At 38.5% G+C, this 67422-nt stretch overlaps 1 long non-coding RNA gene across 1 annotated transcript; it reads left to right on the top strand.

Annotated features, from left to right (window-relative positions):
• Positions 1 to 6685: 6685 nt before the first annotated feature.
• LOC308610034 lies at positions 6686 to 42782 on the top strand. Its single transcript, XR_014014392.1, has 4 exons — positions 6686 to 6861; positions 36632 to 36853; positions 38374 to 38462; positions 42275 to 42782. It is a non-coding gene; the product is annotated as an uncharacterized lncRNA (long non-coding RNA).
• Positions 42783 to 67422: the final 24640 nt, after the last annotated feature.

The raw sequence follows: 67422 nt of genomic DNA, 5'->3' as shown, positions 1-67422 counted from the left end.
GGCTCCCCTCAGTCCTGGTGTAAGCAAGGTACAAGCATCAGGGCTGTGCCTTTGTATACATTTCCCTTATTTGGATCTTTCCACAAGGCCTTCCCTAGATGTCAATTTCCTCCTTCCTTTCCATGGATTTCCCTTTGGGTTGTATGAACACGGTTTTTCTTTTTAGTCAATATTAGGATGACTTTTAAAAATTTGCAGCAAAACCCCTAACTCCTCTAAACACACAAACAAACAAGCCAACAGAAAATCAAACCAGCAAACAGACGCATCCTACAAATCCATTAAAAGTGCTTCTTCAACACAGTCTCATCAGCCTCTAGTTAGGGGACGGTGTACTTGTTTCTTACACGGTTTAAGAATTGAGTGCTCGTCTGTTGCCCCACACCTTTAGCTTCTTTGGAACATGAGCTTCTGGAGTTCTGATCTGTCACTTCATTCTTTCTGGCCGCCTCCTTCCTTCTCCTTTACCTGGTTCTGTCCATTCCCTGAGTCTCATGCAATTATACCATCTGGCCGACCTTTTGGTTACTCCAGACCAGCTGTTCTCAACTCTGGCTGCACGTTAGAATCACTTGGGGATTGAATTTGTCTTTGTTGGATTCTAGGTGTGCATATATTTAAACATACCTTAAGTGACCTGTACATAGAGGGGGTAAGAAATGGATAACATCTGTTAAATGGGATCAACTCCTTCCTTTTTCTACCTACCTAATCTAGCTTCTTTCCTCTTTCGGTGGTTCTCAGAGAGAAAATAGGGGGTTCCCTTGGGCGGTTGTTGGCTTTCAAGCCTTTGATCTGACAATGCATTCATAACTCTCTGGGAGTGTGGTACCCACCCTACAGGCTTATAGTCACTCTTAGAGGTCACAGGATGAACACGAGGTACAGCGTGATTTTTCGCTTGCTTTATAATTTTCTCTATATCACTCTTTCATTCATAGTTCAGAAACAGTAGATGAATTATGTAGGCTTTTTAGACTCCTCAATAAAAGGAGAAGGGGAAAGGGAGCTCTAGGTTGAAGAAATTTGCATAGAAAGAAAGTATGCCCCAGTCACTGCGCATTTCAAGATATGTGATATCAGTATTTGAAATGTTTTTGAGTCTGGTTCTTTTTAAAATACTTAGGGGCATCCTGGCTGTAAAGACACAAGGCATTTTGCACAGGTTGTATGTTTAAGCTCATGGGAAGAGAGTCATAAAGCCCATCTTCCATATCCACCTTCTGTTGGGTATTGAGAAAACTCTTTTCTCTTCGTCTAAGCACCTGTGTTGAATTTGGTAGCTGTGGTGTTTGGACTGATTCAGCAGTAATTAATCTCCAGGCTAATTATGAGCTCTGTTGTCATTTTGCTAGATGTAATTAAACTGCGTTGCTGGAGAAAGTTGGGGAACTCTGGTTTCCAAGAAAACTCTTCCCTGTAACTTGGCAAGGAGCTCAAGAGTGTCAACATAATCAGCCAATTAAATATAAGCTGGAAGCCCGATGTCCTTCAGGATGAGTTTCCATGAAGAAGACAAGTGTATGTTCACAAGAGGCACCTGCTGTTTTACTGCTGCCTTTTTGGAAAGAGCTTGGAGTATTCTAGAGGTTTTCTCTCATTAATCCTCTTGATAGCTTTATTAAACAGGAAGCAGAGCAAACATTTTAGTCCCTTTCAAACAGATGAGATGATTAACATCGTGAAGGTCAACTGTCTTGTCAAAGAGCATAGTGACCACGGGTCAGAAGAAATTTCAGTAATGTATTTCCTTTAAAAATGTGATGATTGTCTACATAGATTTCTATAGCAACCATCAAATACATGATTATACTAGCATAAAGATATGAATTGGTGAATAAATTCTTTAAGTCTTTTGGGGCCAAGGTTCTGTTCCATTTTTTAGTCTAGGGTAAGGAGATACCCTAACAAACGTGGGTGTTGCTGAATCACACTGGCCTTGGCCTTGCTCAGAAGGGCCACTTTGAAGAGATGAGGAAGAAGGTGCATCTGGTCCGTCTTTCCATAAAAATCAGCCCTGGTAACCTGTTTGGCAAATAAGTTGCAGGCTTCCAATGCCTGACATAGGTAGAAAGACATATCGTACTTTGTTATTTTAAACAGGTTTTAATGCTTTATCTCTGAGCAGACTCTTTGCCTTGGTGTGCACAGAATATATGGTCAAGGAGAAAGCATTTAAAGCATGGGACAGCTACTCTCGTTGCTGTGTTTCCAAAAGCATGTGTGGGTGTGTACATGGGCTCCACCAGTGATACTCAAGAACTCAGGATGATTGGGGGAGGTACATTGACTCATATAGGTAGAGTTTTATACTGTTGGATATTTTTCGTAGTTTTATTTATGGCAAGGGATTTCCATTTAAAAGAGTAAGGAATAAGAATGTCCTGTTGAAAATAAATTTATCTACGTAAAACTGTGACCCATATAATTGTTAAATAAATAATGATATGGGTAACGTGTGGGTAGAGGCACAATTATGAAGGTGGCACTCGAATGACTAAGGTTTAGGTCACAGGGGCCTCTATCCGTTCTCTCCTACTCCTGGTAAGAGATTTACCTTCTTGATTCCTTTGCCTCTACAGTAATTCCACTTTGTTAAAGGTGGGTCAGATAAGAAAACTAATGTGTTGTACCATTAAGTCACAAATATGTATTCCGTTGCTATTGCAATAATGAAAAGATAAGGAAAACCACACTTAAACTCTGCCTTGAGTCTCCGAATTAATTTTAGTGCCCAGTCATTTGACTAACAAAAGTTTGGGTCTTACAAACATATGACTTAGTGCCTATAATAACCACAGATTATGATTATTCCCTGAGAGTGTTTCTTCTTTCCCTGCTCTGCTGAAAACAAACAGCCATAGTAAAAACTCGGTTTCTTCCTAACCATGGACAAACTAAATGGCAAGAGATCCAGGCTTTGCATATTGACTTTGGCTTTGGAAAAATAAGGGAAACTCTAAAGGACAATATGCCAGTCCACATTTCCTGACACACACAACACGGATAATCTCACTTACCTTGTGCTAAGTGAAAGAAGCCAAACTCAAAATGTTACATACTTGTTGATTACATTTATATGACTTTCTGGACAAAGTCAAACTATGGGGACAGAAAACTTATTAGTGATTGTCAGGGGGCTACAGGTTGACTTCCAAGGGGCAGGGAAAAATTTTCAGGATGCTGGAACTTTTCTCTATCTTCATTATGGTGGAGGTTGTAAGACTATATCCATTTGTCAAAACTCTTAGAACTGTATGCTAGAAAGGGTGAATTTTACTGGCTGTAAATTATACCTCAATAAACCTGACCGAAGAACAAATAAATGTTCTTAGTGTTCCATAAGAAGAATTACAAGTAAAATATGAAATAATAGTCAAACCAAAACGAAAAGCCACAAATACCTGCAAATCATTTCTTGAGGGTGGAGAAAATCAGTCTCAAATTGCAAAGTGATTTACCTTGATAGACAGCCTCTTAATCTGTATGTCTAGAGTGAAAATATCAAGTGTATCCTTTTATACAAATTGTTTCCATTCAATCTTTTTTTTTTTGTTCACGACTAGATTCATTTCAGCCCTACTGCTCCTCATAGTTTGAACAATTTATCATGGCAAAGCGTGCTTTCTCTGGTCGGGTATTATATTAGTACATCGCTGTCAATGATTGCCCTGTAGCAGTTTTTTTCATATAAAACACACTCTACCTTTGGTACAATTAGGGAATGCCTAAGAGTGGAAATGATGGAGAAATTAGGAACATATAAACTTTTGGAGATAACGTACTCCGAATTAGTTCGGAATGGCCAACTTTTAAAATAGTGTGATCAGGTACAGATAAGGTTTGTAGCCCCTCTTACCTTGCATGTCCCCCTGTCCCCATGCTCATGAGATTGTATGGAACATTTTGGCTCCCCTGGGTGTCTTCAGTCTGTGAGTTCCTTAGGAGCAAGAGACATATTCATTTTTGTATCCTATTTCCTAGCACAGTGCTTGTAGGAACTAAAAATTGCTTCTGAATGAATAAGTGAAAACTTATGGCTTTCTAATGATCTTAAATGAATCATTACCATGTAAAAACGGACTTTTGCAAGGAGTTGGGCAAGTGACATGAATTCTGACATGCCAAGATGGACACATGAGGCCATATGTCTGTGATACTGTAGGTGTAGCTTTTCTTGGAGGCATGTGGCTGGACTTGAAGTCTTCTTGAAACTTGTTCTAGTTGCTGGTTGGTTAAAGTAAGAACTACTCAAAGCTTTTAATGCATTCATTAAAATTTGTTTAAAGTAGTCTAATAATGAAAATTAAGTCATTTAGGAAAAAAATGATGCATTTTTAAAGGTTCCTCTGCCTTGCAAATATAATGAATTATCAAAGGTTACACATATTTTATAGACACTGTTTTCTTTCTTTTTCTTTTTTTTTTTTTGCAGTATGCGGGCCTCTCACTGTTGTGGCCTCTCCCGTTGCGGAGCACAGGCTCCGGACGCGCAAGTTCAGCGGCCATGGCTCACGGGCCCAGTCGCTCCGCGGCATGTGGGATCTTCCCGGACCGGGACACGAACCCGTGTCCCCTGCACCGGCAGGCGGACTCCCAACCACTGCGCCACCAGGGAAGCCCTAGACACTGTTTTTATAGGACTAATTGACTTTCTTTTGAAGCACTGGTATATTGTTGCCAATTCAGATCATTCCATAGTTCAAATAAGAGGTCCCTTTTCCTCATGGCTTTTTAGGGAAGTCTTTTAAAGTAATACATGAAAATCTGATTAATATATAGTCTGGTTTTCATAATTGTATCTGTTGTGATTCAAGGACTGATTTAAGATTTCTATTTCATTTTATTTTTCTTGTTTTGTGGCAATCACAGACAGTTAGCCATGTTCACCTTCTGATACCTATGACACAATTTTCATATCACAGAAGGCAGAACTCACCTTACCAAGCCCTCAGGATTGTTTACTGATTATAGACTCAGTTAATTCTTCTCAAACAGTGCAAACAGTCAAGGTCAGCTCCTTTTTGTTGATTTGTTTCCAAGAGGCCTCGTAGGATACTGCCCACCTCTGTAGCTCCATTTCACAATTGATCTTGGCTGTGTTTCCCTTCACACATTGTATTTGTCATCATTTCACTTATCCCAGACTTACTAATCAATACATCAATTAACAAATATTTGCTGAGTTCTTTTTGTGGTGGCACATGATATTTATCTTGCCCAGGAGACATTGCCTTTCCTATGGTAACTACATTTAGGTTTCCCTTTGGGGCGTCTCTCCCTACATCTCTCAGTCATGTGCTTTGGAAGCAGCAGAGCTCCAGCAGTGGGCACATGACTCAGACTGGCCAATCAGTGTAGTCCATTTCTCTGGCCCCAGTGAATTGTGTGGTGATGGGCACACGACATGAAACAGTCCATTAGGAATGAATTCCATGACTTTGGACTAAAACTGTTGGGAAGAGAAGCTGTCTTTCTCCCAGGGTTACTAACCAGGTGCAGTATTTCTGGGGCTATCTTTAATCCCACTATTAGAGGATCTTTGAAGAAGGAAGCCAATATAGAGAAAACCAGACCCAAGGAATGGAGAAAGAAATTCTTATGTCCCTTTAAAAAGCCTGATCCGGGCTTCCCTGGTGGCGCAGTGGTTGAGAGTCTGCCTGCCGATGCAGGGGACATGGGTTCGTGCCCCGGTCTGGGAGGATTCCACATGCCGCGGAGCGGCTGGGCCCGTGAGCCATGGCCGCTGAGCCCGTGCGTCCGGAGCCTGTGCTCCGCAACGGGAGAGGCCACAACAGTGAGAGGCCCGCGTAGCAAAAAAACAAAAAACAAAAAAGCCCGATCCAACTGTGTCTGAAGCTGATATCAGGCTACACGTGTACCTTAGAACATACACAATTTCTGTCCTTCACTAAAAAGGACTACTGATTAAAATACTCACATGTGCAAAGATTCTGAAAAATACAAATTTCTGGTTTCCAAGGGTTTACAATAGATCAGAAAGAATAAAATAGAATCATATCAAGTTCGCATTACTCTTCAAAAGTATGCTATTTTTTCTCTCTATCCCTGAAATTATTCAGGATTGTTTGCATATATTCCTTTCTTCAAAGATAGATTGCAGAGAAGAGAGCCTGGTCTTCTATTCACCTCCTTTTTCTTAATATCTAGCAAAGTGCTTGTACATGGAAAATAGTCGATAAATTTTTATTGAATTTATCTGAAAAGACAACTAATGGTACTCAGGGATTTATGGTAAATGCCAAATGAGTAGTTTAGATCATGACATCCTATTTTATGTTAAATCACATTTTTTGTCCTCTGGGCCAGGTCTTCATTCAGATTGCTACCACTAGATAATCTGTGTTTTGTTTTGCTTTCTTGAGCAAAGCCATGGCTCAATACTAGACAGAGGCAGCTTTGTGGGGATAGAAGAAGGGGAATTGAGAAAGCCTCCAGGGATTTATGTTTTACAAGGAATATGCTCCATTATCAAAATAATGTTAAATTATCTTGTTCACTTAACTTTAAATTGATAAACCATAAAATTTTAATGAGGAAAAGAGAGAGGAAGATTCACTCCCAATAATCAAAAGTATATGCAATAATAACATCTTGATCATAATCATTGTTTTTGACCTTTCCTAGCTCAAATAACTCAGCCACTTTTACATAGTTGCAGTGTAGAACCATTTTGTCACTAGTTAATTAGAACCAAATGCCCTGACAAGGTCTGATTCTTTCTTTATTCTCAGAGCTGTGAATCTTTTTTCTTCCTGGACCAAACTAAAGTGAACTTCGTTCCTGTCTGATATTTATCCAGCTTCAAAAGTGGAAGCACCTGAAGCTACTTTGTTCAAGGTAAGTGAACTAGATATCTGCAGTTAATATTTGTTTCTTTTAAATTTTAATCGATACAGGCATGTGTGGTCTTATATGAGGATGCATATAAAACAATGCTCAAAACAATGCTTTTATTACAGTAGCTAAGATTCACAGAAGGAACTGAAAATGCATGAGTGATATTCAACACCTCTATCTTTTTCTCTTGGGTTATGTCATTCTATAGGATGAAATAATGATGGTTAAAGTTTAATTCGTTTCTATGTTTTTTTTAACAACTTTATTGGAGTATAATTGCTTCACAGTGGTGTGCTAGTTTCTGCTCTATAACAAAGTGAATCAGCTATACGTACACATATATCCCCATATCTCCTCCCTCTTGCGTCTCCCTCCCACCCTCCCTTCCCCACCCCTCTAGGTGGTCACAAAGCACTGAGCTGATCTCCCTGTGCTATGCGGCTGCTTCCCACTAGCTATCTATTTGACATTTGATAGTGTATATATGTCCATGCCACACTCTCACTTCACCCAGCTTACCCTTCTCCCTCCCTGTGTCCTCAAGTCCATTCTCTACGTCTGTGTCTTTATTCCTGTCCTGTTCCTAGGTTCTTCACAACCCTTTTTTTTTTTTTTAGATTCCATATATATGTGTTAGCATATGGTATTTGTTTTTCTCTTTCTGACTTACTTCACTCTGTATGACAGACTCTAGGTCCATCCACCTCACTACAAATAACTCAATTTCGTTTCTTTTTATGGCTGAGTAATATTCCATTGTATATATGTGCCACATCTTCTTTATCCACTCATCTGTCGATGGACACTTAGGTCACTTCCATGTCCTGGCTATTGTAAATAGAGCTGCAATGAACATTGTGGTACATGACTCTTTTTGAATTATGGTTTTCTCAGGGTATATGCCCAGTAGTGGGATTGCTGGGCCATATGGTAGTTCTATTTTTCGTTTTTTAAGGAATCTCCATACTGTTCTCCATAGTGGCTGTATCAATTTACATTCCCACCAACAGTGCAAGAAGATTCCCTTTTCTCCACACCCTCTCCAGCATTTCTTGTTTCTAGATTGTTTGATGATGGCCCCTCTGACTGGTGTGAGGTGATACGTCATTGTAGTTTGGATTTGCATTTCTCTAATGATTAGTGATGTTGAGCATCCTTTCATGTGTTTGTTGGCAATCTGTATATCTTCTTTGGAGAAATGTCTATTTAGGTCTTCTCATTTTTGGATGGGGTTGTTTTTTTGATATTGAGCTGCATGAGCTGCTTGTAAACTTTGGAGATTAATCCTTTGTCAGTTGCTTCAAATATTTGCAAATATTTTCTCCCATTCTGAGGGTTGTCTTTTCATCTTGTTTATGGTTTCCTTTGCTGTGCAAAAGCTTTTAAGTTTCATTAGGTCTCATTTGTTTATTTTAGTTTTTATTTCCATTTGTCTAGGAGGTGGGTCAGAAAGGTTCTTGCTGTGATTTATGTCATAGAGTGTTCTGCCTAGGTTTTCCTCCCTTTCTATGGTTTTATTAGATAACTAACATCATAGGTTTTTCATGAGACGGACCCCTGAAATAAGTTTGAATTTCAGCACCGCCATTTGTCAGAGCTGTTAATTGTAGACAAGTCACTTACCTTTGCCAGCCTGTTTTCTCATCTGTTCCTCATGGAGTTGCTGTGAGGACCAAGTATTCTAATGTATGTGAGGTCAAAGGACAATGGTAGTAGTAGCAAGAGCTACAGATTAGCTGGAGTAGTAATTCTGTACAAGCTTTCCCTATATCCGCCCTAGGAAACTTGATGTAAAAGCAATTCCATTTTTCCCCAATGTTGAATGGGCCATATGGCTGGCTAGGCCCCCTCTTTCTTCACATTCCGCCTGTGTCCCTCAGGGATGTGTATGCGGTTGAACTGGTATCCTTCCAGGATGGAGGGAAACTGTTCTTCAGTTCAGGGTACACCTCTAGGAAACATGAGAATGACAAATAATAAAAAAGAACCAGCCCCAAATGCTGTCAAATTGTGAGTACAAAAGTAATGTTGGTTTTCATGTCGCTGAATTTTTTGTTAAAGGAATTAAATTCTAACAAAACTAGCTTTGGTCAAAGAAGTTGACCCAATTTCATACAAGAAATAAGGATGTTACTGGGAATTGAACAGTTTATTGCTAGAATAATAAAGACGACAAGAGGAAGAATTATGGTCTCTTTTGTTCTCTCTTGAATCCCAGCTAGTAAAGTTGTGCCTGGACTATAAGAGGTGCTCAGTATATAATTATTGAATAAATGAGTGAATGCTGCTAAAAAAAAGTAACAGGTGGACTTGGGCTGATTTTTAAGCATGATAAGTGTGCCATGTAAAATAAACTAGATAGAAGCAACATAGTTAAGCCAGGAAGCTGAAATTCCTCTTCTCTGAAGATCTCTAAGAGCAGGTTCAACTCCCATTTCTCCAAGATCCTGTCAGTTTACCTTTTGAAAAGAGGATAGGCCAGATATATTCTGAGGTTGAAAGGCTCTAGAACTCTCATGGAAAGTTCCATATATGTGTGAAAGGTCTTTCGTCATCTTGGAACTTGGAGAGCTTTGCCAGGCACCACAAATATTTATCCACAGTTAGTCTTTTACCCCCAATCATGCCTTAAGACAGATTTTCCTGCTACAGATCCATTTTGCTTCTGACACTCTTTTGTTGCAAGCCACCAGTTACCTGTGTGTGCAGGTGATAATGACCCCAGTGATATTTATTCATAGTTCACTTTTCCTTCACAGAAAGCAGGAAACAGTTCCTCATTAGTATCTGGGCCATATGTAAATAGCTGAATGACATTGTTGCTTTCTGTCCGCAAAGGAGAGAAATTTTGCTCAGGGTTTCACAGATAATACTGATTTTTTTGTGTCCCAGATCATGTTCAGGATATCATCATACATTGTGGTTCTACTTTCCTTTTGAAAATAATGTAGTAGATCAAAGTACTTATTTCTTTTATGTGAATAATGCCTTATTCATTTAAACTCCTAATATGAAACAAGAATATATATTAAAAGATTTCATGGAAATTTGGGGTAGAAAACAGTGCTCCTTTTATAAGCAATTGGAAATCAAATGGTAATTATTTTGAGAAAGAACTTTCTTATTACCATGGTGGGCTACTGACAATTGTTTAGGATAAGGTAACTAATAATTAAGTGACTATATTTGTTGCCCAAATCTCTGAAAATGGACAGGTTTCATGTTAAATGGTCTAATGTATATGAAGCCAAAGCACAATTTTTGTTGTTTTTCTGGTTTGATTACTTAATAGATACAGTACCAGAAACAAACCACAGCCTAGAAGCCCCCATCATAGCTAGAATACGTCTCAGGAAGACATAATTGGAAGATAAGTTTGAACCAATGAAACCCACAGAGCAGAAAGATACCATTACTGATTTAAAGATCATATATCTTATACACTTTAAGATAAAGTTGATGAATCTGAAGGACCCAGATCAGTAAAACCAATTTAGTCACATTGCATATGTAAAGAAAAGACAATGGGTCTAGTGAAACTAAGATGACTAACATAGCAAAAGACTTCAGTGCTCTCTAGTTTGCTTTGAAGGTATAATTTATGAAGATGCTTTAAGGTCATATGTAATACAAATGACAGTATTTCTAGAGATATATTTGTGCTCTGTAGGATTCATGAGTAATAATGCCTGGAGCACTCCAACAAAGGTAGTTGCATGAATTAATGGAGCAATCTGGGCATCAGTCCAATAAAAATGTTGGCTGAATGCTTCCTTGGGGGGAAAAGATGCTGAGAACAGGAGAGTTATAAGCAATTGATGCTGGTTAAATAGAACATCTTCCTTACTCTTTTCAGCTTGCTTCTGAACTAAGTCAGCTGTGTGTCTTTGAGAGAGGAAGAAGAAGACTTTAAGGGGCAAGTTTATTTTAATGCAAAGAGTCAATTTTCAAGTAACGTACTTCTTCTTGGGTAGACTGACCTGAGTATGAAAACCCAGGCTTACTAGCAAGCCCTTAGTTATAAAGTCTCTGCATTTAATGCTGATATCTCAGATTTATGCTGCACACTTCCTATAAGATCAAAGTACAATATGTAATTCTCAATTTCAATGCAACTACATATTTGAATAAATTTATTTTGTGTTGGGAACAGTGGGAAGAAATGGAGTCAGTTAACCAGGTCTAATAGGAAGAGTTCCCTTCTCTCTTGGCTTGAGGTCTTCCATGGGGACATAAAGAAATAAAAACTCTAGGCTCATAAGAACTTCTGTGTCCCACTTGCCAATCAAAAATAGAAGGCAACTGGTTGTCTTTAAGTGATTGGTAGTGGGCATGGAAGAAAAGAGCATGCTGTGGAATATCTGGGCTGGGTGGAGTGTCACATGCTTTTTAGAATTGGTCTGAAGGTCACTCTCTCCATTTATAGACATGGAATGGATGGAGACCAAATTCAGTGTCAGAATGTTTGAAATCCATCCTTATTCTATAACTTTCTAGCCATGTTACTCAGGGCAGGTGGCTTAACTTCTCTGAGGAGAAGTTTAACTTTTTAAATTTACACAATTGGAACAATAAAACTCTCCTCTGTGTCTTACAATCATTTCCTGAGACGCTATTGAAATAATGTATGCAGATGTGTTTTGCTGGTTGAGGAGAACTATGCCATTGTGAAGTGTGGACATTATTATTCTCTCTAATGGAAAGCTCCCTGAGGGTTTATACCGTTCATAAACCTCTTCCAGCTGCCTACTTTATTTCCCAAACCCTCCTCCTTTGGCTCTTCTTGTTGTTCTAATTACATCCAGGAGGACAACTCCATTAGGAATTAATGAGCTTTAGTACCTTCATTTGCCATCTGCTCCCCTCCCCCTTTTAACAAATGAAGGTGTGTCTCAGCCTCAAGACCTTATGTTGACTGTAGCCAGGCAGATGTAGCCAGCGTGATTCAGATGAGAAAGATTCTTTATTCCATGGTACCAAGGTCACATTTGGATTTGGTGCTGCTTTTGGAAGCCAGATGGCGACTGGAAGGTGAGAAGAGCCTCTGTTTAGAGCCCTGCTATGGAACACACTGGCCCCACTGGCATTCATTTATTCAAGCAGGCATTTATTCATTCAATTAACATTTACTGTGTCTGTTATATGCCAGACACTGTGCTAGATGGCAAGGATATAAAGTTGAATGAGACGGACTCTTTTCCTTGAATTGCTCACAGCCTACTGGAGGAGATAAATACATGTATCCAGGTAACTATAGTGCAATATTTGATGTGCTCTAATAGTCCTATAGCACTGAGTCTAGGTTCAGATATAGGGAAAGTTAGAAGAGCTGAATTGCTCTCACAATTGGGGCTTTTCAGAGAAAGGACTGTCTTCTCAGTTGCCTCCATGTCTATTAGCAAAAGGAACTGGTTTGTGGACCAGTAAGTATCTAGCTGATAACCCCCAATTGCACATCTCTCTTTTCCTTTATTCCTATGTCTGCTGTGTCCAGTTTGGGAATCACCTAGGACATAACTGCAATACTGGAAAGATTTGCAAATGTAGAGAATAATAATCTCCCCATCTCTATTTATAATAACTGTGTACCATCTATTGTTTAATGAAGAGGGTGGTAATTAGGGTCCTAATAGATAACAGATGGCACACAAAACTGTTACAAGGGTGTGAGTACAGCCCCATAGGAGGGATTGTGCAGGAATCTGGGGCTAGGAGCAGCTGAGCTGAGACAATCTCTATGTCCAAAGGGAAGAAGAGAGGGATCAGTTTCAGGACCCCAGCAGAAAAAGGACCCCTGGAGAATTGGTCTTCTTGAGAGGTACAGTAACCTTCAGTAAAAGGTCATAGTTAGCCCACTTGGAGGCTATCTAGCAGGGAGAAAGCCAGGGAAACAAATCCCCTGCCTTCACTTTCCTCCTCCCTCCCTCCCTCACATCTCTCTGATGCTCTCCATGGCCCAGACCCAGCTAGAAGTCTCAGGGGCTGGGATCCTGTCAACCTCACCCTTCCAGTTCACCAGAGAAGGGTGGAGAGGGGACCTGGGAGGGCAAACAGAAGATAACCACCCAGGAGAGATCAGGATCCTCACCTGTAACATGACTGTGTAAGAATGTAGACTTGCCTGCCCCCAAAAGTTATGTTAATTATGTATATATGCATATATATATGTGTGTGTGTGTGTGTGTGTATATATATAACATAACTTTTTATGCACATTTTATTATGCCTATATATACACATATATATGCACATATATACATGTGTGTTTTCTTAAAATAATAGCACACAAGTTCTGTACAGTAAGTCCCCTACATACAGACCTTCAAGTTGTGAACTTTCAAAGATGCAAACATGCATTCGCATGTCCAATCACGTAAGTTCAAGTGTCTGGGGTAAATTGTCACGTGCATGCATCTACGAGTGGTTGAGCTTTTGTGTAGTTTACAGAACTGTATAGAGGACAGTAGTACAGTATCTTTATTTCAAGCCCAGGCTGTCCAGAAGCAAGCGTAAAAGCATAGGTAAAGTAGCTGGTACTACTGTACTTTTCAGAGTACTGTACTGTAAGATTAAAAATGTTTTCTTTATTTTTTCTGTTTGTTTTGTATGTATTATTTGTGTGAAAAGTATTATAAACCTATTTCAGTCCCGTACTATATAGCCGAGTTGTTAGTTGGGTACCTAGGCTAACTTTGTTGGATTTGCAAACAATTTGGACTTAAGGAACGCGTTCTCGGAATGGAACTCATTTGTATGTAGGGGACTTATTGTTTAACTTTCTTACTTGAGATGCTTTACCAAACACTCTTTTTCTTTCCTTTTTTAAAATACTTTCTTAGTTATGGAAAATGTCAAACACACACATACATAATAAATCCCTAGATGCCCATTATTTTGCTTTAGTACTTATCAATTCATGACCAATCTTGTTTCATCATGCTCGCGTCCAATCTTCATAATCCTATGATTTTGAAATACATCCCATGTTTGGCTTTTGTTAGGCCAAAGGCATGTTAAAGCTATTTTTTTAAAATGAATCCCCTTTCTCAATCACAAATTAAGCATATATTTTTAAGAGCTGAATCATAGGCAGTAATTAATATATTTTAAAAGGTCAGTCAGCCTCTCTTAACCCTAGATTGTTTTAAAATGATAAATGATCGCAAAACACAATGAATAACATGATTTATATAACTGTTTACTGTGTTATAGTTTAAAAATACTGGCTTATACCTTTTTTTTACCTCTTTTTCTTTTCATTGTTTGGTAGTTAACTAAATTCCTAAATGACGATTTCTTCCGTTTTATTTATCCCCCACCCCTATATTGGGAACCTATCATGGGGTACCATTCAGTATATAGAACATTGTTCCCCTCTGATTTGTAATGTCCCATCTTCCATATATCAGATTTCAATACATGCATGGGCCTGTGTTGGGCACCTCTTTTTATTCTGTTGGTTTATTATTTTTTAAATCATTGTGCCAACATCATACTTTATAATATACTATAAAGTATCACTTTATAATAATTCTTCATATCTGGCGTTTGGAGTCTTTAGACGTATCCTAGCCTTTCTTGGCCCGCTCTTCCATATAAATAGGTTCAGCTTGTCAAACTCCATGGGGAAAAAATCCTATTGGTATATGGCAGTTGATTTCTAAAATGATCTGAACTACAAAACATATTTGTTGAGAACTTTGAAAGTTTTCTAGAAGTTTATGAACTGAAGGCTTCATGAGGCTTAAGACAAGCAGGAATAAAATATGATTTTCTCTTTGTGCATGTGAAGGCTTGATTAAAAGAAAAAGAATATATTTTTGTAATATTTGTGTGTCAAGCATAGGATCCCTATCTTTTTGTTTAATGTAGTTTTCTACTCACTTTAAGATCTTTCTTTGCAATATGGGCTCTCAGTGACTAAAAAGGCAAGGTTGAGAAGAAATGAGAAATGATTGACAGAAGATCTCAAGAGCTCAATGGTCTCAAAAAATATGCACCATGGACCCAAGGGGCAATGCATAGAAGGAATATATTAATTGGCTGGTGATTTGAAGATATTAATGATGAAGACCATGGCTGCAATACAACTGAGTCACCAGTCATTTAAAAATGTAGGATCTGAATGCTTAGGAATTGTATTAGTTATCTGTTTGCTGAGTAACAAATGAGTGGCTTAAAACAACCCAGGTTTTATGGGTCCGGAGTCCAGGCACTGGGTCCTCTGCTTGGGGTCTCACCAGGCTCTGATAAACGTGTTGGGTGGACCACATTTTCATGTGGACATCAGCCTGGGGGGGAATGCACTTCCATGCTCATTCAGGTCGTTGGCAGAATTCATATCCTGGTTGTTCCAAGACTGGGGTCCCCAGCTTTTTGCTGATTGTCACTGGAGGCCACCCCAGATCCTAGAGGCAATGCAGTTCCTCCCTGTGGGCTGCTTCGGTGTGGCTGCTTGCTTCAGCCAGCAAGGAGGGTCTCTGGCCTGTAGAAGGCCCGGTGCCTCTTTTATGAGCTTTCACCTGATTAAGGCCACACAGGATAATCTCCTTTTTGATTTACCCTTTTGACTTGGGACCTTTATAACATCTGCCAAACCCCTTCACCTTTGCCATACTCAACTGTTTAGAAAAAAGTCACAGGTCCTGTCTATGCTCAGAGGGAGGTGGTGATCATACAAGGTGTCAACACCAGGCGAACAGAGTCATAGGGCCACGCTAGAGGCTCTTTGCATAGGGCTAAAATAAAATGGCAGAAAAATTGTCATCTGTGGTCACAGTTCTGGCCACCTGGTTCTTTGAAAGGAAAGGGCGTTTCTGGGATGAGACCTGCAGAGGCAGAGGTGTTAGGGTGATGTGGGTGCAGCCCGTTTTGCCTTGTGTTTGTGAGAAGCAGAAGGAACACACATTGGCCTCCCCGAGCTTTCAGGGTATCTGTGCTGTAGGGCTTGGGAGCTTGCTGTGGGCTGTCTCCCCTTCAGAGCAGTAGATGTGGGGACGCAGCCACGTGGCTCTGACGGGCAGGCAACACGGATCTCCTTGCAGTCAGCAGCCCAGGAAAGAGTTAAGCCTTGGCTTTTGTACCTGAGCTAGGAGATTTTGATTAGATGCTTAATTGCTATTGGAACCTCGTGTGTAGGGTACACGCTTAGCGACCTGAGACAGTCAGAGACCGAATTTAGTACCTACTCTTAGGCCTGCTCCCAAGGACGAGAAGAAAAGGAGTTGTGAGGTACATTGTTGGCACAAACGCTGGGTGAACAATCACCTTCCTGGCCCAGCAGCAGTTTCCTGGTGCAGGTGATTCTGTGGCATTTGTGCTGTACAGCTCCCTTCACCTTTCTGGCCCCAGCCTGCAAAAAAATTCTGGCACAGCAGGGAATTAGTGCCTAATGGCAAGAGAAAAGGAAATTAGCATTTCCTAACAGCTAACCAAACACAAAAGCATCCCCCAGCCTTGCACGGAACACCTCTGACCATCCATCCCTCTATGGCCAAGCCCTGCACCTTACAATTTGTGCTTAATTATACAGGAAAAGAGAAATCTGTTTCTCTGGGAGAGCCTCTGAGAACCTGTTGGGGAAAGCTTTCAATTTTAATTACAGAAGAAATACTGGCTGAGGCAATGGTGAGAAGGAATTACCTTTCCTTTTCTTCTGATTTTGCAAAACAGCTGGCAGCAGACACTGGCACATAGAAGGTGTGTAGGAAATGTGGGTCCAATAAATGAATAAATATGTGAATGAAAAAACAACTGTGAAACACTTACACAAGAATATTCTTCTTTCAAAAGAATAATGAAAAATAATTTCATTCAATAAGAGTCATTCTTAGTTACTGATACATGACTCAGTAGTTCCCATTCAATTTAAAATGTTCCATTTTTTTCTGATACTTAACAAGTCATTAATTGAATGTTGCTCACTTTTAAGGCCAATCTGTGAGACATTATTTATCCTGTCTACTCTAAAGTTCCAGCATCAACGCAGGCGGGGCTTCACCATGTACTGATCATGGGACCTTGGCCTCTCATTGCCTCAGTTTTCTCATTTGTAACATGGGTATAATAATAGGCTTATTTCATAGGCCTATGAGGAGGAAAACCTCATATATATTTGTGTGTGTCTATATATATGTATTTAAACAGTGTCTTAGAATAGTGTCTGGCACATGATAAGCATTACAGAGTATTGACTGCTGCTCCTAGTACTGTTATTATGAGAACTAGCTGTTGAGAATAATCCTTCATATACTGGTTTATTCCACTCAAGATAAAGGAAACTAATAGAATATTAGAAATCAGATTAAACACAGAAAGCCAGTAAAATATACCAAGACAGAAGATGATGAGAGTGTAAAAGCATAGAAGAAAAAAAAACGGTTTTTGTTTTTGTTTTTCTTTTTTAAAGAAGGAAAAAGCCTAGAAATAGGACAAAAACTATTCGTTGGCTATACTGACATGGAGATCGCTGGTGACCTCCATAAGTAAAATTTCAGGACAGTGGGCAAAGAGATTACGGTGAGAGAAGTCAGATGGATGTAACTTATAGAGTAAATGGGACGTGAGGAAATGGAAACAATATATGAAGATAACAATTTTGAAAAGCTCAGACATGAATTGGCTAAAGAAGATATGCAGGGATTAGGGGAGGAGGGAGGCTTTCATGTTGCACGTATAGTTTTTAACATTTTAAGTTGGAGTTACTAGTCTAGAATGAGGTTGAATTTTGGCAAGAATCATTCATAAGGAGTAGATGGGCTGTAGAAAATGCAGTGCTGTGAAGTACTTGAGAAGATGAGAGGAAATGAAATGCTATCTGTAGTGCACATGGACTTTTAACTTTAACTCCTGTAGTAAAAGGGAATACAAAGATCAATGCAAATGCTAATGGATTAATGGATTTGGCAGTGGACTATTTACTGACTTCTGTGTTCTTAATGAGTTATGAAGCACCTCACCGGCTCAGAATGAAGGAAGTAGAGAGGATGGAGGAACATTTGAGGAGGGTAGGTAAAGCTTCTCAGAAAATAGTCCTTAAGGAGAATTAGAAAGAACGTACTATAAGTCAGAGCACTATTTCCAGTCTTGAAAATCCATTTGAAGCTGGTGATTATTAATTTATTGGAATACCAATTTGCCCTGCCACATGATTTTTCTCCAGCTACCTGGATATAAGTTACACAGAGGCAGAAGAGAGTGAGAGATAACAATCGAGAGAAAATACAATTAGTATTTTTTTTACCTTTTTCTACTTCCCCGCTCCAACTCTGGGGAGCCTTCATGGACATGGCTGCCCTCCCAGCCTCCAGCAGCACTCTGTTATCAAAGAATTCAAAGAAATGGAACATAGGTTTCCAACTTATTAATTTAGCAAAATGAAAAATTTTATATAATGTCTTCTGTTGGCAAAGATGTTTGCAATATAATTTGGTTCCATCTTTTCACAAGTAATTTGGCAATGTCTAGCAAGATAAAAATGTTAATAGCTTTTTACACATTAATTCTAATTCTAGATGCTTATGCCAATAAATACTTTATAATCCAGAAAATTATTATATAAAGATGCTCATTGTCATGTCATTTGCAATAACAAAAAATTAGAAACACCTTTACTTGTTAACAGTAGGAAAACAGTTTAGGAAATTATATCCACTTAGTAGAAAATTACACAGTTACTATAGTATAATTACAAGATGATGGAGCAAAATAGAATAATGCTTAATAAAGAAAGAATGAAGAAAGCTGACCTACAATTGTGTCTTCCTTATGACAGTAATTATGTAAACATATAAATATTTATTAAAACTTAAAACCAAAATAAGGTTTTAAAAGCTCTGTACCAGTAATGGGGATTTTATGTTTCTTTCAAAATATTTTTTAACATAACTCTTATAATTTTGTTTTTTCTACTCCTTTTCTTAAGAATTTCTGATTATTACTTCATTTTTCATTTCATAGTTTCAAATAAAGTCAGCAATTTTATCATCAGAGAAGATTAGACTTATTTGACAGTTCATAATTCCAAGTTATTTGGTTTAAAAAGACCATATACACTTGTAGGTGCTTTCAAAATAAAATTTCGAGAATTTTTTTTTTTTTTTTGCTCTGTCTTTCCTAGTATGGAGATTAAGCAAACTACCTAAAATTGCTAGCCATTCTTTTTTCATTTTTGGCATTTTATTCAGTTATTCACAGAAATGATAACCAATGAGTCTGCAGTTGCCTCTGCCAATTTCTTAAATCCTCTATTATCCACAATATGAAACCATACTAATATGAATGCTTCCAGTATTTTCAGAGCTCTTTAGTTATTATACTTGAGCATTCTGTATGAAGTATCTTATGTAAGTGTAAAATTTAGACTCAACTTCTGGAAGCTTTTCATTTCTTAGTTCAAAAGTGAGAGATGCTTAATCCAGCCATATGATTAACAATTACTTGTATAGTAAGAAGCTCCTAAATTATTGTTTTATGGATACCTGACAGTTTTCTTGCCATTTCTCAGAAGTTCTCTATTAAACACATTCTCTCTCTCTCTCTCTCTCTCTCTCTCTCTCTCTCTCTCACACACACACACACAGTGATTAAAAGCACAGACTTTGGCATTATGAAGTCTAAGGTTCAATTTCCAGTTCTGTAGTTTCTGGGCCACTTCACTTTAGGCAAGTAACCTAATGTCTCTGAACCTTGTTATTTTCATCTGTAAAATGGACATTATAATCATATCAGACAATCCTCAAAACATCCGTAATGATTTTAGAGTTTCAGAGTCAGGTACAAGCAGGCACTCAGTAAATGGCTAGTGCTTTTATCACTTTATTATTATTTAGCTCTTGATTTTCCTTGAGTCTGTGAGTCCCCATAATGAAACCTAATTTCCAGTAGATTAACACCTGTTTTCACCAAAAATTTTCACTGAGTTCATTACTTTCTGTGCAACCCAGATTAGTTTTCTGCCTTTTTTTCTGTGCCGTATGTAGGTGTTCAATAGATTTATTTAATAAATGTATGAATGCATGAATGCATAGATGAATTTTTAAATGCTTCTTTTTGAGAAGGTAGAAGAAATGTGACACAGTAGAACAGATAAGAAAATAGTCCATGGAAAAAATGGCAAAGTCACATATGTGCCCAGGGCCAGCCTAAGAAGAATTGCGTTTTTTTTTTTAAGGGAAAATGTGTTGAATAGCTTATTTTAATTATTTTTAAAAGTTAAGTACAGGGACTTCCCTGGCGGTCCAGTGGTTAAGACTTCGCCTTCCAATGCAGGGGGTGTGTGTTCAATCCCTAGTCGGGGAGCTATGGTCCCACATGCCTCGCAGCCAAAATACCAAAACATAAAACTGAAGGAGTATTGTAACAAATTCAATAAAGACTTTAAAAAGTGGTCCACATCAAAAGAAAAGTTAAGTACAAAAATTTGCTGCTGATTTACATATTTAGCACCAATAAAATAATGTGAGATTAGCTGTACTAAAACAGAAGGTTGAGCTACATTCGCATTAAGTGACATTATATAGTCTAATTTTGTGGAAAACTTCTGAGATGGCTGATAAAAAGTAAGATGGTGAGTGACCTTTGAGCAGAAAAAGACAGAAAGAGAAATGGCCTTTTCTACATTCTATTGTGCCTCTAAGTAAAATGCTTGGTCATCTAGCTACAAAGCTATATGTCATTTGGCTTTAGGCACCTACTGTGATTTACCTTGTGAAGATCAGATTTTGCCATGGAGAGGATTTGTAAAAGTATCACACATTCCAGTACCATTGGCAACCACAGCTACCAAAAACGCTAATTTAACTTGATGAACCTAATGTCAGATGATAGTATCATTTCTTGTGGGTGTTTTCGGAAAAGGTGGGTAGGAAATGTATACAAGTGAATACTTTGTTGACTGAAATAACAATTCATCATTTTGAAAACATTAAATACATTAAAGTTGTTATAGCATCAGGCGTTAATATTTCACTGTACTTTAGACATTGCCTACAATCAACGTTTTCTGCCCTTTGAAACAGAATCATGCTTGTGGTATGCATTAATCCTATAAAAGATTAAACACTGAAAAGAAATTCAGCCTTTAAAGACAATTTGCTTTGATTTATTCAGTGGGTTCTTCCAAAAAGTTAATACCAAGAATTATTGCTTGTTGAATTGGAGTTACAAATTCTTTCAGGGTTACTTAGTATTTTCTTTAATATGAGTATCAAGGAAGGTAAAGCAAATTTACATATTTTTTAGGAAATACAGGCACATACTCATAAAACAAGAAACACGATGTTTTTATAGACTTTATTTTTTAGAAATGTTTTAATTTTACAGAAAAATTGAGAAGATAGTATAAAGTGTTTCCATATACACTATACCCATTTCCCTCTATGATGATCCACTTCTATTAGTATGTTATATTGTTACAATCAATTAACAAATATTGATACATTATCATTTATTATAGCCCATCCATTAGTCCAGTTCCTTAGTTTTTACCTAATGTCCTTTTTCTATTCCAGGATTTCATCCAAAACATCACATTACCTTTAGTTGCCATGTTTCCTTAGGCTCCTCTTGGGTTTGATAGCTTCTCATATTTTCCTTGGATGATCTTGACAATTTTGAGTAGTTAGTTTTTTGTAGGATGCCCACTACTAGAATTTGTTTTATGCATTTTTCATGATAATATTGGGATTATGTGTTTTGGGGAGGAAGACCATAGAGTAGAAGGGTCATTCTGTCAGATCACATCAAGTGTACAAAGTATCAATATGCATTATGAATGCTGAGGTCGACCTTGATCACCAGGCTGTGGTAGTGTTTTTCAGGTTTCTCCATCGTAAGATTACTGTTTTCCCATTTTCATGCTGTACTTTTTGGAAGGAAGTCAATATGCTCAGCCCACAACTAAGGAATAGGGAGTTATGCTTAAGATGGAGTACTACATAAACTATTTGGAATTCTATTGCACTGGAGATTTATCTATTCTCCTGCATTTATTTATGTATCCAATTATTTATTTATATCAGAAGAACTCATGGATTTTTATTTTATACTTTGGGTTATAATCTAATTCTACTTCAGTAGAATTAGTTCCTCAAATTGCTCTAGTCCTGACCCTTGTGAACTCTTTTCAGTTGGCTCTTGTGCCACTCTGAGGTATCCCCATCCTATGTTTTTTTTTGGAACTTTCTGACACTATAAGATGGTCTTGTATATAAATCTTGTATATTTACTGCCCTAGTCCTAGAATCAGCTATTTCTTCAAGGATAACTAGGTCTTTTTAGTGGAGAACGGTATTAGACAGCAGGATCTGGGTGTAGGGTGTGCTAATTGCTGCTCGGATGTCATTGCTTCTAGATCTTGTCAGCTGACAGAGCAAAGAGATAATATGTGTGTACAAGACCCATGTATAGGCACATATCTATAAGTATCTCTCTACATAACCATGTGTATTAAGGTAATATGAAGCAATATTAAGCTAAACATGAACGTATATTGATGTTTCCAACTTTAATCTGTTACCACATAGATCATCTTAGCCTCATCTCTTGCTTATCTTTAAATTTCAACTCCAGCAAAACACTTGGCTTTTAGAAGTATGAAAATCAAATTGTAGCAACTTTGGGAAGCCACATCATCTAGCAGAATAATTCTTAAAGGGCAAGGTGTATATCATCAAATTTTAACTTACAGTCAGCAGTACTTTTTAACATCAGTAGGCCTCCAGACCTCTGCTTCCAAGAAGATGAAGTAGCCCATTTCTCCCAGGTTCTCCCACTTAAAACTAAAACCCTGAACATAACAACAAACAAACATAGGAAGACGCTGAAAGGTGGAAATGAGAAGGCAGACTTAACTAGGGACTTTGGGACTTGAGGAATAACATGGTGATGAGTCCCTTGTGTTTCCTGTTGCTTCCCATACATCCTGGAGAGGGTATTACAGGAACCCCCAATCAATAACCACCAACAGAACAACAGACAAAAAAGCTTCCGAAAAAAACACAAAACCCTGTTCCCCCTAGCCAAAGTATGAGGAAAGGGGTTGCTAAAGACAGAAGACCATTTGGGCAATAATATACACACTACTCGAGCCAAGTGCCAGTGGAATATACACACTACTCGAGCCAAGTGCCAGTGGAATATTGCACCCATCCCCTATGTCCTGTCGTTTCAGTTGGGCCAAGGTAGGATTTGATCTTCCACACCACCCCACTCCTGCCCTCCAGAAGAGCCAGCGCTCTGATTCCCCACCAGGGTTGTTTCAGTGTGGTCCAGTGGTGAGCTGAGCCTCCACCCCTTTCCATTAGCAAACAGACTTTAAAAGGTGGTGCCTGGGCTTCCCTGGTGGCGCAGTGTTTTAGAATCTGCCTGCCAATGCAGAGGACACAGGTTCGAGCCCTGGTCTGGGAAGATCCCACATGCCACGGAGCAGCTGAGCCCATGAGCCACAGCCACTGAGCCTGCGCTCTGCAAGAAGAGAGGCCGAAACAGTGAGAGGCCCGCACACCATGATGAAGAGTGGCACGCGCTCGCCGCAACGAGAGAAAGCCCTTGCACAGAAATGAAGACCCAACACAGCCAAATAAATAAATAAATTTACTTATTAAAAAAAAAAAGGTGGTGCCTGACAGGCTTGTAAACACTGGGCTGCCCTCACACAGTCGTGGGGTCCAATGGTGGGACATAGCGTCCATCTCTCCCTGACATCAATAAGAATAGGATGTTACAGGTTGGAGGGAGTAGGCACCCCACTAACCCCCAACACATGATGTCAGTGAGACCCAGTGGGGTGCTGAATCCCCATAACCATCCTGAGGCAGGGCTAGTTGGCAGTTCTCTTCCTCTTACCTTGGTGTCAGTGGGGCCAGCACGTAGCTGACCCTCTACCCACACCCGGCATCAACAAGAAGGAATGAAGTGGGAGGAAGGACAGCAAACACTTCACTTCTCCCCTCCCCTATGTCAAGAAATCTACTGGGGAGATGAACTTCCACTCCTACTAAAAGGCAACACAATGATACTAATGTTCCCACTTTTGGGGGGAAGGTGTCAGAAGGGCCAATAGGATAGCTGCACTTCTACTTGATCTGTCTGCAGTGAGACAATGTAAGTGCCCACTTTTGCTGGGGTATCGTCAGTAGGGCCCAATGGAAATCTGTACGTAATCCCCCAGTCCTCATACTACGCCTCAAATAGGATGACTTCCTTCTAAAAAGTAATAATAAAATTAAATGGGTTACAGAGTCATATAATAACTCACAATGTTTAGAATACAATGGAAAAATACTTATGACAACAAGAACCAGGAAATCACAGAATAAATGAGAAAAGACAATAAACATACACCAACACTGAGATAAAACATCTATTGAAATGATCAGACAAGGATTTTAAATAAGCTGTCACATAAGTGCTTCAATTAGCAATTATGTGTTCCTTGACAGAAATGGGAAAAATAGAAAATGTAAACAAAGAACTAGAAGCTATAACAATAAAAACAAATGAGAACAGTAGAACTAAAAAATACAACAATCAAAAAACTTTGCTCAAAAAAAAAAAAAAAAAACTTTGCTCAAGTAGACTGGAGATTACAAAGCATAGAATCATGAACTTAGAAGAGATCAATACAATGTACCAAATGTACAGAGAAAAATAGACTGAGGGGTAAAGATGGGAGAAAGAACAGGATCTCAAGAACCTGTAAACAGTAACAAAAGCACTAACATTCATATCATCAAAGTTCCAGAATGAAAACAGAGGGCAAGTAGGACTGACAAAGTATTCAAAGAAATCATGGCTAAAAAGTTCCCAATTTTTTAGAACACATAAACACAAATTCAAGAATCTAAACAAACCCAAAGAGGAGAAACGCAAAGATATCCTTGCCAAGACGCGTTACAACGAAACTTCTGAAAAGTAGAGACAAAAAAAATCTCGAAAGTGGACAGGAAGAAACGATGCATTACTTATTGAGAAACACCAATTCCAATGACAGCATATTTCTTGTCTAAAACTTTTTGAAATAATGCAACATAGCTTTCACCATCCATGAATTTCTTGAATCATATTTATGTTTCTAAACTATTTCTTGTATCAGGTGTTCACTTTGTACCAAGTTCATTGTCCTAAAATGGCACATACCAAAGTATCAAGAGGTTCCCTTATTCCTGATAAGCTGTGATTGGATGAAGAAGACCTTGTTACCCTGCCTGTCTGATTTTTATTATAATCAGATGTTAATCTGTACCAGTCTCCATATTCAAAATTCACCTTCAAAATTATATGTTATTTACATGATGGTTGTCTTTATTTCATTTAGCTAGTATCATGACCTTATAAATGCAGTTTTGGTCATTTTCTACTAAAACCTCATATTTATCTGTGTGGAAAACCATCTCCTACTTGTTTGCCCTCTTATAAACTCTTCCTGTAATTTAATCCTCATGAGCTTTATTTCCCCTAATTGTAATTACTTAATATTTTGTAAAACATTTAAGAGATCACTGGTATGCTCTTTTTTTCAATCATCTATACATTTAAACAGTGTGTTGCAATAAGAAATAGTACTGGTAATCAGAAGACCAGAGTCCTAGTTTTACTCGTAAAAATGAACTATATGTGCATTTAAATAAGTTTTATATAAGGTTATATAAGGTTTATTCTGATTCTAAAATTGTTATGATTATTTAGAAAAGGATGTTTGAAATATGGCATTATTCAAAACCAATAGAGGTTTGAAATCTATTAAAAATCTACAAAGAATTCAACTATTTCACCTTTTTCCCTGATTTGATATTAAACTGTAATCCTTCATCTTTCACTTAACAGCATGCTGTAGCTGCTGTTGACACAAAGACAAAATATAATGTCTAAATATTGTGTACTTGTTTTTTAAAAGAATACTTTTGTTTAAAATTGTCTTTTACATAGATTTTTGATTCCCTTTTCACAACTTTTCCATTCCCCATGCTACTGCAATCAATCACTCATGATAGAAAATTATTCTCTTTTCTGTTTGCTAAAGCTCTTTTTAAAATACCAAGTTTCAAATGATCATCAATTCAAGAAACTTTGGGAAATGAACCTCATCATTTTCAGAATGAATATTTTGTTTCACTGGCTACCAGGACACCATCCTCTCCTAGATTTTTCCCCTCCTCACTCACCATTCCTTGGCAGTCTCCCTTGGTGATGCCTCCCATCCCTCAATGTCTTTTAGAATGCCCTAAGGCTCATTCCTGGCCCCCTTCACTCTCCATCTACCTTAACTACTCATGAGTTTTAATCTAGTCCCATTACTTGAATGGGAAGATGACTTATGATTCCCCAATTCGTACTTCTAGCCCTAAGCACTCACCTAACCTCCAGACTCCTAATTCCAATTTCCCACTAAATATCTCCAATCTATGCATAATAGACATTTCAAACTTAGCAAATAAAACTAAATATTTTGCTTTGATCCATCCATTGCACTCCCGTTTTTCCTGGCTCCATAACTCATCCAGTTGCTCAGGCCAAAAATGTTAGATTCATCCTTGAACTCTCACTTTCCCACAATTCCTGTGTCCAGTGCATCAGAAATTCTTGCCAGTCTAACTTGAAAATACATCCTGAATCCACCTACCTCTCACCTTACTCTTGCCGTCTTTACTTACTCCAAGCCATCATTGCTTGCCTCATCTAATGCAATAGGCAGCCTCTTCCACAACCTCCTTGCTTCCTCCCCTCTTGCCCCAATCCTTATAGTCTATAACCAATACAATAGCCAGAATAATCACAAAAAAAACATGAATCATATCACATTATTTCCCAAAACCTGTTCCCATCACTTTAGAATAAAAATTAAACTTTTTACCTGTCCCACATGCTTTATTCAGTATTTCTTCTGCCCTACTCTCCAAGCTCGTTTACTACTACTCTTCTCTCACACACACATCCAGATTTTCTTTCTGCAGTGGCTTTCCCAACATCAGGGCCTTTGCACTTGCTATTCCCTAAAACCTGGAAGGTTTAAAAAATCTGTAAGGTTCCTCCAAGCAAGATCTTAGAAGGTATTTACATTTCATTTTGTAGAGACATTTGGTAGAAGACATTTTTGCAAAAGATAGATACATTTTACTTTGGCGGCTATTCACACATCTGGCAATTTCCAAGTTGGTTAAATAACAAATGTGAATTGATGAAGCTAAAATAAAAGAACTGTTGTTGGTGAGACCTATGTGTTTTAAACCGTGAACTTTGAGGAATTGTAGACATGCAAACTCCACCATGGTTTCAGTGTTAATGTGTGAGAATTAGCTAAGGTATTTTCCAAATACTCATTACTCTCTAAAGAGCTTCTGAGCAGGAAATCAGAACAGGGCCTGTGGACCTGAATTTTATCTAGTACCACAGTTGATTCTGTTGCAGGTGGTTTTCAGTCAGCCCTTTGAGAGACACCAAGCTGGGGTATTTGCCCAGATATGATTACCAATGGTCATGCAAGTCACCAATGAGATACAATCGAGAATCAACAAATGACTGAAAAGAGTGACAAAAGAAGAAGAGGATCCAGTAAGGATCAGTAGAGACGCTATCCCAAGCACTCTTGGCTAGGAGTTTTACACATCCATTCATATAAATGGATGATAGTTAACAGCCAAATGGCACTGCACATTTTTTTAAGTTGCTGAGTATTAAAGTGTATGGCTAAGCATCATAAGTTTTGTTAAATTATATTTTGGTTGCTATAAAATTAGGTGTACATTGTGTGTCATAGATGTAGGGATACAGATGTGTAAATATATGTCATTGTTTCAGTTCTTCAGCTGATACTTCATAATGTCTTTGCAACTTCTAAATGAAGGGCCTCTTCAAATATTGTTTAGAAAGGAAAGATACCTGTTCATCCCTGTCCACCTCCCTTTCTTCATCCCCTTCCTTGTCCCTTCCCTTTTTTTTTTATATCTTTATTGGAGTATAACTGCTTTATAGTGTTGTGATCCCTTCCCTTCTTGAACAAATTAGTCCATTAAGTGAGGTAAAATAACCCTTTGTCAGCATGGGGGAGGTGGGCATTCAAGGAACCAAATGACTTGGCATTGGGTCTCAGAGTCTGAGAAAGGGGAGAGGATGTCTGCATAAGGGAGCCTGGAGTTGACTGCTGAAGTCTGATTCGTGTGAAAGGGCATCCACATGAGGAAGTGGCCTTGGCAACCACTGTGTACAGATTGTCCTAACCCGTGCCAGGTGGAGAAAATGTGTGGGTGGGAAAGTGGCAGCTACAAGAATTTACTTAAATACAGGAAGATTGATCAAATAATTAAGGATATTAAGAATATGGTAATCAGTGTTATTTTAATATCTGTGGAGGGAGTTAAAATATGAAAAGGGCAAAAACTAGAATGAAAGGGTGTTGAAAGGGAATGGAGGATGTTAATGTGAACACATGATTTTCAATATAGAGACATTATAGAAAAAACATAGACTATATGTATGCATATGTTTATGAATGTGTTTGTGAATATGTGTAAATGGTTATGAATATGTGTTTTCATATGTGTGTATGTATATATGTACATAAATCCCCTAGCTCTGCCTATTGAGAGTACCTGGGACCACTGCTTTCCAAGAGCAATGAATACACCTAGTGTCCAGATCTTGGTTTCTAAATACAGCTCTCCAACTGAAGGAACTAAAGGTCTTTGGAGAAATGGCTGATTCTAGAACCGCTACAGGGAAAATATAAGATGACCCTAGAACATATTATTGTTTCAAGAAGTAAGGGATCAGCCATAAAAAGAAGCGAAATTGAGTTATTTGTAGTGAGGTGGATGGACCTAGAGTCTGTCATACAGAGTGAAGTAAGTCAGAAAGAGAAAGACAAATACCGTATGCTAACACATATATATGGAATCTAAAAAAAAAAAAAATGTCATGAAGAACCTAGGGGTAAGACGGGAATAAAGACACAGACCTACTAGAGAATGGACTTAAGGATATGGGGAGGGGGAAGGATAAGCTGTGACAAAGTGAGAGAGTGGCATGGACATATATACACTAGCAAACGTAAAATAGATAGCTAGTGGGAAGCAGCCGCATAGCACAGGGAGATCAGTTTGGTGCTTTGTGACCTAGAGGGGTGGGATTGGGATGGTGGGAAGGAGAGCGATGCAAGATGGAAGAGATATGAGGATACATGTATAACTGATTCACTTTGTTATAAAGCAGAAACTAACACACCATTGTAAAACAAGTATACTCCAATAAAGATGTTAAAAAAAAAAGAAGGGAGTTATCACAGAATAATTGGGAAACATCAAAGGATATAGAAGCCAAACTGAAGGGGTTTCCACTGGACAAATCTTGAACAATCTCAGCCTCAAAATAAATAATGGCAGAAATGTATTATACTCAATTGAATAAAATAGGAGTCTATGAGTTCATACTGATTTAAATAATTAAATTGAGTAAATTATGTTTGATGAGGAACAGGATATTTACATAATTACAAAGTGCCTTACCACAAAAATTATTAATAATGAAGGAGAAAAAAATAACTTTACAATGGAGAAGACTGGGTGATACACCTTAATCAAATGAGTCACATGATATTCCAGTAAGGTTACAGGTTAAAAGTTTGCCAAAATTGTTTGATAGGAAGCAGTGAGAAGAACAGAGCTTCACCACTGTGTTATTCCTGCCAACTACACATATCCTGAATAATCATCAGACAAATACAAACAGCTAAATCCTACAAAATAACTGATCCATATTCTTTAAAACTTTCTAGTTCATGAGATTCAAGGGAAGCCTGAGAAAATTTTCCAGATTAAAAAACTAAAGAGACAGGACAACTAGATGCAACATGTGACACTGGGCTGATCCTTTTATTATGAAGGACATGATGGGGATAATTGACAAAACTTGAAAGGGGTCTGAGGATTAGTAGCTCTGTGGTCATGTGTCAGTGTTAATTTCCTTATTTTCATGATTATATTTGGATATGTGTTTGTAGGAAATACTAGAGGATTTGGGGGAGACATTGCATTGTGTTAGCAACTACTCTCAAATGGTTTGGGAAATAAATTATTTTTATTGTCATTTCAAGCTTTCTTTAATTTTCGAGATTGTTAAAAGAAGGCAAAAAAAAGAGGAGTAACCCTCCTTTTCCTGGCGACTGCCATAGTTAAAAGCTCAGTTTACAATGGTGGTCAGTTTTTCAGTCTATTTGTGCTAATTTCTGTTACTAACAACATAGCATCTTATTTTCTATTTGAGGTTTTTGGATTTTTCCGAATTATGCTTTTGCTTTTTATTCGATCAAATGTCTATGAATTTGATAAAGTCCTCGGTATTAACACAAAATCAGTAAGATTCATAAAAATAAAAATAAGTTCTTGGAGAAATTTATAAATTTCTACCTGCATTCAAATTGGAGTAAGTTGGCAAGAAATTTATAAGGGGAAAATACTATAAGGAGCACTCCCATTCAGAAACTCAAAATGGTTGCACGTGTTTATCTTGTAAGAGGTCTGTGATGAAACAGCAGGATGAAGGCTATATGTCCAAACTTAAATGCAATCTTTTAAATCGCCTTTCGTGTCAGGCCATGTAAGAACTGGGCAATTCAAGAAGTAAATTAGAACAATTCTTATTTTCAATAATTTCTTAGGTCAACACTTAGAATAATGAAAGACTTATCTTTAACTCCAAGAAATCTGGACAGTTATTAAAGCAAATGTGTTGTCCTACTGGCCTACACCTGGTTACAAACAGCAGTACGACTTCAGAAAACCCTGGACACTGAGTGGGCTTTCTAACTATAGCTTTTTCTTTCTATGAAGGTGTTTTACAAGAATGCTATCTTTTGTGAAAATGTGGCCTTTAGAAAGGGTACACTAAGGTCTGTGACTTTTAGACCTAGAAAAGATTTGAAATATTTTCTTAGCCTGGGAATCCACATTTTAGAGGCATAGAAAGAGAAACCCAATGAAATTAAATATTTTGCCCACCATCAAATGGCAAACAAGTAATAACGACAGCACTCAAGCCTCTGTCTTCTAAATCCATTGAATGCAGCATAAATAGATTTCAATAACTGCTGATTTTCATTGTCCTCAACACTACATTTCTTCTGTGCCTTATCCCTCTTCTTTTAAGAGGGATGACAACATTATCTGCAAACTTTATCTATAACTATTTTTTTTTAATTTTGCTGTTTTGTAAACTTTTTGTTTCTATGTTGAAAACGTGTAAGGACATTTACCTTCTTTCTTGAAACACCTTTGCCTGCATTTATCACATTTTATTGTTGAACTATCGTGTAGCAATAAGTACAAAAGCGCCTCTAGTAGAGGAGATAATATCAGAGGCAACAAGGCGTGTGTATGGGGGGGCGGGGTTAGAGTTGACATACCTTAAGGGAGATGAGGAGAGAGGGAAGAGAATAGAAAGTTTATTTATTTGAAAAAATAGGGCAAGTTAGAGAATTTTGGCTAAACTTAATACAATATAGCTTTCCTTAACTTAAATTCCGGGTTAACTTCCACTCTTTACATTGCCACAGACTAGGGAATAAACAAAGCAAAAAGATTTTTGGTACCACCATTTTGTGTTAATTTCATAAAGATTTCTACAAGACTTTTAAAAAATAAATTGCAAAACGAAAGTCTTGTCTTTAGCTTATTTTCCCTGCATGCTTGCACTTTAATAAGTTGATAAATGGCATTTAAACTCAATAGTTATGATTAATTCTGTCCCACAATTTTTAAAAGCACTGGGGATTGTGTGCGTGTGCATGTGCCCACCTTTACAACCAGTAAAATAAAGTTCTTGATCCAGAAATGATTATCACTTAGACTATTGAATAAAATCAGATATGATAGAGGGGCCAGCTGTTGGTAGGTTTAAAAGTCACCCTAGGTGATTAATTCATGCAGCAGTGTTGCACGTCTCTCTTTAGATGAAGCACTTAGAAGTAGAACCAAGCATGGATCTAATTTCATATCTGAGATGTGTTTTATTTAGAGTTCTTTGGCAAGTGCTTGCTCTATGTGTTTTTATAGTCTTTGGTTGTGCTATAAAAATGTCAAAATTATGAATTAACAGATATGCAAAAGTGAAATCCTAGAAGATAGGATAAACATGAAGTCCTCTAATTATCACTCAAATAAGTTTGGTTGACACAGAACTGGGAATCAGATAAAGACATTAATAATTCATAATGCTGAAGTTAAAATCTTCTAGTTACAGTACAAAAGAAATCCTAATTTGTACCACAAGGTAATGAATTCAGTACTTTTCATTTGTTAAACATTTGCTTATTACCCTGCACCGTGCATATAAAACTGTTCCCAAATTTGGAGGGCAAACAGGAAAAACAGACACTCTCTACCCTCAAGTTGTTTATACTGCAGTCAGTGAAATTTCTCTACTTTGAGATCTTTTAATTCCTCAGCTCATTGTAACATCTTCTTCAGATGAATTGTTTTTTATTTGTTAAAACCAATGTTTAGCACTTGAAATAGTTTCCTCAATGTTCCTGATAGTGAAATAGAGTCATCATGGTAATTTCCAATACTAATTATAGAGTTGATAGGAGAAATGCTCAAGATTGATAGTAAAGTGATTTCAATAATCTACAAAATGTCTTGAGGTTTCCCAGATAACAACTTGTCTCCCAGACAAAAATGCACTTATTATTTATCTTCCAAGCTTATAAAAATTTTTGTACTTTAATCATATAGAGATTTTACAACATCTTTTCATTCATATTTTAAGATATTTTGTTCAGTAGATTATCTCATTTAGAAACTATTGATTTATATATACATACTATGTAAATATTAGTATACATTTCCCAATGACTAGATTAGTGCTTTCTTAACTACTTAAATTTGTTTAATTCATATTGTTGTTCTTCAGCATTTCTTTTACTCACTGGAGCCTATCCTACTGACTTCAAAAAGCCTGAAAAATCTGAAAATCCCATTTAAAGTAACTGTATGGAAAATCTTTAAAATAACATATAATAATGGTAGAGAAGAAGTGTATTGAACATTGTGCTGAGATTATTCCATTAATAAAGAGATTAATCAATAATTCTAATATTCAGACATATAATCAAAATGAAAAACAATCATAATACTGAGCAATGACATTTTCAATAAAGGGAGATATTAAATATTGTATAGGAAACTAGAATCTGCAAAGCAGACAAGTTGGCAATGATTATACATATATTTAAAATATGTTGAAACAGTCATAGACAGTTTTTCTTTTTGGCTGAAAAGAGGCATATTGAAGTGTTTAAGCACTACTTCAACTGAAAGAGATATTTAGACACTATACAGAAAACACGATTGCAGAAGAGCAGATATTAGCAGGTGTGTGAATGTGTATGTCTTTTTTGTGTGTGTGTGGTACGCGGGCTTCTCGCTGCTGTGGCCTCTCCCGTTGCGGAGCACAGGCTCCGGATGCGCAGGCTCAGCGGCCATGGCGCACGGACCCAGCCGCTCCGCGGCATGTGGGATCTTCCCAAACCGGGGCACGAACCCGTGTCCCTTGCATCGGCAGGCGGACTCTCAACCACTGCGCCACCAGGGAAGCCCGTGTATGTCTTTAATTAATGTATTTTCATTCATTCAAAAAGGGAAGAATGCCAAATTTACTTTAAAGGTGGCATTGTGGTATGTTAAAGTTCCATTCTTAGACTTTTGCTGCTGTTGCTGTTCCTTTAGTATTCACCAAAGAGTACCGTCCTGTCATTTATCCAAGTTAGAAATCTAGGAGCAATCCTAGGATTCTCATTATAGGGTCCACTACCTTCATGCTCCCCCCTCAATAAGTAACACATTCTTGGCTCTCCTATATAGGAAAGCTCTCTCCAATGTACGCCTGCTGTGTCACTCTCCGGGTCCAGCATCTCTGCCTCAGCCTCCCATTGAAGTCACTTCTAGTTCATTCTGTGCAGGGCCATTTTTAAACCTTCCTCAGTCCTAGGCAATTGCCCTTTTAGAAGCTTTACCCTAAATGTTATCAAATGCATTAAAATGTGCCCAAGTCACATATCCAATATAATTTATAGATAACTATATGAAAGCTGAGTAACATTGCTGTTGTAGTAATATTAGTTGAAAATATTAATTACACAAGTTTTGATCTCCATTTTGCAGATTTGTTTTCATATTCTGGAGCCCTTTTTTTCAGGTTCCAAACAATTTTCTAAGTCCTTCTCAAACTCCTAGTCCCTAGTGAGTGTGCTTTTACTGTCACAGGGTTGAACAGCCCAGACAGCAAGATGTCTGAAGATGAAGACCATCACAGGGATGAGTAAATCAGATACGTGGAAGTTGGAATGCAAAGTGTTTGTAGAAAAAAATATACAAATCAAGGAAGAAATTGCAGTGTCAATTAATATGATGTATATCAGATGATAGTATTAAAAAGCCAGGTGAAAATAAAATAACTTAATAATGTACCTATTTGTCTGATTGTTTACTAGTGATATACTGCTCAGTGTAAGGTGAGAACCACAGATATTATCTTCTGGAAAAAAACCCTTTAAGCCCTAACAGTTTCAGTTTATAAATTTCCTCTCTAATAAATGAGGAATAAAATAATTTACAATAAATTAATTATTTCCTCTTCTGAAGGTACCAATACCACAAATTCAGTCAGAAGATGGATCAAGTTTTTCATACATTTCTCTCATTTCACATTTTTTAAATAAATGAGACTATATTTTGTCTAATGACTACCAGAACAACTATCTGGAAACTGTGACTTCATTATATGTGAGAGAGTATTTTAGGAGATACAGACGTATATTTAGATGGAGATATAAATACATAGCATATATACACAATATTTAATCAGACACAGGAAATGTCGGATAGCTCCAGAGTGGTACACCCTATGTTCTGAGCTGCTCCGAAATGCAGTTCCTTTTTTTTTTTTTTTAACATCTTTATTGGAGTATACTTGCTTTACAGTGGTGTGTTAGTTTCTGCTTTATAACAAAGTGAATCAGTTATACATATACACATGTTCCCATATCACTTCCCTCTTGCGTCTCCCTCCCTCCCACCCTCCCTATCCCACCCCTCTAGGCGGTCACAAAGCACCCAGCTGATCTCCCTGTGCTATGTGGCTGCTTCCCACTAGCTATCTGTTCTAATGGGAGTTCTCTGGGCACAAAGGGCACTATTTTCTGTAATGAGATTAGAAGAAAGGATTTGCTAATAATTGCTTCTATAGCAACTAAAAATCTTGGAATCCCACCTTTCAGCATTTTGAAAATCTTAAAGGGGATGTTGTCAGTAACAAAAAAATTGAAGACTGATTATGTATTTAAATTAATGATTCTTTAAATTCATCTGCCCATTCATCTTTTAAATTGATTCATGCTTCTCAGAAAATAAAATATGCTAATCCGTATATCCTTTTTCCACTGCGTAGGGCAACTATATCTAAAAACAAAAATACTATCATTTTACTTTCCTTTACTATATTCCTCCACAACTTGTGTTGTACTTTCATATTTTCTTTTCATTCTGCTAGTGAGATATATATCCATATATGTATGTATACATATATGTTTATATACACATAATATTTAGATTTTAGATATTTGCATTATGCAGGGCAATCCATAAAATGGATAGATGCTTAATTTTAACACCATTGAATACAATTTTCATAATTTTATACTTTAATTATTTTTGGAAGCACAAACCAGAAAGGGTAAAGCAAACTTGAAATGGAAAAAGATGACCAAGCTGGCATTTTTCATTTCAGACTTTATATTTGGACTACTCAGTGGGACAGATTATAATAACAAAATTTTGCTTTTGCAGGGAGGTCAATCTTTGCTTCTGCATTGCCTCATCTCTTTTAATCCCATCCAGTTTATTTTTCATCTCAGAAACTATATTTTTCATCTCTAGGAACTCAATTTGGGTTATTTTTATATCCTCTGTATGTCTATTTAAGATGTTGACGCTTTCCTTTAAACTTTTTGAACCTATGAAAATTAGTTATAATAACTGTTTGAATGTCTTTGTTTACTGATTGTACCCTTTTTCAGTCTGTTTTCATTAATTAATTTTTCTCCTTGTTATGGGTTATATTTTCCTTCGTCTTTGCATCCCTAGTAATTCTAGATTGCATGTCAGATATTGTGAATTTTACTTTACTGTTTGCAGGGCGTATTTGTATTTTTGTAAATATTTGTAACTTTGCTCAAAGAGGTAGTTAAGAAATAGTTTGATCATTTTGAGGCTTCCTTGTAAGCCTTATTAGGCTGCAAGTGAAACAATTTAGTCTAGGGCTAATTTGGTCCCACTACTAAGCCTATACCCATTGAATACTCTGTGTACTGAATACTCTAGTTGATGCTGCATGTATTAAATTATATCAAAACATATTTGTATAATCTTAAAGCAATAAATGCAACACATAAAAATATAAAAAATTTTAAAAATTAACTTTTATTAAATAAAACAAAAATGTTTTCTTCTAGTAATTGTAGTATTTTAACATATTTAAATACTGCATCCCTATGAAATTCATTTTGTTAATAAATATGAAAAGAGAATCCACCTTTATTTTTCACAGGTGACCAGGGACTTGTTCAAACACCAACATTTAACTGTATTACACAAAACATTATGCCACTGGTTTTTATGGGTTATCATTATAATTAACAGCTTTATACAACCGTTGTCTTGTGCTGTTTGTTGTTCAATGTCTAAAAGTATTGTTTAATATATATATATTTTTTTACTTTTAGCAGTTTAAGCCAGGAGAGTAAATCCAGTTCCTGTTACTCCATCCTGTCCAGAAGCACAGGTCTTAAGTGAAATTTAATACCAAAGGAACAGTTCCAAATTTTACAACGGATCTATCACTGGTTGTTAGCATATCTTCCCACACCCAAGACACCAAGATACCTTCTACTCACTGTTAAAGCTTTATGATGAGCAAACCTTCCACCACTGTGCTTCCTTAGCATGTGAGTATATTTTTAACTTACTGGTTATATATATTCTCTAATTATCCATTATTTTGTCCTTCTTTTTGATTAGATATTGATATCCACATTTTTTTTCTAATAGCTCACAGAAATTTCTCTCATTAACAACACCAATAGAAATAACAATAAAAATCGCCTTGGGGGACCAAATTTATATCACATTATCAAGTTTTTATTTTGCTCCCATAAAACTTCTGCAAAATACAACCACTGTCTATCATCAGTATCATTAGAACAAAACCAAGTCATTCTAATCTCAAAAGCACAATATTTTATTTAACTTAATAAATTTCACATTATAAAAATTTTCTCATAGCATCATCCTTAATTCCTCAGTATTCACTAATATTGGGGGATTTTTCTTTCAGTTATTTGAGACTAAGGATGATTTTATTCATCTCTACAACCTGGTATATATATATGTACAATGTTTGTCAAAAGGTGGATATTCAAAAAAATTCTTGACTAAATTATGGTAATTCATGTGATCAGTTCTGCAGTTCTTAAAACTTTAAATTACTTGTTAATTCTAAGAGAAAGTCAGATAATTTTTAGAAGGATTTCCAAACCATGCTAAAGTGTCAGCCTTCATTTCCTTGTGTGAGGGAAACAGGAGAGAAATAGATGGTTTTAAAGTTCTCCAAGCTTCTGTGTCCTTTATACATCCACAATTTTAATCCTTATCATTTTCAAGATTTGCTAAATTATTTGAGATGATCCATTCTCTTATTAAAGTTACATATTTTATGTCACATACTGAGCATATGAACAAATAACTTACTGATAAATGACAATGCCCATAACATCAGGTTAATCTGATTTCCATGAAATGAGCTATAACTTCAAGAATATTAATTCATCTAATAAGGGTGATGATTTACATAATGTTGCCTAAAATATTTCTCTTGATTATTTAAGAGAGTTTTCCTAGGGGAAAATAGCTGGGAAGTCTATAGAAAAAAAAAATAACAACCATGATTAATTTAATTCCAGTCTAAAGGACTCCATATATAATGTATTTGAGAAAACCAAGTCACTATTATAGATTCAGATAAACGGTTGTATATTTGAGATATTTTTAATGTAACCCAAATTATAAGAAATAGTTTTTTGGTATAGAAGCAACCACTCTTTTACCTAAAGGAAAATATAAAATCTGAGTTCATTGAAAATTTGCCTCATTGCCCTCTGTTAGTTTGTGCCTGCCCCATCCTTAGGGGCCCAGTTAAGGACTATTCTATCATCCATACATCAGAAGAGAATGTCTGTGTTCTATGTTGATAGTCAGTCTAAACAAATATTTATACAGTTGAGATCAGAGATATAAAATGTCAGTTCCAAATCCACCCATGATGGCACATATACCAGACAGATGACAAAGGTTATAAAGGCCTGTGAAATACTTGAATCATATTTTGCAACCCTTGAAAGAATTCAAGTTGGAGATTAGCAGAAACCAGGCTCAGTTCTGTCCATAATCCCCTTTATCTGTCTTCTAGCCAACAATATGAAAACCTGAAGCCAAGCTGACAAATAGAGTGTGAAGGGCCTTCTACTGCATTTAAGAAAAAACTGAGACTTGCTATAGGTAGAAATTATCTTTTCTATTACTATTATTGTTGATGTTGTTGTTATTCATAGAAATAATGAAAAAAGACCCCTAAATAACATTATTCTGCTGGATTCTTTACTATATGCAACACAATAAATTAACTCGCTTCATATTACACTGGGCATATAACATGAAAACATGTGCAGAGAACAGAAATCAGTATCTGTACAGACAAATGCCCCTGTGATAGAGAAATCTATTATTTTAAGTCCAGACAATTAGATCTATTAAGGTGTAAGAGTGTTTCAGTACAGTCCTGCTAAAAGTAAACCTTAAAAGTAAATCGGGGGCTTCCCTGGTGGCGCAGTGGTTGAGAGTCCGCCTGCCGATGCAGGGGACACGGGTTCGTGCCCCGGTTCGGGAAGATCCCACATGCTGTGGAGCAGCTGGGCCCGTGAGCCATGGCCGCTGAGCCTGGCGTCCGGAGCCTGTGCTCCACAAGGGGAGAGGCCACAACAGTGAGAGGCCCACATACAGCCAAAAAAAAAAAAAAAAAAAAAAAAAAAAAAAAAAAAAAAAAGTAAATCGGAAAAAAAAAAGGAAAACTGATGCCAGTTAGATACAAAATATAAGATTATGCTATGTATATGGGACAGGATAGAACTCTGAATGCACTCACATGTAGGGAAAGCAATATTAGTGACAAATCAACTAATGTCCTTATTGAGCATAGACGTTCCAAGAAGGGTGAAGAGTACTGTATATTAGATGTAAGACTCATAATATTCAAGTTAGTTGTAAAAGAAACAAGGTAAATGCTTTCAGTCAATAGGATAGGCTGAACTGATATTGAGAATCCTTTCTTGCAATCTGAACACACAGTTTGTTATACTTGTGTTTTCTTTTATATGTTGCTTTTACATGTAGCAACACATAAAAAGAAAATGAACAAGCTTACAAAAAATGGGGGGGGGGGATCCCCAGTCTCAGGATTTAAGGAGAAAAAACAAATTCAACATTAGAATAGTGAGGAGGAGTTGAAACCAAGAAATTCAAGGGGGCCCTGGAAATAATAAGCCTTGTTTTTGAGTGCTGGCTTTAAATATCTGTTGTCTTATCAGAAAACAGGTAGATGCTGGAAAACAATAGAATAATATCTTCAAAGTACTGAGCACATATAGCTGTCCAAATTAAAATTCTACACCTCATTTTAAAAAACTACTCAAGAACAAGAAGTAAAGAAATTTTCATTCATAGACAAAGAGGAATTACCACCCACAAACTGTAACAACAACAACAACAAAATGACTAAAGCAGTAGCAGCAGCTATTGGAATTGTCTGAAGGCATTAAAAAATATTCTGATGCCTGAAGCCAATACTTGGAGATTTTTTTTTTTAACCAGTGATCTAGGCGGTGTTTCAATAATGGGAGCTTTAAAAAGTTCTCACATAATTCTCATGTGTTTTAGGCAAGATTGGAGACCATTGTACAAAGAATGTTCTTCAGTAAGAAAGAAAATAAGCATAATAAAAAGAAGTAGGAAGGTGCACTGAACAGTGACCAGCAAAGAAATTTGTAATGTTGGAATGAATCTGAATAACGGTTGAGTGTAAAAAATAATAGCCAATGGGGGTATGTACAAAGTAAAACTAAAACACTAGATAATATACTGAAATACTGGAGATCAGATTTAAAATTTGAGGGGTCCATGAACTGCTTAGGAGGAAGATGAGATAATTAGTTTTAGACTTTTTCAAGTTAGAAATATATGTCAAATTTTTCAGAAAACACTAATAATGAATACTTCATATATGATTCATAAAAAGGTAGACCATAAAAAGAGAATGAAAAATGTGTTTAAACGAAGTTAGTACCGGGAGGGATGAAACATGGAAAAATAAAGGAGAAATAGATCAATAATCACAATACATTTGATCACAGAGACAATAAAAATAAATTTAAAAATTCCAGTTTATGCTGCTTACAAAAGACATATATAAACTATTTTTAAGATGCAATGCAATACTTCACTCGAAATAATTAATTATATACATGATAAATGATTTTTAAGATTACATATTTGGCATGATGACATGTCTACAAATTTTTAAAACTCAAAGCAATCATGTGTTTTTCATGGATTCATTTGCATATAGTAAAAAGTTCAAGCATGGATTCAAAGTATTTATATTCAATTAATGATACCAGTTATCTAAGAAGAGGAAAAATGGGACTGAAATGAGAATAGAGAGGAGAGAAAAGAAATGTGTGTGTATCTGTGTGTTTGTGTGTGTGTGTGTGAACACACGTACAACAAATGTGTGCTTCTTTCACAGCATGATTCACTGTATTCCATCACAATATTAATAAGATTTCACACAATATGGACATCTCTGCAGAAATTAAAATTGTCCCATGCTTATGTGTATTGGGCAATGAGCTCACCTTACTATTTCCATCCATTCTTCAATTAAAATCTAGAAATGTGAATGGGCTGTTAGAATTTAGTTAGTGAGCCAATTATCTTTACAGAACATGCTAGTTATGCACAGCTTTTCCTTGGCTTAACTATGTTTTAAAATAGCAGGCATTCATTTTACGTCTTTAATTGATGGCTATCACACACAATTAGTTTGAAATTTCTTATCAATATGCTTGAAATATACTTGGTTGAATCATTGGAGTAATCTTTTTTGAACTTACCCAAAAGTATGTGTTTAGCCTTCCTAAACACAGTGGCACATTTCCAAGTACAAAGTAGTTGCATTAGAATTATTCCTAATATGAAGACATTCAATATTTGTGGCAACAAATTTTCTCTTGAAAACTTAGCTTCCAGATGGAGGAAAAATAAGGGTAGAAATGTATTTAAAGGCAAATTTGAAGATGAGAAATCAAAATTCACATTCCATAGTGAAAGAAAAAGGGTTAGTAATTACAGAGAGAAAGGCAAATACAATGCAAAAATTATTGGAACATATTTTGCTCAATTACAAACAAACTTACATGGTAAGTTGTAGCTTCCATTATTGCACCAATTTGTAGCATATTTTAATATTTTCATTTTGAAAGGAAAATTTTAAAAAGTCATCTATTGTTTTTTTAGAAAGTATCTAGAGTGGTTGAAGTGAAATAACTTTCAGAAAATGTGTTAAAATGGGGCTACAAAAGACTTAGGAGGACATAAGCTTGGTTCTTATTATGGACAGTTTGCAGATCAGCCATGGGGATACACATTATTTCCAATTTAAAATGAATGATGATTCTATATACATATATATGCATCTTATCATATTGATTATAAACCAAGTAAAATCTCATGAAATCTAAGTATGTTTGAAAAACTTAAACCTATTTTTATGTTTTTCCAAACACTAGAAAATGAAAGCAATTTCTGTTGTTTGTCATTTTCTTTTGGACTCTCTTGGCTTCCTGAAAATGATTATGTCAAGATATTGGAGAAATATTCATAGGAAGCAACAGAGGCCATGAGAATAGAGACCTACACTGCTTCCTCATTAGAAAAAATAAAATAAAAATTCCTGTCTATCCATTTCAAATTACACTCAGGGATGCTTATAATATAGAATTTGAAAGTTGAATACATACTAGTTGTCAAGTAGTCAGCCCCGTTGATTATTCATGCATTCCCTCCTAAGTATGTTGTTCTTAGAATTCAGAGGGGTCCTTTAATCACACCCCCCCATCTTGACCACTCACATCTCCAGATTTTCCTACTTCACGGCATATTGGTGTTTAACTTATTAAACAAATATTTGTTGAACAATTACTATGCATGCTAAGCAAAGGGGATCAAAGATGAATGAATATTCATTTCTCTTTAAGGAGACACAGTCTACTGGAGAGAGGCAGAACTGTGAACAGATGACTGCATAAAGAGGCAAAGTCAAGTCTTATTTATTCAGAGGAAGAAGTCCCCGTGATCAAGCAACAAGTAAAATCATTTCAGTGTGCAAGACGTGGATTTGTGATTGAAAATGCACAAGCATATTTATTATCCATCATAGATGATCACCTATTATAATCAGTGAGATTTCTTAATGGCACAGCATCTAGAGGAGGACGTCATGCATGAACCTGTCATATTCAGAAAGTAAGGAAGTGGCACAGTGGGAACAATTCAGGAAAGTAAATAAACATGACAGTAGGTTTTAAATCTACTTTACCTGTTCTTACTATTATTAATCTATTTGGGCAAGTGGTAGTTTTCATTGATGTTAGCATTTTTTCATCCACGACTTGAAATCAGACATTAAATATTAATATTATAAAAATATTACAAATGGAATTCATTCACAAATTTATAAAAATAGATCAGCACCAGAGACCTATTTATTGGAAACAGAGTAGGTAGAACAATGAAACTCATTTATAGTTCCTCCTCAACCAAAGTGGACAGAAGTTTTATATGTAGAGGTCAATCCTGGGACAGAGGCTATTTAATATTTTCATCAAGTCTAGGATCATAGAAAAGCATGTGGATTTAGTCATTTACAGTTCTCTTTAGTTGATAAGACTGATTAATACTTTGTCAAGATCAAAATTCAACATGACCGTAATATGACCTTGACAAATTGGAGAAGTGGTTTAAAACAATGCAATTTAATAAGTCTAAGGGTCAGGTATGGGCTTTAGAGGGATTGGGAAGGAAATGCAAATTATAATAATGTAGGTGATACCATGCCAGTGAGAATGCATTTGTGTGTGTAATATAATATGTAACAAATAATATTGAGTATGACTTGAGTCAAGAATATAGCAATAGCTTTTATTTTTTTCTCTCTCTCACCATGGCATAGTGCTTACTCACTCACAAATATTTCTAATACATTTCCTCAAAATTTCATCATTAAATCCTGTATCCCTGCTGATAAAAGTAATTCTAAGATATATAAATGAAGAGAAGGGTATAAAGGTACAAATAAGTGGGTGAATATTCATGAAATTACTTTGTATTGTGCTTTACAAATACGATTTATGCATTTATCTTGTTACTAACACATTCATTCATTCATTCATTCAGCAATCATTACATATTTATAGAACTTCTACTAGGTCCCAGGCACTGCATTAGGTGCTGGTAATACAAGGTGTGGAAAAGCAAGCATTGTCCATATTTCTTAGAGCCTGCAGTCTAAAGAAGAATTACTAATTGTAGTAAATATAGACAGGGTACTGTGAGCCATGGAACAGGGAGCCTTTCTCACCTGGAAGGATGAGGAAAGGCATCCCTTGTGAAATGTCTTCTTAACTGAAGTATGACGTAGGTAGCCTAAGGGGACAAGGGAGTAAAGGAGTAAGTATTTCTTGCAAAGGGGAAAGCAAGTGTTAAGAATTTGAGCTTCAAAAAAGGAATGCTTCACGTTGATATTACAGTCTCAACAAATACAATTAAATTTCTGGTTGTTAATACATTGCATAAAAGTGGAGGAGTGGATTTCTGCCCAAATTAGGGCATATAGTTAGGATTAGAAAGGTGCTCTGTGATATCAGTGACTTTAACATTGCAGTGAGACTGGGAGAAAAAACGTACAAAGAGGCTATCCTCTGGACCCAATGGCACTGATGTACATCAAGGCTTTTGCTGAAGTAGAAAACCTGCTATTGATATTGAGATGCTCTTGAATGAAACAATGACTTCAAATAAGAGTTCCAAACTGAAACTCAGAAAGACCACCAATCTGACATGACTTAAATTTGAACTGCTTCTCAGATAGGCAATTCATACTTTGGGGTAAATGGAAACTGGGCTTGGTTTCACTCATGATATCAATGACATTTTGCTATTAAATTTGGTTTAATACTTTCATTTTACAAATCCCTAACTTCAGAAACTCTCTAAGGGAAAGTAAGGGGAAAAGGATAGGACTAACTTGTTTAGTTACATTACCTTGAATTTTACATTTAAATTGAGCTGCGCTATCTCCACCAATGCTTGACTAGAAGCCTGCACAGTGAGTAGTTGTAATGGAGGAGATTGGCTCATTTTAATGGCCACATCTGATGGATCTCAAAGAAATTCAGGTAAAACAACTCTCTGCATAGTTCATAGTCAATTATTTATACTTACAGAAAAATGCCAAAGCCTAGAAAACTTTAAATGGTGGATAATCGGCAACATTCACATTTTTCCTTGAGGTTTTCAGGATCGTACAAACACATTTAGGCTTTGAAAGACACGTTTTGGAACTTTACTGGAGGTATTCTAAGAAATACCTTCATGTTAAAACAATCTCCAAATATTTTAGGAATAACTAGTATCTCTCCGTAAATAATTCATGCCTTAATTAATTATTATCATTGTTAGAAATTAATACTGAAGTATTTCAGAAAAAGATGACATATTAAGAATGTGACACTGCTTCCATGTCATATAAGAGCATGAGGATATCTCTATTATGAAACTTACTGCATTTTGCTACAACATTTTTGTCTATCTTCTCTTCCAGATTACAAGCTTCTTAAAAAATAGACTGTGCACAGATCTAACTTTCTGGCCTACATTTGCAGCACTGGAGACTACTATTGAAATATTAATTCAAAGGATATTTTAGAAAACATTATAGACAGAACTCTACCATAAAAGAGCATATATAAATATAGCATATTTTCTGATGTTATTGAATCATCTTAAATATTGGTTAATGCAAATTTCAATCTCTAAGGCACTTCTACAACATACCTGAAAAATGATCGTCATCTTGTACTTGAATGTCCTCACTGAGAAAGAAATTGCCAACTCAAAATCAGTTTGTTTCATTTTTAGGAAGCTCGAATTGTTAGAAAACGCACTCTTAAAATAAGTTAAAATCTCTCTTCCTCAACTTCTATGCATTTTCTTGGTTTTTAAATTAGGGGCAACTTGATCTTTTTTTGATTTGACAGCTCTAACATAGCTAAAGCTGGCGTTCAGGTCCTTTGCCCACTTACCTACTCTTCATAATGATTTTATTAAAAGAAATATATTGTGGTATAATATAAAAAATATACTAACTTGAATGTCCACTTTAATGAATTTTGACAAATGTAAATATTTTGTAACTCTGTTTCCATCAAGGTAGACAATTTTCCTATTACCCCCCTTTGCAGTTTTCCCTTTCCTCTTTGCAGTCACTCTCTACTCCATATTTGATACAGGCAACTGCTGATATGTTTTCTGTCGCCATAGATTCATTTTTCCTTTTCTAGAAAGTCATATAAACAGAAACATAAAGTACATACTCTTGTGTGTCTAGCTTTTTTCTCAGCATAGTGTTTCTGAGATTCATCCTTGTTGCATTCCTCATAATTCTATCCTTCTACTGCTGTATGATATGACATTGTATGGATAGACCACAACTGGTTCACCCATATAAATCTTGTTGGAGATTTTCTGATGATGGCCATTCTGACCGGTGTGAGGTGATACCTCAATGTAGTTTTGATTTGCATTTCTCTAATGATTAGTGATGTTGAGCATCCTTTCATGTGTTTGCTGGCAATCTGTATATCTTCTTTGGAGAAATGTCCATTTAGGTCTTTTGCCCATTTTTAGCTTGGGTTGTTTGTTTCTTTGATATTGAGCTGCATGAGCTGCTTCTAAATTTGGGAGATAAATCCTTTGTCAGTTGCTTCATTTGCAAATATTTTCTCCCATTCTGAGGGTTGTCTTTTCGTCTTGTTTATGGTTTCCTTTGCTGTGCAAAAGCTTTTAAGTTTCATTAGGTCGCATTTGTTTATTTTTGTTTTTATTTCTCTAGGAGGTGGGTCCGAAAGGATCTTGCTGTGATTTATGTCATAGAGTGTTCTGCATATGTTTTCCTCTAGGAGTTTGATAGTGTCTGGCTTTACATTTAGGACTTTAATCCATTTTGAGTTTATTTTTGTGTATGGTGTCAGGGAGTGTTCTAATTTCATACTTTTACATGTACCTGTCCAGTTTTCCCAGCACCACTTATTGAAGAGGCTGTCTTTTCTCCACTGTATATTCTTGCCTCCTTTATCAAAGATAAGGTGACCATATGTGTGTGGGGTTATCTCTGGGCTTTCTATCCTGTTCCATTGATCTATATTTCTGTTTTTGTGCCAGTACCATATAAATGCTGGAGAGGGTGTGGAGAAAAGGGAACCCTATTGCACTGTTGGTGGGGATGTAAATTGATACAGCCACCATGGAGAACTGTATGGAGGTTCCTTGAAAAACTAAAAATAGAACTACCATACGACCCCGCAATCCCAGTACTGGGCCTATACCCTGAGAAAACCATAATTCAAAAAGAGTCATGTACCAAAATGTTCACTGCAGCTCTATTTACAATGGCCAGGACATGGAAGCAACGTAAGTGTCCATCATCGGATGAATGGATAAAGAAGATGTGGCACATATATACAATGGAATATTACTCAGCCATAAAAAGAAACAAAATTGATGTATTTGTAGTGAGGTGGATGGACCTAGAGTCTGTCATAAGAGTGAAGTTAGTCAGAAAGAGAAAAACAAATACCGTATGCTAACACATATATATGGAATCTAAGAAAAAAAAAAAAAGGTCATGAAGAACCTAGAGGTAAGATGGGAATAAAGACACAGACCTACTAGAGAATGGACTTGAGGATATGGGGAGGGGGAAGGGTAAGCTGTGACAAAGTGAGAGAGTGACATGGACATATATACACTAGCAAACGTTAAATAGATAGCTAGTGGGAAGCAGCCGCATAGCACAGGAAAATCAGCTCGGTGCTTTGTGACCACCTAGAGGGGCGGGATAGGGAGGGTGGGAGGGAGGGAGACGCAAGAGGGATGAGATATGGGAACATATGTATATGTATAACTGATTCATTTTGTTATAAAGCAGAAACTAACACACCACTGTAAAGCAATTATACTCCAATAAAGATGTTTAAAAAAAAATCTTGGATATTTTGGTCATATCCAGTTTTACCTATTATGAATAATGGTGTTACACATTTTTGTGAACAAATTTGTGTGACCTAAGACTTCATATCTCTTGGATAAGTATGAACTATTAGGTAATTGCTTGGTCATATGTAAATGTATATTTAACTTTAAAGCTTTCATGCTACAAGCCCATTAACAATGTATTCATGTTTCTCTAGGTCCACACCAAAACTTGATATTAACAGTTTTTTAAATTTTAGACATTATAGTGGTACGTAGTGGTATCTCATCATAATTATAATTTGTACGTCTTTGATGGAGCAATCTCTAATATATATAAATAATATATAGTTAATATATATGTTGTATACAATATATGTAAATATTTTAATTAATTTTTTGGAGTATAGTTGATTTACAATGTTGTGTTAGTTTCTGCTGTACAGCAAAGTGAGTCTGTTATACATATATCCACTCTTTTTTAGTTTCTATTCCCATATAGGTCATTACAGAGTACTGAATAGAGTTCCCTGTGCTATACAGTAGGTTCTTATTAGTTACCTATTTTATATGTAATAGTGTGTGTATATATATATAAAATGTAATTAGGCACTTAAAAATAAAAGGAAGACATGCAAATAGCCAATAGGCATATATTCATGGATACATATACTTTACATTTATATATATAAAACATATCCATAAATATATTTTTGCCATTTTCTCCCATTGGATTGTCTTTTTATTTTTGAAGTGTAAAAATTCTTTAATCTGTATATGAGTTCTTTGCCAGATATTGATATTGCAAACCTTTTCCAAGTTTGATCTTTCCTGTTGATTTTCTTAATTTTGATTTTTATTCAGCAGAAGTTTCCCTTTCCTCTGTGGCTGTCACTGCCTTGTCAGGGTTGGGTTCTGATCCCTAGTCGTTGGAGCAGAGGCCCTCAGGTCTGTTTCTTAGCTGTGTTTCTGATCTGCGGTGTGAGGTCGGGAGGACTGGAGCACCCCCACTGGGATAGAAGCCATTGAGTATTCCTCCTCTGGAGGTGTTCACCTGTGGGTATGCTCTGTTTTGTCTCCTTTCCGCCCATTGTGTAGGCTTACAAAGTACACTGCTGTTGGTACTGCTCTCAGTCCCACCTTAACCGTGGTTATGGCGGCAACTGGCCCTGGTGACTCAGGCATCATTTTCACCAGGCCACTGGCCCAGATCCACTGAGGTCAGGTCCCAGGACTGCAGTAATTATGTACCTGGACCCACTATGTGAGATACGGAGGCAGCTCAGACTCTGGCCTGGCCAAACCCCAGCATGTATGTGCCCACAAAACCCACAGCTGCTAAAGCCAGACCTGTCTCAGCTGCAGGAGCACTTGTCCATTGGGATGTTCCCAGGTGCTGAATTTAGGAAGCCATCAGAGGAAGTGTAATGCCATGATTTGCACAGCCATGAGGAGAGATTTCAGCTCTTCTTCCTTAGTTGCATGTTCCCTGGAACTCAGCTGTGGCTTCAGCCCCGTCTCTGCATGTGGGCCACCCACTGGCGTCTGCTCCCAAGGCTGCTGGAGCACACGAGCTTGTCAGGCAGGAGGATGTAGAAGCGGCAATCAGGGCAGGCAGGCTGCCCAGGTGAGAGGGTGCTGGGTGGCTATGGGATGTACGAGCCTGTCAGGCAGGAGGGAGTCAAGGTGGCAAGCTGGGCAAATGGGCCACCCAAGCAGGAGAGTGCTGAGGTGATGATGGCTGGGGGCCCGTGAGCCACTCTGGCAGGAGCCCTTCCTAGTGCCTGTGGAGGCAGGGGCCAGTGCGTGAGGAGAGAGGCTGCAATGGGGGCCCCGCCCTTTGTGCATCACGCAGCAGTGGCACTTTGCTTCTCTGCTGGTCTGGGCTTCCTCCAGGAGCATTCCTTGTTGTGGAGCTCCTCACTCCTATCCCCTTGAGCTGTCTCCTCACAGCCAACATCATTCCCCTTCCTGGGTCTGCTCTTCAAACCCCACATTCCAACACTCAGCCCCCGTGTGCACCAGTGGTCCCCAGTGGCCGGGGCATGCAGAGCTGTGGCCAGACCACTTGTGTAGGCCTCACTCTCTCCTGCCTGCCACAGACTGGTTGCTGCACTGTTCTCTGAGCCACCAAATTTCTCCTTCTGCCCCAGCTTCTCTCCCCGCTGCTTCCCCAGATGCGGGGAACCTCTTCTCACCTTCAGCTCCGCTCCCCCACCCAGGGTCACAGGTCACGTCCCACTTCATCTGCTCTTCCTTTTCCCTTCTTCTTTCTTTCGTCCTACCTGCTTACGTGGGGATCTTTCTTGTCCTTTTAGGTGCCTGAGGTCCTCTGCTAGTGTTTATCAGGTGCTCTGGGAGAATTGTTCCATTTGTAGATGTATTCTTGATGCATTTGTGGGGAGATATGAACTCCACATCTTCCTACTCCTCCGTCTTCTTGACTGACTAATCAGCAGTTTGAGTTTTAAAAGGCCACTTTTTCCCCTTTGTTAACCTTGGTTTCAGGTTCTACCTAATTTAGCTAATTAGGCTCAGTCTCAGGTCATTGTGGTCTGTATTTACATTTCTGATTTGTACCGATTTGCGAGACAAAGACAGTTGCTTTTAATTCCCCAAAGAACTGGCCTGTCACCTAAATAATATTAAAAGATTGATTTGCCCAACTACGTTTTCTTTAACTTGCTTTTCTGTCTCAGTGAGAAGATTTCCAACTAGACTGAAATTTCAGAATTCTATAGTCTAGAACTTTATGGTTTAATTGATCATACCTTCTAAACTTGCATAAGGCATTCAACAAAGACCCTCTTTCTGAGTGCACAGGTTAGACCCAGAGTAAAGTCTCCATTATTTATTTTTATTATCCCTTAAATATTAGCTGTCAGTTCTTACTTTATATTGTATAGGCTCAGGTAATCCCACTGGTTTCCTTTAGTATGTTTAATTAATATTTCCTTCATATGCCGTCTTATAATATCAGGCAGGGGAAGAATTCCCCAGTGAAACATGTCTATCCCACACAATATAATTAGGCAAAAGAGAGGTAATTATCTTACACAATGCCCATTTAAACATACCAATTTTTATAAAGACTCTGGGGTCCCCAGAGAGTGGTTGAACCAAGGGACTCAGGCACTTTTGTCAATCTTTTAACTTGATTAATTGGTCTAACTTTTGCCCCAAGTAATTGTTGGTCAGGTATCTCAGTGTAATTTTACGTGTATAAAATTTACATGTAATAAAATATACGTACTTTAAACTGGGGTAAATAGAGCAGACTTGTTTGGGTCTGGCCCTTTAATGTTGATGACAAGTAGGAGATCCCTTTGGCCCATCCAATCTTAGGTAGTATTGTATCCAATCTTTGATTTATCTCATTAATGTCTGTTTTATTTATCCCACTTTAAAATAACCATCTAAAGATTTCTTATTCATTTAGGAGAAGTCCCTTTAAAATTTCCACCTTGTTGGGAAAAAGTTTTTAGGCTTTTCCTTCAGTTTTTTTCCCTGTTACTTAACCTAATTAACAATAATTATTCTAATGTTTTTATTAGCATCTGTAAGACCCATTTAGGGGAAGCAGAGACCACAAATAAGGTTTCCCAAACCAATTTTTTGGGTTTGTTTGAAACTAAAGGAGTTTTTAGGTTAACCATTATATGACTAATTTCCAGCATTTCCGCCCCCCCATAGGAGCCAATGAAACAGCTGTTTATAATGAGAGCTCTCTAAAAATTTACCAATTTAGAAGTTTCTCCAATTTGAAGGATCCATCATCTGGCCATAAATGAGGTATACCTTAATAGTGACTCAAACCAATAAGACGCAAGAGGCTTCCCCACAAAAGAGTGTAAAGGATGCTGGCTAAATAAGATGCAGAAAGTTTACTCCCAAAAGTAGTTTAAGAAAGTAATGGTCTTTGTTGTACAGGCTGACACAATGAAGGTTAAGATGGCAAAAAGCCCCTGAGAGTTGTACAGTCAGACAAAAGACTGCTCAGAATCCCAGTCTATTTGACTGGCTGCCAAATGTACACCATATAAGTACTTTTGGATGGTAGTGACCAAGTTCTCAAAACACACACACACACACACACACACAGAAGAATATCAGAACACTTACATTTCAAAGACACAGGAAGAGAAATGCAAGTTTCCCCTAGAAAGCCTTTTGCTTTTTTGAAGTCAGAATTCTGAAAAGATGTTTTTATCGAGCCAGCTTTTTCTAACTTAACTGCATATGCAATAAAAGAGTCCTATCTTAGTCATTTTTAGGGCAAGATTTTCTTTAAGTCCCAAGTAAGTAAGCACTTGTAAATGTAAATTTTGTATGGACATAAACCTGGCCAGGATATCCGTTGGAGGCTGGAAATCTGTTGTTCCCTTTTCTTTTGTATTGAAAGCTAAGTTCCCCATTCTGAGTTCAATTTGTGAAGATCACTTTTATTTTGACAAACTCTATTAAAGTAGCCAATTCAAGGAAGACAGGTTAGTCTTCCACCTAATTACCCAGTCCAACTTTTACTCAGTGTCTTTCACCTGAGCAAAGTCTCCCCAGTCTTTCAGCTGAGGATAAACCACAGTGTCTACACTGAGCAAGATCTTCCCAGTGTCTTTTAAGTGAGGCTAACCCACTTGAGCAGAAGTCTTCCCAGTGTTTTTCTACTGAGGATAAGCTCTCAGTGTTTAAACTGAGTAAAAATCTTCCCAGTGTCTTTCACTGAGGATGACCCAAGTACTTCTTCTTGAAACCAAGTTTCAAGGATAACCTACTACTCAAGAGAAGAGTTGAACACCACTGAATAAAACTTAGGATCATCAACCAAAACTGGAGATCCAAGAACCAGGAGATACTCACCCAAATTTGTCTGGACTCTCTGAGAAAGCGGACAGGCCCAAGAAGCCTCTGCTGGTGCCAGGACTCTGGATCCTCATAGAGTTCAGGCAAAGAAGAAAAGTCTGCTCTGGGCCCCTTCATTGGTTGCCAAGACTGCTGACTGAAAACTATGCACAACCCAAAAGGAGAATTATGTTTTATTTGGCAGATTTTCTGAGGACTTAAGCCCAGAACACAGCCTGTCAGATCACTCTGAGGAACTGCTCAGAAGACCTAAGGGAGGAGTCAACCAAAACCAGGTAGTCAGAACATCAAAAGGTTACTATTAATTAAAGAAAACTAGACATCTCAAGTTAAGGACTGTAGCACTTTTCTATGTATGAGAAGATGAAAGAATCTGGGCTCCGTGAAATCATTCCTTTGATATGCACCTTAACTCTAGAATCAGTACCCTGTTTTTCTCCATCCCGAATCCCCTCAAGGTGCACAGTTGAGGGTTCCTGCTTTGACATCTGACTTGATGACTGCAACATCCTTTGTCTACTGATATGGCAGGGAACATTTTTCATCCACGGGTAAGAAATTGAGGAGAAAATTAACATAATTCAAGATATAAAACCATTACAATATTAAAAATTCCCAAATGTCAAACAAACATAAGTACCCTTGACCTGTAAAATGGAAGATGCCAAAGAAGGGAAAAAAAGAAACAATAAAGAAAATGTAGAAAATAAAGCATAAAATAAGATGGCAGAAATCAATAACAGTAGAACAATAATTAAAGAAATCAAGGTAAATGTTATCATAAGATTTTTAAATTTCCAAAAAAAATCCCCATCAAACAAAACATATTGAAAATAAAGTAATAGAGAAAATTTAGGGAGCAAATATGAATGCAAAGAAGACCTGTTAGGTAGTTAGTCAGACATTAGCAGCAAGGAGGTGACGGTGGTGAGAAAGACAAGAAGAAGAAATTGAGTCACACGCAGTCGTCTGGGGACTCTCCCTTGACTCCACCCAGAACGGGAGAGACTGTGGTCTGGTGGTGGGCAGCTTATCCTGATAAAGAGAGGCACAGTAACACAAGGGGACTTCTCCAGGCTGTGCATGCCCAGACCAGACAGGCGTATACCCTATAGTAAATCCAAACTCATTATACCATAATTACAATAAATTACATGTGGTTTTGCCCCTCCCCCCACCCAGTAGGCATTTCTTGGGGATTCAAGGATGAGAGCATGCGCAGCAGGAAACTTGTTACATAGCTCAGGACTGTCAGTCAAATAATGATCCTTGTCACTCACCCCCGCCTCTCTGCAAAATGCTCCTTAAAAGCGCTCGTAAGGGGCTTCCCTGGTGGCGCAGTGGTTGAGAATCTGCCTGCTAATGCAGGGGACACGGGTTCGAGCCCTGGTCTGGGAGGATCCCACATGCCGCGGAGCAACTAGGCCCGTGAGCCACGACTACTGAGCCTGCGCGTCTGGAGCCTGTGCTCCGCAACAAGAGGCCGCGATAGTGAGAGGCCCGCGCACCGCGATGAAGAGTGGCCCCCGCTTGCCACAACTAGAGAAAGCCCTCACACAGAAATGAAGACGCAACACAGCAAAAATAAATTAATTAATTAATAAAAACTCCTACCCCCAACATCTTCTTTAAAAAAAAAAAAAGTGCTCGTAAGCCTTTATAGGAATGCTGCTTTCAATTTGCAGAAACAGTACACCCATCCCCCCCGCCATCCCGAGAGTGTACCTTTGCTTCGATATACTTTGCTTTGGGCTTGCTTCACTTCGCTGAAATAGCCTGTTCTCAGAAACAGCCTGCTCTTTCTCTCTCCTTCTCTCTCTCCCTCTCTGAGAGTGTACCTATGCTTAAATCAACTTTGCTTTGTGCTTAAGCTTAACATGGTAGTTTGCGATCCTTTGCTTACTATCATGGAACCAAGATAGCTGGTCCAGGCCTTCCACTGACCTCCTCGGTTGAAGCTATTTTGTTACAAAGCATGTCCACATGGTGACAGACCTAAGTCTAAATTTTGATAAAAGGTTGAATTAAGGTGAGAATATCATATGGGAGGAAAAGACTGTAGGAAAAATAGTAGATGTAGGAGATATGTTTGTGAAAGTGCACATTCATGGCAATATAGCCAAATAACCTCACATGCCCACGTTCCCACTAAAACTGTATAAAATTATGACCAACAAGCAGAGAATACACATTATTTTAAAGCCCTCATGGGGCATTAAGACATATTTACCATGTGAATCCTTCAGTGAATCTTGTGTTACTGCTAAGGGATGTCATAAGGGGATTTTGTGTAAGACTCAAAGCTCCCTTTCTATATGGTTCAGGCTGGACTTGAAGCTTCAGGGGCCTGGGAGGATGGGGCAGGAAAGTCAAGGCACACTCAGAAAAGAGAATACATCCATAACACACTAGGAATATCTGAAGAGGCTGCTCAAGACCTGGCTCAGCCCCAAGGGTTGACCCCTAGTCCTACTCTTCACCCTACAGCCCTTTAGGGTCAGGACCTTGGCTCACCCTAACCCATTCCTAGCTTCCGGGTATAGAATGAGTGCACATGTCTGAATGTTAATGTTCTCTCAAAATTTACATGTTGAAATCCTACCTCTTAAAGATAGGAGGCGGGGCCGTGCAAAAGTGCTTATGAGCTTTCATGAATGGGATTAGTGCCTTATAAAAGAGACTCCAGAGATATCTCTAGCCTCCTCCCATCATATGAGGATACAGAGAGAAGGCTCCAGCTGTGAACCAGGAAGAGAGCTCTCACTACGAGGTGGCCATACTGGTGACTTGATCTTGGGCTTCACAGCCTCCAGAACTGTGGTAATAAATGTCTGTTGTTTGTAATCTACCCAGTCTATGGTATATTGTTATAGCAGCCCTAATGGATTAAGACCACATATTTCAAAATTTATCTGGAGAGTGGGGACTGTCTTATCATTGCAAACTAAGAAGTTGGGTTGAGACAACATATGAAAGATTTTTCTTTAAGTAGAAAAGTATGGATTATTGGATTTGAAAGTACTAGATTGGTTAAGGAACATGAGTACGTGTGTGTGTGCGTGTTTGCAGTGTGTCCCAAAAGTTTTTGTGCAGTTTAAAGATTTACTAACTCCAGAATTATAAACACTACAAACTTACAGAAACATCATTTGAAGGTTTAACTGTTACCAGATGCAAGTCTGTGTGCCTGATGCACAGTGAGGCTAAATACTGAAACATCAGAGTTTGAAGCAGAGAAAGGTTTACACAGTGCCATGCAAGAAGACATGTGGCTCATGCCCAGGAAAAACCCCAAACTCCCTGAAGGCTTTCAGCAAAGCCTTCTTAAAGGCAAGGTGAGGGAGGGGCATGACTAATTGTTGCAAATATCTTGGTGTTGGATCCTTTGTTCTAGAGGCTGGCCAGATGGGTCAGATCCTGGTCAGGTCATGTGTTCCTGTAAGCCTCCAAGAAAACAATTATTATTCTCTGTTCTGCAACTTTTTATCTCCATGAATGGGCTCTTAAAAGTCAGAGCCTTAGAAATAGTCTATCCTGTATATTTCAGGCTCTAGGCAACATTGTTTTACAAAAAGTGCAGAGCCAGCCTGGATCACAGGGATGGACAGAGTTAGCTCAGGCAACAAAGCATAAAGATTAAAGTAAAAAAGATCTCATGTGGAGGCAGATTTGTTCTTCCCTATTACATAGCTATTTATAATTCTTTCATACTTATGAATTTTGAAAAATAAATTATTTTAATTTTTGTGTGTAGTTCCCTCTGATAGAAAATGAGGCAAAACATACACTATTCAAAATTCACAAAACTAAATAAGTGTAAAAGAAATTCAAGTTCTATCCCTGGGTTTACACAAGACACAAACATGATGCGGGAAAGTTGGAGCTGAGGACAAAGGAAATCCTGAGTAAAAATGTCTGTGAAACAGCTAGTCTTCCAGGATCAGCTTAAGATGTTCAAGAGTTATCAAGTTGGTGGGCCTCAAGTAAAGGTCTCTCTAATGGATGAAGGAGCCAGGTTCCAGATGGAATGAAGACAAAATTGGCTAAGGTCTCTCTGACAGGATGAGAGTAGTTGGAAGGAGGGATCTGGAAGCCCCAGGAGGGTGCAGGTGTCTGTGGGTCTGGATGGGAAGGAGGGGCAGTGATTCAGCCTATTTCTCTTATTGCCCCTCCCCCACACTCAGGAGCCCTTTGTGACAAGGCCACAGCTCTCTGATGCAGGCCTGGGGTTCTGCCATCAAGCAAACTCCCAGTGCTCTGTTGCCTGAGGGCAGCAATGCAGTTCAGAAGATGGAGAATCTCTTTTCTTTGAAAAACACTGTTGCCATCTGGCTGAGATCCAGCCCAACTTCCTGGGTGATTGATATCATCCTTGGATTCCTGTGTGGACTGGGGCTCTTCCTAATGTTACTCCACTGCTTCCAGAGTAATCTATTCTTAGCACCACCTAGGAAACATAGAAACATCAGGAAGGTAAGAAACCTTTGGCTTAATCCCAGCAGAGATTCTCTCTTTTTTTCTTATTCTTATTTCCACTTTTCTAAACCACGTAGAGAGACTCCTGAGATGGGAACTCTCAGAAAAGTATAGAACATCATCCTTCTAGGGAAAAGCCAGGCCAGAGAGGGGTTAGAGTGGGCATGAGGATTTCTAGCCTAAGATCTTAGACCAGGAGTTCAGGTATGGTAGAGGGCTCCAGGGCAAGTCCCAAATGCAGTGACTAATGGTTAAGGACTGGATTACTAAGAGTTCAATCTCTGCAGGAAGGCTGACCCCTGAGCCCTGGTTCACCAGCCACCTTCCCACAGCGGGTGTCTCAAGTAAGACCTTCCTCTGTGTTGGGGCTGAGCCCCTGAGAGCCTGAGAGAAGAGGCTGGACTAGAGGTCTGGCCTTGGGAAGCAGAATCCTATCTGACAAAGCTCACGTGGGCATTTAGGTCTGAGAATGTGTGTGTTTCTTGATCAGAGGAACAGTGACAGAAGAAATCTATGGTGATTAAAACTTAAAAAATCCTTCTTGGGCTTCCCTGGTGGTGCAGTGGTTGAGAGTCCCCCTGCCAATGCAGGGGACGCAGGTTCGTGTCCCGGTCCGCGATGATCCCACGTGCCACGGAGTGGCTGGGCCTGTGAGCCATGGCCGCTGGGCCTGTGCTCCACAATGGGAGAGGCCACAACAGTGAGAGGCCCGAATACCCCCCTGCCCAAAAAAAAAAAAAAAAAAAAAAAAAAAAACCTTCTTTGCACTCTTCAAAGAAGAAAAACTGAAAAGATTGTTATCCACTTTAAAAATAAGTAAAAGGGGAAAAAAACCCACAGAGTTTTAGTTAAATGTAGAAAGTCATGTTGTTCATGAACACAGCTTGCCTAGATAGAGGACAGTGAGAGTTGGGTGTTAGCCCCTCACTTTTTCTTATCTCTCAGCTTCAAGTAAAGCTGAAGGGGAGGAGCAGGAGTAGGAAGAAAAGTGGATCTTTGAAAGGTAAGCCTTTGCCATTCAGCCCTGCGTGACCCGAGAGTTAGCTTCCATCTCTCCTAGTCCTGAGGCCCCAGCTTCACGGTCTCTGAGGATGCCAGTGGCAGAGCTTATTCCTCAGGAAACAGAGCCTGAGCCTAATTAACAGAGCCTAATGAACGTGGAAGCACTTTGCAAAGGACAAACCCTTTTCAAGTGAGACTTACCATCACTGTCAGGGACATGTGGCCTTGGACACTGATACTTGGGCTCCAGAGTCTAATCCTCCAAAGATTTCCCTTAAAGGGCCATTGCACTCAGCCTCCTGAAAGGCTCTTAGGCCTCTGCCTTCACCACCATGACCCAGTCTCCTGATTTCCAGCTTTCAGAGATTGCCTGGAAGAACTGGAGGGGACTCACGACCTGGTTTCACTTCTGCAAAGGTAAAGAATCTTTCCCCTTCTCTCCTGGGTCGTCCTTCCTCCCCGAGCCTCTAATGTGACCCCAGCCCTGGAAGGGGGAGCCATGGGAGGGCGTGGCTAAAGCCCTAGGGTGAAGGAGAGCAGGGGCATTATGAAGTCAGTGTGGGGGCAGAGGAGGGTTCTTGGGCTGCAGGTGCCCACCCCTGCCTGTCCTGTCCAGCCATCCTGGCCCCATCTGCTCTCCTACAGCTGCCTGGGGAGGCTTCCTGGCAAGGGCAACTTTCATCAGCTCTCATGTCCAGACCCTCCTGGTGAGACGTGCAAAGCAGTGCCTGCTGGAGCCTGTGGAAGATACTGCTTGAAGGGTTGGGAACCCTGCATGAACACCTCCTGTAGGGTTTCCTTCCCTGATCCAGACACTCGAGAGGTACTGGAAGCACATATTAAAAGGTTTTCGGTAAAGCACAGGTGGACCCGACCCCTCAAGGTCCTCAAGCCCATAAATCTCTTTAAGTCGAAAAAGTTCCAACCCTCCACCATTCTACAGTTTGCCACTTCCCCTTCAGCCACCTGTGTATCTGGGTCCCACTCAAAAGTCAAGTGTGCTGAGTTCCTGGAGAAACCTCCTCAGGCTCATTCAGGAGAGAAGGTGATAACAGAAGAGTCAGTTCCTACCGTGAAGAGGCCTCTCCTTGCCCCCTCAGCTGTGTGTAAGGAAATCCAGAGTGCCCTGGGAGCGATTCCATCTGCTGACTACCATGGGCCCTCAAAGGCTTCTCTGACTGGACAGGAGGACAGGCCACCTTCTCAGTCCCTCACACTCAGCCTTGTGGGCAGAACCTGGAAGAGTGAGAGTGTGGAAGGGGTCAAGAGGGACAGCCTAGAGCCAGGTCCAATTTCAGCAGTGGTCAGGAATGAGCCAAGAGAGGAGAGTGGTGGTCAGGCCTCACGAGACCCCTGCCATAGGGTAACAGTGATGGAGGTGAACTTAGGATCCCCATCTTTGAGAGGTGAAGAGGCCAGGGAGGCTGTGGAGGCCAAGGAGTCTCCTGCTCTTCAACCACAGTCTAGTGTTATCTTGGAAACCAAAGTGTTGACAAAATCCCAAACCACAAATGTACATATGAGGAGTTTAGAGGTGCCAGGGGCCAGTAGAAGTTTCCTACTACCTAGACTGTCTGTTTTCCAACATCCAGGTGAGCCATGCCTTAACATGGAGGTTGCTAGTGAGTTTAACTCCAAAGTAAAGGTACAGTCAGACAACCAGCTTCAGGACTTTCCCAAACACAGGTTCCTTGCTGCAGACAACTTGGCTTCTCAGGTGCCTCAGTGCCATCCCCAGAGAGTCCCCACCAGAGACAGGTTAGCTTCCCAGGAGCCAAGTGGCCTTATGGAAGCCCAAAGGAGCCACCTAGGGCAGCAGGAGCCCAAAACTTCAAAACTCCAAGACTCATGGAAGAGCCAGAGCAAGATGATTGCCCCTACTTACAAAAGAGAGGACTGTAGGAGGCATAAACCAGGAGAGCATGAAGAAAGGTTTAAAGAATTAGGGACCTCTCAAGCTGGAAGTATGAGCCGCCCTGCCCAGGTCAGGGGAATAACAGACTCTATTGGGAGCAGATGTCTCCAGCTCATGCCAGAGAAGAAACATAACCCTACAGAAAGCCTCTTCAGAAAAAGGATGAGGCTATTTTTAAAGTGGATTTTCCCCAAGAAAAAAGTCAATGGTCGAGATGCTCTGCAAAAAAAAAAAAAGCCCATATCAGCCACTGCCCAGAGTCACGGATCAGTCAAAAGCAGATCAACCTTGAAGAGTGAGACTGCTGAGGGTCAGGCACGCATGAGAGCTGTTGGACAGATCCCAGAAGAAAAAAGAGCAATTTACCATGGACTTCATGCCACAAAGTTAAATGAACACAAACTGGAATTCCAAGTCCCAGTATGTGGGTGCTTCTGCTACCATAGGCTTACCTCCTACCCAGAGCAAGGGAGAATGATGGGTTCTACAGCCTGTGGTCATAAAGCCACCTCCAAGGGCCAGAGTTGTTCTATCAGGGAAAGGGAAGTCAGACACCAACATAGTTTGAAAAGTGTAAGGTTCGACGATGAGCAGCTGGGCCTAAGGTGCCTCCCATCCTTGCCCCCCAAGAAGAGTTTGTTTCCAGTTAGTACCTGCCAGTATGGGCCAAAGAGTCCAGGTGCCCCAGCCCGCCATCAACACTGTCCAAGGCATTGTCATCTTTGGGGAGGTGTCTTGCCTGGTCGACAGTAAAATCCTTCTTTAGTCTTCCCTTTAGTAGGAAAACATATCTCCAAGTAAAAATTCAGTCCATGTAGAGAAAATGATTTTCTCATTAGCACATCCAAGATATTTAATGTTCCCCAATACATATATATATATATATATATACATATTTTTTTTCTAATAAAAACATAGTGTAATGGCTGCTGTCTGTGCTGTGCACTTTGTCTTCTAGAAGGGAGGGGCATGGAGGGAGGTGGACAGTAGCATCACAAGCTTGCTCCTTGTCTCGTGTCCCTTCATTGCACCTTATGATACTGTCATTACACAAACCAAAATTACTCTAACAATGAGATGGGAAAAACCTATGAAACCCACACCCAAGGACCTGGTTCAACCAGTCTTTCTCCTTCTTCTATGCTACTTTGAACTTTATGCAACTGTAGTGGATAGGTTTACACGATAGGGCCGGACATTGCAATTCAGGCTCCAGGAAGTGTCAGAGCCAAGTGGATGGAAGTTTGGGGGGAATAGAGTATGGGCTCTGAGTTCAGAAACAGGAGAAATCTTGCCCCTGGATCTCTTGGTAGGGAATATCCAACATCTGCTCTTAAGAGTTCCTTCTCTCTCTGCTGAAGGCTGGGATTGAGATATGCCCTATGAACCCCTTTTAGCTTAGGCATAATAAAATGTACAGCATCACCCTCCCCCACCTCTGTTTTTCCTAGACTTTAGAGCAGCAACAAGGATGGCATTTCCAGCTCTGTGTGTGTAGGTGGGGGGAGTATCAGGGAGGCTGCTGAGGGCTGTGTTGAGTCCAGTCCCATATAAATGAATGGCTATGTTCATGGGTCACCTACCTTCCAGTCTATGTTAACCCCAGAGAAGGAGTTTTGGATGAATGGAATAGGGGTGTGACTGTGGGTAGTAACTATCTGATGGTCAAACACTGTGAATTTAGGGTGGGATGTAGGTGTAGAAAAATCCCTGGATCGAAGGAAGGAGGCAAAGTGGTACCAGATTCCCATAAATGTGCAGTTCTGAAAGAGCAGCCCCCTGACATACAAGCACTATCTAAAGGCCTAAAGGGGAGGAAAAGTTAAGGGTCCAGTAGCTCATCATGGCCCCACCCCAGGGTCTCTACCCTATTCTAACTCTAAGATCACAGACCTAGAGAAACCACCTTTAGGTCAAAACAGAAGGTCAAACTTATAGAAGTAAAGCAAATCAGGGAAGGTTAATCTCTTAATACTATATTTAATAAGCTTACACATCATCACCTCTTGACTTTTAGGAAGGATAAGTTAACAATAGGTGTAAAAGCCAGGAATAGGGAACTTGGGATGTGACTCCTAGTCTGGTGACCTTCACATAAACACATGGCCCAAGGACTGTTCCAGGGGAGAGGTGGGGACTGGCCTGTGATTGTGTAGTAAGCCTTGCCTGTCTCCCAGTCCTTGATCACCCCAGAGCCTGGCAGGTGAAGAAGCAATCAGACAGGATTTGTGGTGGTGTGGAGGTGACCTGTGCAAAGTGGATGGGGCAGGGTGCAATCCAGGGGTGTTCCACTGATCTGCTTCTGGCACAGCTTTTCTTGTCTCCTGACCCCCATCCATATGGAAAAGCAGGGAGACGAGGAAGAATTTCTCTAGAGTGATTTGGTGCTTCCTGCCATGTGCAAGGCTCATGGTGGACACAGCTCCAGGTGGTGTCTTTCTCATTGTGGAGATTTCTGTTCTAGCTGATGCCCCTGATCCAGATGACAACAGAAATGGACCCCATCCCCCATTCCTGTCAGGCCCCTCAACACGTGGAATTGCTGTGACCTGGGGTGCAGGGGGCAGAGTGAGCACAGGACTGCTCACACCCCTGGTTTCTCCCTGGAGCCAGGCCCTACCTCTGGGCCCCAATTCCCAAGGCAGCCTCCAGAATAGGCAGAGCAGTGAGAGTGGAGCCAGGACTTGTGGGAGGGGTCGGTACCCAGAGGAAAGAGATGACAGGGCTGGGACCTGAGCCTGGCTGCTGCTGGGTGCTCTCAGGGGCACCCAGAAGTGAGTTCTGGGAATATGGGGAAGCTGGACTTGGACCCCCCTGGCTCCTGCTGGGAGGGTGCCACAGACAGGTGATGCTGATGGAACAGCAAGAAAACAGAAAGAAGCAAGTCCCTTTGCCCTTCTCTTGCTGCTCCGTCTTCCATAAGGTACAGTAAGACAAGAAATTGAGAGACCAAAAGAAAAAAAGAAATGGAGAGACCCAGAGACAATACACAAAGACTTCACAGACACACCTCCCAAGAAAGACTTCTCACGCAAACACCTTTCTCAGAGATCACATACCGACACCTCACACAGGGACCTCATGTTGCTTCACAGACCCTCAGACAGAAATCTAGCCCAGATTTAACAGATTTCCCAGAGATACCTTCCAAAGGGACCGCATACAGAGACTTCACACAGAGATCTCACCCAGAGACAACACACAGAGACTTGGCACAAAGACCTCACAGAGACCTCACATCTATTCTTCAGTATCCATTGACAAGTCTTTCTTAGTGAATATGAAACCACTTAGCAAACTGGCAGCATGATAAATATATTATCAGTTGTGCCCCTCTGAGATCCACCAGACACTCACTGTCAGCATTACTCTAAATGGGGAAATGTTTGAGAAGTTTTGTTCTTTTGTAATGTCACTGCCTCTGAACAAAGGAATTATACATTCCAAATGTAGATTTTCAAATTTCATTCTTAGGTGTTCATTAGCTTGAAAATCACATATTACATTATTTTATTTTTATTTATTTTAGAAGAATGAAGAAAATAATGTTTATTTCTTAGAAATGCATGTAGTACTCTATTTTTTTATTTTAAAAGATTTTTAGTGGAGTATAGTTGAGTTACAAATTTGTGTACATTTCAGGTGTACAGCAAAGAGAGCCAGTTATACATATACATATGTCCACTTTTTTAAAAGATTCTTTTCCCATAGAGGCCATTACAGAGTATTGAGTAGAGCTCCCCGTGCTATACAGTAGGTTATTATTATCTATTTTGTATATAGTCGTGTGTATATGTCAATCCCAATCTCCAAATTTATCCTTCCCCCCTTATCTCCTGGTAACCATAAGTTTTCATTTGTACCCTTTTTTTAGGAGAATCACAAATTTTAAGCACAACTAAAACACTGTCAGTCTCCAGTGAGAGAAAATATTTGTCCAGTTTTAGTTATCATCCAGTCAAATGGTATCTGGCACATTTTTTACTTTATTGAGGACAAAGCTTAAACTTGAGATGGCTTACTTGTTTCCTTTGGGAACATAAGAAAAAACTGCAACAAAGGTACTCTAGGAATGAAATAAACCAAGAAAGAAGCATCCGGACTCACATTCACTTCCCAGAGGGCTGTGTAACTAGCACATTATTTTGCACATAATAGCTTGCATTAGGTTTGTGAGGTTTGCTTTATTTTTTAACAGGCCAATAATCATGTGAGGATTTTTCACAAGTCAAATTTCTGCTTTTAAATTTTACATTCTGGCAAAATTATGCTTCTGAATATTATTTTATTTCTTAAAATGTGGTAATGCCCTAAAATGATATCACACAATCATAACGTTCAGCTAACATACTTAAAAAGATGGGCTATTAAGGATTCATTCTTAAATAATTCTATGAAATGCACATTTTCTAAGACATGCAGTTAGGATCCATTTTATATTCATTATAGGGTTAACACATTGCTTAAAAAAGTTTTGAAAGATTATAAAATATATGACTTAGCCTATGGTTGACATTCTACATGTTACCTCATAAAATTACTGAGGGAAGGATGTCTTAATATCTGAATTGAAGGTAGTGTACATTTAATCTACATCTGGCTTATAACAATGAATAATGAAAGGCTTTCATTTATTATATATCTCACACTTTCCAAAGGGTACACTTCTAAAAGACTACTGATTTCTCACTGCGAATAAGCAACCTATTGCACTTGCCTTGGTAAAATCTATCTTAATGACAGCTGGTTGTCTCCCAGATTATCCATTGGTATTACAGCGTCACGGTCTTTTAAGAGGAGCAGGGCTGACACGAGGACTCTTTGGGCTTATTTCTACAAGAAATTTAGTTTTTCTATTCTCCTAATTAAACAATGTATAATTATTAATTTTCCCTTTACTCCTTTATGTCGTTGAATCAGAAAGCAATGGACTCTGGTCACGTATGTCACCTAAGACTCTATCAGATCACTTTTTTTTCAATAGTGCAGCTTACTCAGGTAAGTTTACTGATCAGAACCAAATGGGATCAATTAGGAAAAAGTTCATACAGGAAAATATCCTTTTCAAAGTTGACTATTTTAACACAGTTAAATAAGCGATTATTTTTTAATCCTTTGAGTTAAAATTGTTCAGGGTGGCCAAGAAAGTCTGGAAACATGAAAAATGTCCATAAAAGCACTTTATTACTATAATACGTTGAATGTGTTGCTCCTCATTATTAATTCACAGTTCATTAAGCTGGGCAGAATTACAATGAACAATGTGCATTAAAGCAAAATTCCCATCAACCATTTTCCATCTGTCGTACATTGTGTCAGATGATTTGTGTGTCTAATTTTCATGGAAAAACTTGTACCTTTACTCCAGAATAAGAAATCAAGGGGGATCAATCTATTAAAAAGATATTAATATTCCCAGACTCTGTGGCCTTCCGTATTTTCTTTTTAAGAAGATTCACCTAGTGCAAATCTTATAAATATTTTTACCATTTAATATGCCCAGACAAAATGGATACAAAAATTAGATAAAAGAGAAAACAACAAAAACAGATCCCCTTTGTTTTCAAAACATTTGATGTTTACATCAAAATATTTTGTTGAAAATGAAGTGATTTTTAATCTATAGTTAAAAGACACTACAATGATATTTAGAACATATTACAGCTCTGGATTTTTACAAATAGATTTTTATTTAAAACAGGTCTCACACTGATATCAAGAAACCAGGCACTCTAGAACAAAATGTGGAGAGATGGCAATTATGCGATGACTTCTTAATACTCCAAGGGAAAAAGATTTTTTCCAAAGTAGTCCATCTACAATATTAACCCTTAAGATCTCCTCCCCTTGATAGGTTTCAATATTATTTTCTCTTTTATACACATTTACTTTATAATTAACTCCTATAGGAGGACATTTCTGGAAATGTTCCCAGATATCTACAGCCACACTTTCTGTCATGATCACACCATGGAAAAAGTAGGGAACATCCAGATCCTGATGATCCAGGGGTTTCATAATTACCCCTTTGAGGTCAGTCAGAATCATAATCATTCCCAGAACAGGGTCGGTCTTTACATATGTGCCCCTAGACATGCAGATTGTAACACTACCCACCCAAAGGCAAGTTGTCTTCCTTACTCAGGTTTGCAGGGGCACCACTCACTGTGGTAGCTAGAAGAGTCCGTTGCCCCCAGCCCAGACGTGCATCCTCTACTCTCCACAGACACATCGTACTACAGATATACCAGTGGTGCTGATGAAACTTCCAGAAAGCTATAAAATAATGCATGCCAGGCACGGTAGATGAGGATTTAGAAAATGCTAACATCTTCTCTAGGAAATAAAGGTGACATACCTATGTGGCTTTAAGCATTTTTGTGCATTAGCTGGCCCCCTGGATCTGGGAAAAAGCATCTGATTTTAAAGTTTCTCAGCCTCGTTCTCTGCAATGAAATCTGAAGCTCTTCCTTCCTTCTCTGAGTCCAGAAGCTGGAATTGATACAGTCTGCTCTCTGTGATTTGTCTCTACCATTTGTTTCCAGTGACCACTTCAACTCAGATATCTCTCAATTCAGGGATCACTCCTAAACTTCAGGACGAAGGTCACTGCCCTTTTTATTCCCACCACAATTTTATGCTAGTAACCCTTTACAGTGTCAATAAATTTATTTTGTAGAATGTGCCCCCTGGACTCCACCAGCTAAATCTGTTTTGTGGGCAAATCATTTGTTACTTAGCTAAACAAATTTTATAAAATCATATTTCATAAAATTGTATTTTATAAAATGTTACTTTCTTATTTTATAAAATTGGTAAATCCAGGGATTTAGGCTTAATTCTTATTTTTAAAAATGTTGGTACTCATTTTGCCAATTTTTCTCTTTTTACATGTATCAGAAAATATGTTAAAAACTCAACTGTGAAGATACCACTATTTTTATTTTTTCTCACTTTTTGTACTTAACTTTTATAACAAACCTTTATTATTGCACAGGAAACAAGAAAGTTTGTTCCTTGGAAAACATCAGTCCTAAGAACATACTAAGTTAAAGCTTAGTATGTTAGATCTGCGAGTAGCCTTGTCTTTTTTTTTTTTTTTTTTTTTTTTGGTACGCTGGCCTCTCACTGTTGTGGCCTCTCCCGTTGCAGAGCACAGGCTCCGGACACGCCAGCTCAGCGGTCATGGCTCACGGGTCCAGCCGCTCCACGGCATGTGGGATCTTCCCGGACCGGGGCACGAACCCGTGTCCCCTGCATCGGCAGGCAGACTCTCAACCACTGCGCCACCAGGGAAGCCCAACCTTCTCTTTTTTTTAATGATGCTTTTTTCTGAATTGGTTAAAAAAAAAAAAAAAGCCTTTAGGCTTAGGAACAGAAGCAAATTGAGAATTAAAATCCAAATCATTCAAATGAAGTTTGTCAGAACAGTTTGTGTGTGGAGAGGACAGCTTCTGGGCACTTCAGAGAAACCAGCAGGACAGAATTGAGAATAGCCAGCACCTTACAGGGCTTCTCACAGAAATGCTTTAATGCAAAGAGGTGACTAGATTTCACAGGGAGACCAGGGAGAGGATGCAGAGATAATTAAATCACATTCAAGCACCTGTTTACCTGGGAGGTAAGTTCCTTCATATTGTGGTCAGATGCTGTTTAGGGGGACACTGGTGCAGGGGAGGTGTTGGGAGGATGAACTCTTTTCTGAGTGATTTTGCAAGTGTGAAAATTCATCCAACAGAGATGCTAGAAAAATTTGCTCCTAGTAGCGAGCGTCCAACATGATATTTTGGGACAAAAATGTGTATTTGGAAGAATTTTTCACAAAAGAACAGTGATGGGAGG

This window comes from Mesoplodon bidens, assembly GCF_964165515.1.
Source record: "Mesoplodon bidens genome assembly, contig: HAP1_SCAFFOLD_81, whole genome shotgun sequence".
NCBI lineage: Eukaryota > Metazoa > Chordata > Mammalia > Artiodactyla > Ziphiidae > Mesoplodon > Mesoplodon bidens.
Note: the sequence above shows the minus strand (reverse complement) of the source record. Positions and strands in the feature narration are given on the sequence as shown.